Here is a 69,809-nt window from a genome sequence, read left to right as displayed (position 1 = left end):
AACTCCCTCTCTGTCTTCCTCTCCATCTTCCTTTTTCTTTTTCTTTTTTAAATTTTTTATTGATTTCAAAGAGGAAGGGAGAGGGAGACACAGAAACATCAATGATAAGAGAGACTCATTGATCGGCTGCCTCCTGCACGCCCCCTCCTGGGGATTAAGCCGGCAACCCGGGCATGTGCCCCGACCGGGAATTGAGCTGTGACCTCCTGGTTCATAGGTCGACGCTCAACCACTGAGCCACACTGGCTGGGCTGCCCGGATCTTAAACTCCCAGAAGGGAAACGGAAGCACAGCTCCAGCACACAGACCCTGCCGGGCCCCCTGGCTTGTGCGGCCTGTGTCGGCGGCCCGTTATCCCCAGAGAGCTGGCCGGGTGCCTGCTTCCTGAGTGCTCGTGGGAGGTCCGTCTCTTCACACCGTGGCCCCTGGGGAGGGTGAGACCCAATCCAGGATCCCGATACCGTCCCGGAGGCCGGAGGCCGAGGGAGGCGGCTCTGAAAGCCCTGCCAGTGCAGGGGAGACAGCTAATGGCAGACGCCACCTGAAGCCTGTACGTAAGGAAAGCTGCGGGCAGACCTGCTGAAGACACAGCGCCCGCGTCTGGGAACCCGCCCGCTCAGCCGTCCTGGATACCAGGCTTGTGACCTGTTTGCCGAAAGGAATAGCGTGGAACCTTCTGGATTCCCAGGCCTGGAGGCATGCTGTGCTGATAGACGGTTGGGGTGCGGTGTGTCCCTTTGGTCCCTGGAACTTCTGGCACAGAGGTTACTGTTACCGGGAAACCCCGGGTGGGCTCGGGCTGCCTGTCGCTGTGTCCGGTCACGAAGGCAGGGTTGAGTCATATGAGGCGTTTCTTGAGGCCAGCCCACCAAGAAGACAGGGTGCTCACAAGCATCAAGCCCCGCCTTCCAGCAGGTGCAGGGGCAGGACTATGAAGGGGAGGGGGCCAGGGTGAGGGGGGAACGGACGTCAGCTATTGTCCTTGTCGTCAGGCGATGAGATGATGTGGACGAGATGGTGTTTTGACTCCTGGTGGGTCGGCCTGACCATACTTATCGGTTCTACTTGCTGGATTCACAGCTGAGTCACCCCCTCAATCGCTTTGCACAGGCCTTGACAATGAAACTAAGAAAAATTAGTTCTCTATTCACATAGAAGAAACTTAATCCCCCATTCACATAAGTGTATGTGTTCTACGATTTAAAATAATATGGTTCCTTTCAGGTTAATTCAGGTGCTCTACCTATCAGGTTATAGGTCCCCCTGTCATCAGCCTTTTTCTCTGCAGAGGGACAGGTAGTATTTCTGGCTCGATGGGTGGTCCCGCCCGCGTGGCAGTAACTCAGTTCTCGCATCGTCCCTCGCGAGCAGCCGGGTGTGGCTGCGTCCAGTGAGCCTTTTCTGTGGACCCTGGAGTTCGAACTTCAGGCCATTTTCATCCCTGGCTGCGGCCCCTGTTCTAGAAGCCCTCTCTGTGGGGGAGGGCGGGCCTTGCAGATTTGAGCAAGTCACTGCAACAGGTCTGGTCTGTCTGCTGGTTGCGTTCGAACCCAGTGTTCGTTGGTTCATTCATTCAGCAAGTGGTCACCGTCTGTGGGCAGAGGGGGGCGGAACCGGCAGGAAGGAAACGCGCCGTGCGGGCTGGGGAGCGTGGCAGGGGCGGAGCCTCTCTGAGCCTCAGTTCCTGTGGTACCTACCTACCCTCTCAGGGGAGCCACCGGTGGGGACGCGGCCCATGCCTGGCGCATGGCACGCGCTCCGTGGTTGGCTGTTTCCTCTCCCCTTGCGACGTGGAGAGCTGGAGAGTGAGGCTGCATCCTTCATCCAGGGCCGCACCGATCTTATCTGGCACTTGCTTCAAGGAGGCCAAGAAGTTAGGGAGCTTGTCCAAGGCCACAGGTCACGATAGATGGCAGAGCTGGAGCCCGTGCGGCTCCAAAGACCTCTTTCCGGGTGAGGCCCTTGTGGGGGACCCGCGGGCGATGGCGCCTCTGTCACCTCGGTGCTTCCGGGCGGGGGCGGGGGCGGGGGCGGGGGCGGGGGCGGGGGCGGGGGCAGGGGTGGGTGTTAATTAATCGCTGGCATCCTTCCCATTGGAGCCGGGCTCTTGTAACTCCCCATGCTTGCTTCACAGTCTTGGGGAGACCAGCATCATTGGGGGACCGCACAGACCCCAGGTGCGTGGGGAGGCTCTGGGCTGAGGGTTTTCGGTGAAGAGCTGAGTGGGAGCTTCGTTGCTCCGCGTGGGGCTCTGGTTAGAAGCCCCGGCCCCGGGAGGAGTTTTCCAGAGTCCCCTCGGGAGAGAACGTCTGAGGAGTCGGTCTCCGCAGGGCCACTGCGGAAGGCTCTAGAAGGTTCTAGAAAACAGGATTCAGGGTGCTGCTTTTGAAAAAAATGGGATCATCAGGGTCTTGGGAAACAATTACCGGAGGTGAGTTCCTGACCAGTTTTATGCCTTGGTCTTCCCTTCTGTGAAATGGGCTGAAATGTCATAATTCGTTGCCTGTTGCTTGGGCTCAGCCCTGTTGGTTTGGTGCCTGTGATGGGCCTCCCTTTGGATGCCCATGGCGAGGCTGGGAGGAAGCCTGACCTTGGGCCGCGGAGGGAGGCCCGGGAGAGACGCTCAGACGAGGGACTCAGTGGAGGGATCAGCGCTGCAGCGGCTGCGATTGGGCGGCGACAGGGGAGGGGGCCCAGCCAGTGCCCTCTGCACCCTCGCACTCCTGGGGAGACTCAGCCAGCGCACGGAATACATGCTGGCATCGGACTCACCGGTCTGCCACCCCTCTGCCCCTGGAGCGCCTCCCTCTCCGTCCCCTGAGGAAATGCTGGACACCCAGCCCCGCCTGTGAGTGCGAGAGGGTGGCGTTGGGGGGGACTGGGGAGAGGACGTGCAGGTGCAAGTGGGTGTGACTGACTGTCCCCCGTGGGCCCTAGACTGAGGGGTTCTTGAAGGAATGAATGACTGAGCACATACAGCGGAGATTCACTCATTCATTCACTGACCAACTCCTTGCCGAGGCCCTACTGTGCGCCAGGCCGTGGGATGGGCAGTGACCGTGACTGGCGGCCGCCCTGCGGGAGGGTGGTCAGCGGGGCGGGCCTTCGCCGTCCATGCCCAGCATGTGAGCCCGCGGTCCCTTCAGGGAAACCCATCAAAGCCCGCATTGTGTGCGAGGAGGAGAAAACAGTTGGAAAGTCCAGTGTGTTCTGTGCCTGTCGTGGGAAGCCCCGTGTGTCTGCCGCCCACAGCCCGCTGGCTGGGGTACAAAGGACAGGCTCACATGTGACTGCCCCTCCCCCGCAGGGTGGGTGACCTCAGGGCGGGCTCTCCTGGGGACTGTTGGGGAGGCCCGGGAACCTCAGGGGGAAGGGATTAGCTCCCTGATGGCCCAGCAAGGGGGGCTGTCAGGGAGGGGGTCCAGGGAGATAATGGGGTGACAAGGCTTGGTCAGCTTCCAAGCGCCGCACACAGTGGAGTACTGTCCACGGGACTGACGGGGGCTCAGCCCAGCACAGGCCCCCGCAGGAGGGGACGCGGCCTTGGGTTTGGGAAACACGGCCCTCCCAGAGCCCCAGGGGCGCTCCTCCCTGCTGCCCGGTGCCCACTGCGCTGGTGCTGAGGCTGGGAGTGAGGGCGGCACCCCTGAGTCCACAGAGCCATCCCTCACCTGTGCTGGCAACACCTTCGCGGTCCCACCCCAGAGACCACAGGACACAAGTCCGGCCAGGCCGGGTGCCTTCATGCTCACAGTCACCTCGTAAAGCTGGCGTCTCCAAGCCCAGGCAGGACCGGGCATGTGCCGACTGCAGTCTGCGCAGCCCGTGAGCCAGCGACCTTGGACTCCAGGGAGGGCCGGTTCCTGGAGGCAAGGTCCCCGGGCTGCCGCAAGGCTTCCGGATACGTGATGGCAAGCAGGGGCTGGTGGTACAGGGACAGACTTTCCAGACAGCTCAGGGACAGCACCTCGCCCTCCAGCACCTGGGGATGATTTTAACCCTCTGGGCCCCGCTGCGGGGCTGTTGGGGAGAACGAGCAGGATCACCCGCAGTGTGACCTTGGGCAGTTTACTTAGCCAGCTCTGGACCTGGATTCCTTTATCTATAAAAAGAAGACAAACATTCCTACTGAACAGTGGCTGCAGGCCTCCATTAGCTGGTGTGTGTAAACACCTAACACAATGCCTGACACCCGTGCGCACTTAGCAATATTAGTTCCCAGGGCTGGCTACCCCCTGAAAAATCCTGAAGGGCTTCCTGGAGGTGGTGATGCCAGAGCTGATGGTGAGTGTAGCCAGGCAAAGAGGAGCATGGAGGGGGAGCTCCTGCTGCAGGCGAGGCGGTGGGAATGGTGGGACGTGGAGCTGAGAGATGGATGAGGAAGGACTTCAGTGGTCCCACTAAGCACTGTGGACTTTCTTGGGTGGGGGCTGGGGAACACTGGAGGGTTTAAGTCAGAAAGGCCTTTGACCCTGACCCCTTAAATACCCCTTTCTGCCAAAAAAGAAGATTCGGGTCGCTCTGCCTCCTGCAAGACTGGCCGATGTCCTGGGGGAGGAGTCCATGAACCCTGGTGCCTGGGCTTCCGGGGCCGGGTGTGGATTGGCCCTGCTGGGCTGGGGGGGTCTGTCTCCCCAGTGAGTCCAGCCACAGGCACCCCTCCCTCCGAGAACTTCTGTGTGGAATGAACCCGGTCTTCCTTGGCTGTGGTGCCTTTTACTAACTGAAAAGCGAGGCTCAAATTGTTCTGTCATTTTATAAACCAAACTGAGAACCACGCGCGCAGAGTGGAGGGCCGGCACTTTTCTCAGCCGGAAGGTAAAGCGGGCTGGGTCGCTAGTCTGTCCGGTTCCTGGTGATGACGTCTGGGGAGGACGTGGCCGGGTGTCAGCAGGATCTGGCCCAGGTGGGTCCCTGTGGGTCTTTGCATTCAGGGCCCACTGTGCCCAGGCTCAGTGCCAGGACTGTGCCTGCTTGTTGGTGCCATTGCTAGCCTCACTTTGCCAACAAGGAACAGAGAGGGTAATGAACTTTCGCAAAGCTGCACAGCCAGTAGATGGAGAAGCCAGGTTCTTTCCCTACTGGCCATACTTCAAAGTCTCTACTTTTTCTGTACAAAATGAACACCGGGGCTTATTAATACTAATTATACTCATTTTAACTTAGTTTGAAAGTCTAATAGGACTGTGAAATCTCTTAATTTATTAGAATGTATATAATGTTCAAGTCCTTTAATTTTTAAAAAAACATCCTGCACCTTAAGGAAATTGAAATGTTAAAAACATACCCATGGTTCCACTGCTCGAGGAGAACTCTTCCAGATTCTTCGATCTCCATCTTCTTGACAGTTTCTGTATAATTTTCACAGCAGGGACTGGCAAGCTAGAGCCCGCTGGCCACACGCTGCATGTTTTGGTAAATGGAGTGTTTGGCTCATAGCCATGCCGATCCTGTCCACGTGGTCCCTGCTCTCGCACCACAGCTGCAGGTGGGAGTGGTGGGGACGAGCCCATGCAGCTTCTCAGCCTAAAATCCTCAACCTCCCATCCTTCCCGGGAAAGGTCCCGGCCCCAGCCCAGCCCCGTGTGCACGGACTTTTGCCACACACTGTAAAAACATGTTTTTGTCAGCCACAGCATTAGTCCACGGTGTGAATACCATACTTCTCATTGTCAACGGCCCAGAATGTTCCATGGAATGGATATCAGCAGCTCTTCCTCACCGTTTCCTTTCCCCTGGCTGTCCCATCACATCTTTGTTTTCCTCTCAGAAGGGTCACGTTTGCACTTTATTTGTTTTAAACACTTCAATGATGCCTACTTTACTAAGCGATTACCGACAGCACTCGCTGAATGCTCAGACCGGGGTGAGGTCATGTTATTGTGGCCCCATTTTGCAGGTGGGAGAGTGAAGTCCGGGAGCCATATCTGCTTGGCTACAGCCGCCTAGATGTTCAGCAGCTGACCAAGCTCTGAACCTGCTCAGCGGGCTGCTCCGGAGCCCCAGCAGCTCGTAGGAAGGGTCCCCGAAAAGGCAGGCCTCTGCACCTGTGGGTGAGGGTGGGGGTCCAGGCAGTGACGCCCCAGGAGGGAGCCCTGCCCTGCTGGGCCCAGCCCGGAGGTCTGGTTGATTCCCTGGTCTTCCTCGGTACAGCAGGCAGCTGGGGCTTTGTGGAGAAGGGCCCGGGAAGAAGGCTGCTGCGGATACGGAAGGAACACGTAGGGCCAAGGAAAATGGCATCTCCGGGTCAGAAATACCGTTGGGCATCATAGCAAGAGCGGGCCAGGCCGGAGGGGCCCAGGGCTTGCTCGCTGTTGTAAAGAAGTGACCCATTCGCCCGTGTTCTAGGGCTGAGAGAGCAGCAGCAGCAGCAGCAGCAGGACAAATGCCACATAACTGTCTGGCCAATGGGAACGGCGGAGGACAGCTGGTGACATCCTCTCTGTGGAGTGTTCTGGGTCATTCACCAGGAAAAATAAATGTTAGTGACTCACACCACAGTCGCCCGTGGGAAGCTGAGGAGGCCCGCAGGCCTGCCCAGGGGCCGGGGCCCACACGTGGTTTCCGGGGCTCGTGGGGCCCTCGTGCCGGTCTGGCCACGCACACACGTGGTCAGAGGGGCAGTGAAAGCCCTGGGCCCCGGAGACGGTTCAAGGTGCATTTCGGGGGTGCTGCCGTGGGACACTGTGGGCCGGTGGGTTCTGGGCCATGGCAGGGTGAGCAGTGCCATGATGTGGAGCCCGGGGTGGCGGGGAGACCAGCTTGCTGAGCGGGCCCCTAGCGCTGGGCCCACCCCCTGCAGGGGACGGGAGATGGAGGCGCCGAGTCCCCGGGAGCGCGGGACCTGGCCGTGTCATTCATCGCCCTGCTCTCCAGCTCCGGCCGAGCGCCTGGTGCGGAGAAGGTGTTGGAACAGGATCTGTCATAAAGGACGCGAGCGTCTCCCAGGCTCCGGAAGGGCAGGGATTGCCTGGTGTGGTTCCCGGGGGGAGGGGAGCCCCGCCCGGCTCTACCTGTGCACTGGCTTTGGAGGCCACCCCCTTCCTCTGGTGGAATGAGGGCATGAGGGGGAGAAGGCCAGGGAGCTGGGGTTTCTCAGCCTCAGTTCCCGGAACCCCAGGCCCAGGGCCCCTGCAGCTGGGATGGGTGTCCCTGTCCGTCCTGACTCCCTCTGAGCCACGCACCCAAGAGACCTCCTGGGGAGGCGCCGCCAGGCCCACCTGCAGTCGCCCCAGGCCGTGCATGCCCCGTGGTCTCGTCACCCTGTCAGACACCCTGTGGGGGGCTGCCTGGCCCGGCTCCTTGTCAGTCTGAGCCACTGGGGTTCACCCCCACCCCCTGCCCCTGCAGCCAGTCGGGTGTGTGATGGGAAATCCTGTTCTGACTCAGAAAGGAACCCCTTCTTTTGCCTTCCTGACCGGCTTCCTCATTTCACTGGCCGTTTGGCAGCATGGCACAGGGCTGGGCCACACAGGCCGGCTTGGTCCCGAGGCCGGGCAGCAGAGTGGACCCCTCTGAGCCTCGGTTTCCCCGCCTGCAAGGTGGCGCCGTCACCTCTGCCTTGGTGGGTGGTAGGGCACTTTCCCTTTTGCTCATCCCCGTCGGTCCACTTGTCATGCTCTTTCCCTCTTCTCCTCTTAGCCAGACCCGGCTCATCCTTCGCCTCTCAGCCGGGGTGTCCCCTCTTCTTCTGCGAACCCCTCCCTGGGCCCCCTGATCAGCATCACTGCTCCGTTCTCTGGGCTCCCAGAGCCTGGGGCGTGTCTCTCCATTGCACACCATAGCGACCTCATTTAGGGTCACGCAGACCATGAGCGTGGTCACCGCAGCCCCGCGCCTGGCTCAGCCCCGGGCACATCTGTGTTGAAGTCACACGGTCTGAGATTTGGCTTCTTGTCGCCCCACCACGAGCTCTGGGGCCCTGGGCAGGCCGTGACACTTCTCTAGCCTCAGCGTCCCCCTCTGTAAAGTGGACGTGAGTGGTAATGCCTGTCTGCCGAGTATGAAAGGTGTTTGTATTATTAACTCGGCAAAGGCAGCTGCGTGGAACTGAGTAGCATCTCACAAGGATTCCAGACACCAAGCGCAGCCAGCCTCCTGGGCCGGGACCTGGGCCGAGACTGTGTGGCTGCTTCCGGGGGCCTCGCTCAGCTCAGCTTCCTCCAAGGCTGCCCAGAGGCAATGGGCCTCCCGTGGTCAATGCCGTGGCCAATGCCGTGGCCAATGCCGTGGCCAATGCCGTCTTTGGAGGCCGCTCCCTCCACCCCCACACCAGCGTTTGGTCCATCCTGTCAGACCACGCTCTGCTCTCTTTTTGTCTCTGTTCCATCGCTTGATGGGAAACTTTCTTGCCCGGCATGTGGTGCCTGTAAGACCAGTTGGACCTGGGATGGTGTCGGGTTCTCTAGCATCTGGCTAGAAGCAACCGGGTCGTCTGCGGCTCTGGGTCCAGTCGTCCCGAGTTCAGTCCCCTCTCGGCAGTAACAGGGACCAGCCCTGAAATTTTAAAGTCAAGTTATTTCACCTCTCGATGGCGACAGTGACGCCAACCTTCAAAGTGGCCTTCCGGGTCAGGTGGGGTAATGGGTGCCTGCAGAGGGAGGGGTATACTGACTGGCCCCTCACACATGCTCGGTGACTGGGAGGGCTGGCCTTGGTTTTGCATATGGATGTCCGGTTGTCCCAGCACCATTGGTTGAAAAGACTGCTTCTCCCCATTCAGTTGTCTCGGCGCCCTTGCTGAAAATGAGTTGTTCGTAAATATGTGTCTGGCTATCTGTGGGTCGCTTTGCAGAAGTATATTCCTCCCCATCCGAGGCACAGGATGTCCTTATGCCAAAGGCATCCTGGCCACATGCTTGCCACTGAGCCGCTACAAGGGGTTGGGTGGGTCTCTTTCCTTCTCTAAGCCTCAGTCTCCACATCTGTAAAATGGCACAGCTAGATGGAAGGATTCCTAAGCAGTGGTCCAACTGTGACACGCTGAGACTCCCCTCAGGGCGTAGAACCTTCATTGCTCCTTGGGGTGTCCCCTCATCCCGTGAGGCCCAGCCCGGCGGCCTGAGATCGGAGCCAGTCTCACAGCTGGGCAGTTCCAGCCACTCCCCACTGGCCCGGCCCGGCCCGGTGAGAGCCAGCCCAGCCTCTCCAAGAACGTTGATGTTGTGCTCAGTTAGTGAGCAGCACCGTCCTCCTCCACACCTGCTGTGCTCCAGGCCGGCAGATGAGACACGGCCTCCGCCCCGGGGCGCCAGCCTAATGGGAAGACAAACATCCACAATAGTCACAGGACTGCAGGTGCAAGTGGGCGGATGGCAAAACACAGCTGTGCGGGCCGGGCCACGTGTGAACACTGGCCCGAATGTCAGCATGTGCCCTGGGCAGCATCGAAGACTGTCAGGCTGAGCTGTGGGGCAGCCACTGTCGTTGCCTTCCGGGTCAGGCGAGGTAACGGCCTCCGCCATCCAGCAGGGCAATGACCTTACTGCTCCTTTAGCTCCTCAGCCAGCCCTACCCCGTGGACCACGGGTGCTGACACCTGTGTCCAGGCACAGGCTGCCCGAGTTTCAATCCCAGCTCTGCATGCTTTGGAAAGTTATTTCACATCGCTGAGCTTCAGTGGGACCTCCCTGTGGGACATTTGCTCCAGAGGTCTGTAAGTTGGAAGGGTGTAGCCTTTACTCCAGGGGCTGTGGCCCCGTGTTGCTTATTATAGCCCAGGGCTCTGGCATGTGGGAACATGGTGACACGGTGCCGTTGCTTTAAGTTGCCAGAACGGAAGGTGATCGCTGCAGTCCTGCGCATTGATAGAGCAGGGTTCCTTGGCAGTGTGCATGCCCCTTGCCAACAACGAGCGCTCTTTGGGAGCTCAGAGAGACCCCCCCCCCCCTGCCACACACACCACATGCACACACACACACTCACACGGGACTCCATTCATTTATCTGTTCTTACAGGCTCTTGGCTGTTGGCTCAGGGTGCCTGGTTTGTCCTCAGAGAACCCTCCGCCTGTTCAAGGAGTCCTCTGGCAGCCCTTGGAATTAGAGCAGGCTCCTGCCGCTTGCACGTGCCCCTGTCACTCAGCCCCTCACTCCTTTAGCCTCCAGCCAGTGGGCTTGACTTGAGCCCACCAAGTAGGCGGAGCCTGGGGTGGCTGGAGCTGAGCCCACCAATAGCCTTTGAGTAGGCGGAGCCTGGAATGAGCTGGAGCTGAGCCCACCAATAGCCTTCGAGTAGGAGGAGCCTGGGGTGGCTGGAGCTGAGCCCACCAATAGCCTTCAAGTAGGCAGGGCCTGGGCGTGCTTGGCACAGAGCCTGGAGCCCAGTCAGGTGCCCTGAAGTTTCACCCGCAAAAGTCAATGGGGCTCTGCCCCACCTGGGACCGCCAGCTGAACCCACAGTGAGCTATGGCCGCCCAGATGCGACGGGCTAGGATTAAACACTGGCCGCAGGGGCATGTGTGGAACGGAGCTCCCACGCGCTGGTGGCCACGTAAAGAGGTGTGGCGGCTTTGTGGCAGTTTCTTAAAAATGTAAACACGCCTCCGGATGATCCTGCCGCTCCGCTCCCAGGTGCTTCTGCAGGAGAAGTGAAAGCTTAGGTCCGCACACAGCGGTCAGAGCAGCTTTGTTTGCAGTAGCCGCACACTTCCACCAGTGGGTAGTGAAGAAACACGTGGTTTCCTACGCTGTGGAGTGTTTCTCAGCAACGGAAAGGAAGGACCCACTGACACAGGCAGCAGCGTGGCTGAGTCTCAGAGCGGTCGTGCTGAGCGGAAGAAGCCGGGCCAGGAAAGGGTCCATACTGTGCCTCCCATTTGTGTAAACCCCCCCCCCCCCCACTCCCGAAAGTGCAGACTCGCCTCTAGGGACAGTGAGCACCCCCGCAGGTGCTGGGACGGGGTGTGGGCAGGCGGAGGGATTAGAATGGGGTCGGGAAATTTTGGGGTGATGTATGTGTTCTCTATATTGATCGGGGTGAGGCTTTTAGGGGCGTATAGATGTCAAACTTGTCAGTTTGTACAATTTGAGTGCACTTACTGTTTTTCAATGATGCCCCCATAATGCTGTTAAAAGTGAAGGCCACCCCCCTGCAGCCCACCAGTCACTGAGAGGAACCTGGCTGGCCTCCTTCAGAGAACGCACTGGTTTGTGCCAGCAAATCGGAAGAGTGACGTCCAGACAGGGCGGTCGAGGAGCTGGGCCCGCCTGCCTGTGCTTGCTGACCTCACCGTGCCCCCCTGAGCCCCCCGTGTTCTCCCTGTGAGAGGGGACCGATGCTTGTACCTACCTCCTATGGTTGTTGTGGGGAGAATGCGGGGAAATCCATGTAACGCACTTAGTAAACATGCTACACGGGGCCCCAGGGGACCCAAGGAAGGGAGGAGCTGTTTCTGTTGGTGGCTGGAGCTGGGAAGTCCCCCTTGAGTGGCTGTAACTGGATCTTGAAAGGGGACAGGGCGGTGTCTTCTGGAAGGAGGTGAGGAGGGTGGGGTTTGGGAGGACTTAACAGGCAGAACTAGCTGGGGAGGCAACTCAGACCCTAAGCGTCTAGCCCTGTGGTCGGCAAACCACGGCTCACGAGCCACATGCGGCTCTTTGGCCCCTTGAGTGTGGCTCTTCCACAAAATACCACGTGCGGGCGCGCACGTACAGTGCGATTGAAACTTCGTGGCCCATGCGCAGAAGTCGGTATTTTGTGGAAGAGCCACACTCAAGGGGCCAAAGAGCCTCACGTGGCTCGTGAGCCGCGGTTTGCCGAGCCGCCATTTGCTGACCACTGGTCTAGCCACATTGGGGCCCTGGGGAGTGTTGGCTTTGTCATCCAGCCACGGTTTCTCCAGGGCCTGAGGGATTTCTCTGGAGAACAGGAGTTCTGTGAGAAGTCTTGACTGTTTCCTCTAATGAAAGCCAACAGCACAGGAAAAGGCCCGTGCTTGGGGCAGTGCTCTGAGAGGAAAGACGGTTCATCGTTTCATCGTAGATGGCCCTCATCCTGAGGCCCTCCGTGAGGAGAGCGGATCCGAGGGTGGGCTCCTGTGCAGCCAGCATTTTCTCTGAAAGTCCTGCTCACATGGGATTTGCATGCAGGGGACACAGGAGGAGTGTGGTGAGGTGTGTGGTCAAACCTGCTGCTTTGGGCTGCGGCCCAGACAGTGCAGGGAGGGGGCGCTGGCTCGGAGGGAGGCGTGGCCAGGCGGCCAGGCAGGTCTGGTGGGTTCGGTCTGACTGATGCCTGTGGGGATGATTCCTTCCGAGAGAAGGCGGGAGGCACCTGTGATCCCCAGGGCCGGTGAGGCTCTGCCATGCCGTGGGGACACTGCTGTGGTCACCTGGGCAGGAAGGCGAGGGCAGGCGTGGGAAGGCTGCTGACATCCCGGAGGCTCAGCCACATCGGGCCAGATGGTCTCAGGGAGGGGCCTTGTCACGGGCCACATGGGGCAGCAGTGCAGGAACCTGGGGTGCAGGGGCTGCTGTGGCTGCTGAGCGTGGGGCTGGGGCGTGACCCGCAGTGCGAGACCCCAGCACCGACGCGACGCTCGCTGTTCTGAAGAAGCTGAGGCCGGCGGGTGCCTGCTCGGCCTGCCCAGCCTCTCGCCTGTGGTCCGAGGTGATCAGTGTCTCGAGGCCCAGACCCATTCCTCAGTGTCCTGTCCAGGGCCCTCTGACCTGCAACCAATGGCCAGACCCTGCCCCCCAGACTATAGGACCCTCCTCCCCTGGCAGCCATGCTGCCAGCGGCCGGCTCTGACCCTGTGGCCAGGCCCCCTCAGAACCACGGCCGGGAGCCCTGGAGCCAAGCACCCGCCTTTGATCGCCTCTCCTCTCTGGGCAGTCTAGTCTCTGCTCCCCTCCCCTTCCACCCCCCCCCCCACCCCCTCTCTCTTAGTTGTCCTGTGCCTTCTCTCCCTCCCAGAGGTATATTTATTTGGTGATGCAGTGCTCAGGACAGCATTTACAGAGCGGAAATCTTGTCTTCCAGACTCGGCCTTTTGATGGAGAGCTTGGGTTTAGCGGATTTGAGAGCGATGGCAATGCCATTTTATAGCCAAGGCATACGGGGGAGTCTCTAGGCCACACCCCATTTATCAGTGAAGGAGAGCTTGGATGGGGATGTCAGAGCAATGGGAAATGCTGCTTTATAGCCAAGGTATACAGGGGAGTCGCTGGGCCAGAGAGCAGCTGGTTTTCACGGCCAAACCCCACTTCTCGGTGATGGAGAGCTGATGGCAAGCCGCCCTCAGCACGTGTCAGGAAAGCAGCTGCCGGCCCATCGCCTCTGTGGCTGGATGGTGGGGGCCCTCCTAGCCCCGTGCAGGGCTCCTGCGTATCCAGTATCCATTCACAGCCAGTGGCAGAGGGTGGGGCAGCCGCCCTGCTGTTGGGGGGCTGTGGCGCAGCCTGGGGTTACCTCTCAGGCGGGGGAGCCCCGCATTGTCCCCCCTGGGCTCAGCTCCCCTGGAGGCTGTGACATAGAATAAGGTGTTAGGACGCCGCAGAGACCCCTCCGTCCCTCTGCGCTCTCTGCTCTCAGAACCGCTGCAAACGCCCCGACAGAGAGCTCCCGGGCCCCTCCTGCGGCCTGAGCGGTGCTCCGAGCGGCGCTTCTCCAGAACCTTGTCCGTGACAAGTAAACACACGCGGCCCCAGCAGCCACTGGGACGAGCGCTGGGTGCAAACCAGCCGCACGCAGTCCCTGACATTCCGTCTGTGCCCGGGGAGCAGTGGGAACGGGGCATGGAAACTGTGTGGCAGCGCAGGCGTGCGTCACGGGATGGGAGGACACCGGGCCTGGCCTCCGGCTCGGTCTGGGCGAGGGCCCCGGGCCAGGCTGGGGGAGCAGGCGCGCCAGGCGGTCGCTGCCTGCTGTGGGAGCGGGAGTTGACTCGGGTCTGACTCCGGAAGGCTTCTGGGTCCCAGGACCAAATGCCCGTGGGTAGCAGGGCTGGCACAGGGCCGAGTGGCCAGGCCCCGTGTGGGCAGCTGGGGCCTCCGTATTGTCTCCAATGCTAGATGCGTAAGCGGAGGCCCCATGCATGTCCAGGAGACGGCTGCTGGAACTAGAAGCACGGACGGAGGTGACTGGAGGGCTGGCTGCCCCAGGCTCCCGCACGCATGGGCAGCTCTCCGTGGGCTCTGGGGGGTACAGGCAGGGCGTGGAAGCCAGGTCGCACTATGGTATTGAAGAGCAAAGCCTCTGGACTCAGGCCACCCCGAGGTCAAGTCCCGGCCCCGCCCCTCACCATCCCTCTGTGGACACCTATCCCTGGTCCTCAGCGTTCTCAGCTCTAAAGGAGGGATGGGACTAAGCATCTCGCTGGGCCTCTGCAGGCGGCGGTAACCCTTATCACCGAGCCAGGCACACAGGCTGCCAGGGACACGCTGGCGGTTACGATTATTCCGGCGAGTCCTGGATCCACCACTTCGGGCAGGCTCGCGGCCATTTTTTAAAAAAATATATATTTTATTGATTTTTTACAGAGAGGAAGGGAGAGAGATAGAGAGTTAGACACATCCATAAGAGAAACATCGATCAGCTGCCTCCTGCACACTCCCCACTGAAGATGTGCCCGCAACCAAGGTGCATGCCCTTGACCGGAATCAAACCTGGGACCTTTTAGTCCACAGGCCGACGCTCCATCCACTGTGCCAAACCAGTCAGGGCCGCGGCCATTTTTATAACGTGATGATACTGGCCACATGGCAGCCACTCTGGGAACCTGACCCCCCCCCCATCTCTGCTTGGAAGGGTTTTGGGGTCATATTGTAGGGGTGTCCCTGCTGAGTGTGGTTAAGTCCGAGCAGGATTCTTGGGGGGCCGGGATCACCGGATGACAGTGGTGGTCTGGGGTCTGCACATTTCCCGGGAATGTGTCGGAGGGATCGAGGTGCGGGCTGCTCCATCCTGGCCCTTATGGGGTGTCTGCCCCTTCCTGGTGGCACTGCAGACCCGCTATGGACCTCCGCCTGCACCTCCTTCACAGGCCCAGGAAGGAGAAGGGGGGTTCATGCCAGCCCACCCCCAGGATACGGAGTTCTGAGCCCCAGTTGGCTGTCATGGCTGATCGGCTGGCGGGCAGTGCCAGGAGATTCCTGTCGGTGCCAGATCCTGTGGTTTTTCCTGCAAAGGCTGGTTCCCCGGAGACCAAGCTGCAGCTCAGCCGGCAGCTCAGGGGGCCCCAAATCAGGGCAAAAGGAGCTGCTTCCTTCGCAGTTTGCAGACGGACAGCCTGGGCCGGCCTGGCTGGGGCCTCACAGCCACTCCTCCTGCCCTGTGCTCTGCCCTGGGCACAGGAGGGGCAGCCCCTGGGCTCAGAGCCAGGCGCCCTGCTGGCCCAGGGGCTTCGACAGCCTGTCCTCCCTGCCTGAGGCTGCTCTCCTTTGGGGCCTGGGGCCTGCTGCTCCGCAGCCCCCAGCCCGGGGGGGTCTGGTAATGCCACCTCCTCCCGTCGTCCCTCCTCCCCCCAGCACCATCCCCCAGGACCTGGGTGGGGGAGGGGCCGATCCTGGTCCCCTTTCCTCCCCTGGCAGCTCCAGTGCCCCTGGCTCACAGCTGGACTCAGAGCGGGTTCCCTCAGGGGTGCGACCCTGGCCAGTCCTCCCAGGCCCGCTCAGAGCTCTGATGGGTGATGGAGTCGGACCTGCCTTTGGAGCCAGTGTGGTCAGCGAGACCACCTCAGGCGCTGGAATCCGACAGAGCCAGGTTCAAGCCTTAATGCTGCCACGGCTCTGCGTCCCTGGCCGGTCACTCGGTCTCGGCGTCCGTGCCTGCAATGGGGAAGGTGAGGGCAGCCCTGTCCTGAGCAGGTGCCCCGTGATGCCCGCAGCGTCCTGAGAGGAAGAGCAGGTGGGGTTCCCCACCGCTGACCCTGCTCAGCCTCCCTGCTCCCCCTGCTGCCTCCTGCGCGACCACGACCATGACCTGCCTCTCAGACGCCCAGGACTGAAGGGGCAATGCCAGGGCCGCCCCCCCCCTGGCTGGCTCTTTGGTTTACGTCCATGTCGCCTTCTCCAGCACCTTTCCGTCCACCACACGCTTTTAAAAAAATGACATTTCTACCACTTTATTCACCCTGAACCTTCCCTGTGACTCAGATTAAACGCTCCCGCCCACCCGGTGTGGCTCAGTGGTTGAGCGTTGGCCCATGAGCCAGGAGGTCACGGTTCCATTCCCGGTCAGGGCACAGGCCCAGGTTGCGGGCTCGGTCCCCAGTAGGGGGTGTGCAGGAGGCAGCCGATCAACGTTTCTCTCTCATCATTGATGTTTCTCTGTGTCTCTCCCTCTCCCTTCCTCTCTGAAATCAATTAAAAAAACATATTAAATAATGGAAAAGAATTAAACTCTCCCCCTGCTGAGCTGATGACTCAGATTCTGGAAGCTTCTCGGCCTCACAGTCCGTTCCTGGGGAAGCGTGTCCCAGCGGCGCCCCCGGGTGTCGCCCACCTTCTGTGGACCGGTCAGTCTCACAGGCCGATCAGTGGCTTTTTTAAAAATAAATCTTTATTGTTGAAAGTATTACAAAGGTCCTGTTTTTGACCAATGGCTTTGATCCAGGTTCAACCCGAGGATGTGCTTTGTCGTGACCGTGCCACCGCCTGCCCTGGCCCAACCTTGCATCCGGGAAAATAAAGTCCTTGCGCACCCGGCTGTCCTTCGCGATAACCACACCGATGCTGGGAACCAGGCTGTTTCCGTGCTAACTGCCTCCTCCCCAGGCCCACGCCAGCTGGCACCAGAAAGGGCTGTGGCCTCTGCCCAGCGGCACGCCCGCAGCCGCACCCAGAGCTGCTTCTGGGACCTGGAGATGGAAAGTTTGTGTTTTTTTAAATCCTGAAGCACATTTTTTTTTTTTTGCCAAAATGGTTGGGCCGGGGCTCCCAGGACCAATCCTAGGTCCTTCTGGCCTCGACACCTACCCTCCGCCAGCTACCCCTGCCGCCCGCTGGCCACGGTGGCTCCCGGCGGCCGCTGGCTGCAGCCTTGGACCACGAAAGCGAGGGTGGCAAGGGACAGCCACAGGCCCCATGGGCTGGCCATCTGTTTTACTACTAATACAGCCAGTGAGTGTGGAACGGGTCTTGCATTTTTAAAGCACAAATATGCTGTAAAATCAAACAATGTGCAACAGAGACTGCATGTGGCCTGCAAAGTCTAAAAATATGTATTGTCCGACGCTAAACAAAAACAGAGCAGCCTGGCTGATGTGAAGGTCCCTGGGCAGCGCCCGGAAGGCTCTGGGCCTGCCTTGGAGGGGCCGGTGCTGGTCCGCGCTGGCGGAGGAGGGGCGCCCTGGGGAGCGAGGGGCTGGCCAGATCAGGCTGACAGCTGAGGGCGGAGGCCACTCCCCGGCTCAGCTCAGAGCCAGGCGCAGCCTGGCTCACAGATCTCAAGCCACAGCCTCAGCGGTCCCTCCCTCAGATGCCCTGTGCCACACTCACAGGGGAAAGAGGGGAAACGGGGCCCAGAGAGGCCGCGGCGCCTGCTCCAAGGCCAGGGTCCTCTCCTCTCCTGTCTGATTTTAGGAGGCCCCTCCGCCCCCTCGGCCTCGTACTGCACAGCGTTTGCTTTGCTCGTTGGTTTCTGTAGTTGACATTCCCAAAGCGCCGGTCACTTCGCCCACTGGCACCGGGATGGCGAGGCTTTGGGGAGGGAGCGTGCTCTCAGCAGAGGGGACAGAGGTCGTGCCCGGTGCTGGCTGTGCGGACTGGTGAGGAGGCTGCCCGCTGAGAACGGCACGTCTGCCTGGGCCTGGTGGTGAGGGGCTGGAAACGGGTCACGCTGGGGTCCGGGGGCCAGTGGGTGGACCACGCTGCCACAGATCAGTGAAGTGGGCGAGTGGATGTGCGTTTAGAGAGAAAGCCTGTGGACCTGTGGACAGGTCTGGCGATGGAACGCGTTCATGAAGAAGTGTGTGGAGGGCCGCAGGAATTCCATTGGCGGTTGTGGTAACTGCTGTAGCATCGGCTTCCCCTGTAACCCTCCGCGTTTTATTCCCCGCCTCCCAAGCCTTTGTTCTGAGGAGCCCACAGGAAAGGTTAAGAGCCCAGCCCACTCCACTCACAGCCCCCACGGGCGTCTAGCTCACCCACCGCAGCCCCCACCCTGTTCCACGTGCACTTTCCCTCGGGGCATCTCCAGGCAGGGGCGCTGCCCGCATTTGCTGCCGTGGCCGTGGCCGTGGTGGAGGCCAGCTGGGAGCACCTGCCGCATCCTGAGTTTCGTTGAGTTGGAAGGGAGGGGTTTGTGGGAGCAGGACGCGAAGCCCGGCCTCTGAACTCTGCCGCCACCTCACCACACCCCAGGGGGTTAGGCCCGTCCGCGGGGCTGACCCGTGGGTCGGAGGCCCACCCAAGCCCCACCGCGCCCGCGGACCCTGTGCTCCGTTTGATGTACCTCGGGGTCCCCAAACCTCCAGGCCTCAGGGGCCCGGGCATCCCCCTGGGAGGGTCGTCAAACCCCCTGCCTTTTGGTAACTAGAGCTTCCCATCGCCTGGCTCCCCTCTCCTGGGTCTCGTTTTACACAAATGAAAGTGGAGCTTTTGGAAGCCGATCAAGTCACCCTCTAGACAGGAGATGAAAGCCTCAGGCACCATGTTAGACGGCTTTTCCCAGGAGCATTCACAGCCTGGGTGTGGCTGCGGGGAGCGAATTAAATTGTGAGAAGAAACCCAAGCCTCTGAAAGGAAGCCTGGTTGGGAGGCTGAGCCCTGAAGGGTGGGGGGTGGGTGGTGGGTGGTGGGTGGGCCCTCCCTGGGCACCCGCTCCCCCTCGAGGCAGGCACCCTTCCACACGGTTCGAGGGCAGAGCCCGCCCCGTGCAAGGCCCCAGGGAGGGTGCCCAGAGTCCAGTCCACGCCTGTTGCACAGCCCACTGGTGGCTGCGAAGAAAGGGCCGGCAAACAGCTCAGCCGACGTTAAGAGCGGTTTGTTTGTTAAGCAGTGGCTGCCCGTTCTGGAAGATTCACAGAGTGCCTAAGAGGAAAATAAGGAAACAGAACCTTCCAGCTGTGGCTCCATCCACCACAGACAACTGTCCTTCCCCAAGGGGCCTCCAGACACCGTGCCAGGGAGAGGCTGGGGGCACAGGGGCGGGGCCTCGCCCTCCTGCCCACGCCCCTCACGCAGGCCGGCCCATGAACACGCCAACGGCAAGGCCTCCCAACCTGTCTCTACCGTCTGTATGTGGTGGTGGTTCTCTTTTGCTTGTATTGGCTGTAGAGCTGTGACCACGACATGTGCTGTCTTGTCTCGGTTTGGTGCTGTCATTTGACGCTAAGGATTCTCCATCACAAATTCACCTGCAGCACATACTTCCGCTGGCTGCACAACGTTCCAAAGCCCACGGGTAGAGCGCTTCCCTGCTCACGCCACCCCTGGTATCGGGCGGCTGGATTGTTCTAGTTTTGCTTTGTCTTGTTTTGCCATTTTAACTAATGCTGTGGCCGGTTTCGGGTGCATGAAACTTTATACCAGTTCTGGGCTATTTCAGCGACATTCGCTGAAGGCTTACTCTGAAGGCAAGGCATTATGGGAGACTAGAGATTAAGCTAGACACATGCTTTACCTAAAATGCAGATTTAAAGAATTTTAATCCAAAGTAGCTTGGAGTTCCCATACACAGACAACAAGGACTGGCATTCAGGGGAGTTTTGCCAGCGCTTCTTGGAGGGGTTTAGAGAAAGACTTCACGCACAGCGGCGGGGAGGGTGAGGGAGGGCGGGCAGTGCAGAGAGGGCCTGGTTAGGCCGGACACCTACCAGCAGGCAGGCCTCCCAGGCAGCTGGTGTCAGCGGCGGCCAGGGCAGGTGGTGTGTGGCTCGGCGAGGCCCGGGGCTAACAGGCCATCCCGCCTGGCATGTTACTTTCAGGGGCGAGTGTCAGCGTGGCTGATGCCAAAAGTGGTTTCTGAAATTGAGGCTTTTGATTCATTCAGATCAAGATTCATTATCTGTTGCTGACACCTCAGGCCACTGTGTTTGAGGGTCAGAGGGCGGTCCCCTGTGTCCCCAGGTGGGTGAGCCCCGAGCAGGGAGGCTGAGAGGCCAGAGAGAGTCCCCGCCTCCCGGGCGCCCTGGGCCCGCTGTCGGGCTCCCCGACAGGAGAGCCAGGCCTGTGCGCCGTTCCTGCCTGTCTCCAGGCCTGGGCTCTTTGACAGACATAATCACCCGGACTGTGCCCCCCTGTCTGAGCACAGGGTGGGGTGGACCTGTCCGTAGGCACAGTCTCCCCCACCCTCTCGGCCACCATCCACCTGCCCTGGGCCCCTCATCTGCCTGTCCTGGGCCCCCTATCTGCCTGCCCTGGGCCCCCATCTGCCTGTCCTGGGCCCCCCATCTGCCTGCCCTGGGTCCCCCATCCGCCTGCTCTGGGCCCCCATCCGCCTGCCCTGGGTCCCCCATCCACCTGCCCTGGGCCCCCATCCACCTGCCCTGGGCCCCCATCCAACTGCCCTGGGCCCCCCCACCCACCTGCCCTGGGCCCCCTGTGTCCCACCCACCTGCCTGCCTTGCCCCCCACCCACCTGCCCTGGGCCCCCTGCGTCCCGCCCACCTGCCCCATCTCACCTGGTCCTGCCTCCAGCCCGCAGGTGCCATGACTCAGCAGCCCCAGGAGGGCTTCGAGGGCAGCGTGGAGGACGCCCGGGAGTGGATGAAGACGGTGCAGGAGCGGCTGCAGATCAATGACAACACCCAGGGGCCCCGGGCCGCCCTGGAGGCCCGGCTGCGGGAGACCGAGGTAGGCAGAGGCCTGGCCTCGCCCTGTGGCTGGGTTGGGATCCCTCCAGCTCAGCCCCAGGTTTACGGGGACTGTCACGGGATAGGGGGACTCGCCTGTGTTCCTCAGACTCCGGTGTTCAGTCTCCCGGGGACTGGGGTTTAAGTGCAGGCTCTGATCCCGGAGGGTGGAATTTCTGAGATGCACCAGGGGACCTACTGCTTCCGCTCCTTGGGCCACTTTCAGGATAAGGGTCCAGAGCCCCCCTCTGTCCCTCCTGGCCTGGCAGGGGCACGCACAGCCAGGTGGGTCCCCAGCCCAGCTGGCCCAGCCCTGGCTCCCCTCCTCCCTGTGGCCAGATCTGGGAGGGCCCAGGTTGGCCTTCGGGGCCTGGGGAGGGGCTGTGCCCCATGAGAGTGACTCCTTTGGCTTCTCCAGGGCCTGGTCCCCCTGCCCCCATGCACCAAGCAGGGCTCAGGGCGTATGGTGGTGCAGAGGGGGCGGGGTAAGAGGGTGGCAGCCTGGAATATCAGCCGAGGCCCTCGACCTTCTTCTGTAACAGGGGGGCAGTGGGTTGGAGGTTTGGAAGGTCGGGGACTGAGGGAGAGGAGTTGGCAGCCCAGAGCCCCTTCCCTCCTCAGACGGCAGGCTCCTCGTGATCGGACGATTATTCCCGGGCGCACTGGGAGCGGGGAGCTGAGGCTCATTCAACACCCACTGTGCTCACGGCTGCACTATCCGGGCTCCAGTTTCGTTTCACAAAAGCCCTGTGAGGGTGGTTTTATTGTCTGCACTTTTCAATAGTGAGATGCATTCCTAGACACAGTGACGGGCCCAAATCCGAGGCATTGATCTGGTTGAGGCTTGAATCCAGGGCTGAGTGCGGACACCTGGGCAGGGGAGGTGGGTGAGGCAGGCCCTGTGCTCAGGTTCACAGCGTAACAGGGCACAGGTGTGCACATGGTCCGGGTGGCCACACAAGCACGAATGAGGAACATCCATCCGTAGCAAGGATCTGGTGATGTTATTCTTCTCCTCTACAACCATCCGTGGCTCCCCATTGCCCACCGAAGAAATACCAACGTCACCTGGAAAAGTCACTCACTGTCTGCACAGCCCTATTCTCCAGCCTCACGCTCTGCCCCCACTCCCATCCCCCAAACCCCACCTTCCAAGCACTGCCTCCTCCTGTCGGCAGAGAACCTCCTAAACTGCCTATCACTACACCTTTGTCTGTGCTGCTGCCTCTACTTGGCACACCTTTGGTTTGGGTGCAGGTGTGGGTGTGAAGTGAAACACTCCCTGCCCGCATCTCTCCTGAGCCCCACTCTGCCCCCCGCCCCTGGGGTTCTGCCTGCAGACACCCCCGCCTGGCAGTGCACTCACTGTCTCAGCCTGGTCCCTTTGGAACCTGCACCCTTTGCAGCAGGTCATGACCTGTCTGGTGGTCTGGCCTCAGGGAAGCCAGGGTGGTTCTCAGGAAGAGCCATTGGCGAGGCCAGGGTGAGTGGCCCTGGAGGCCGAGGGAGCGCTTCCATTGGGGGGTGGGGGGGTCAGAACCTGACCTGGAGCCTGGGAGCGGGCCTCGTCCTGGGTGTGCCCAGGGGCTCTCCCCCCAGCTCTCCCACGTGCTCTCCCACGTGCTCTCCCACGGGCTCAGGGGCGCTGATCAGCTATGTGCTTTGACATTTCAAAGCCGACTTTGCAATAAAAAAAACACTCACTCCTGTGGTCTGGTGAAAGCCAGTGGCTGGTGCCTTCTTCGCCTCCGGCTCCAGGACCTCTCCCGGCGTCTAGCGTGTCCCTGGGGCCCTCCACCAGCTCGGTGGTGCCCAGCCCAGGGCCCGCCGGCTGGGTGGCCAGGAGGTGCGCGTCTATCCAGCTCTGAGGTGTGTGGCCGGGAGCGAGTCCCGTGCCCTCCCACGACCTGGTTCTCCATCAGTGAAATGAGAGAACCCCTCGGCCCTCGTGGGCTGAGTTTCCAGGACCCTCATGCAGGTGAGGCGTCTGGGTGGGAGCCCGAGAGGCTGTTGGTCCTGGAAGCAGGACACGGAGGCTGAGAGCCTGAGTCCGGGGCCCAGGCCTGGGTTTGAGTCCCGGCTATGGCGGTGGCACCCTGGGGAGTTTTCTGAGCTGCGGGCTTCGGCGTGCTCCCGGGAAGGGGCGAGATGCTGCCTTGCAGGAGGGGAGGGTCGAGGGGAAGGATGCCTGGCGTGCCTGGCTGGGCGCAGGGCCCGCGGCAGAGTCGCCCACCGAGGCGTTGTTTCTATGGCCCTGGTGCAGGGTGCAGGCACGCGGACCGTCCTGCCACCCGGGACCTCGGGAGCAGCTCCTAGGTCCCCAGCTCATCTCTCCGTCTGCTCCCAGCCTCCTCGCCTGCCCTTGGGCCTGCGCAGCCAGGTGCCTCCCAGCTGGCCCTGGGCCCTCTGGTCAGGGGGTGCCAGCATTTCCTGGGGCCTGGCTTCCCAAAGCCGGACGCTCTGTCCCTAAATGCTCTGTGCGTGCCCTGCTGGCTTCACCTTTGTTCAAGCCCCATCTCAACCGTCTGCCCATCACGGAGGCACCGTGCCAGTGCCACCTGCTCAGGAAGCCCTCTTGGATCCTCTCCCCACTGTGGAGCTCCAACAATACATGGTGTCTCCTGGCCCTTCCACAGCCTCTGTGCTCCTGTCTGCAGACCCCCCAGCCTGCAGGCACCGCCATGTTTGTTCCTCCTGGACTCCAGTGCCCACAGCTGTACCCAGAGCAGTGCCCACAGCTGTACACAGCACAGACCCCACAACTGTACCCAGAGCAGTGCTCACAGCTGTACCCAGAGCAGTGCCCACAGCTGTACACAGCACAGACCCCACAACTGTACCCAGTGCAGTGCCCAGCGCAGTGCCCAGAGCTGTGCCCAGTGCAGGCCCAGAGCTGTGCCCAGTGCAGTGCCCCAGTGAGGTAGACAAAGCAGGGATGGTTATCTCAGGGTGAGAAAGGGCGGCCCAGAGTGGTCGAGAGACCTGCCTGGGATCACACAGCTACCCGTGGGCCTCCTCTTCTACTGCACCCACAGGGAGAGTCAGAGACAGCCAGCCCCCGGGGACATCAGCCTGTGAACGTGACTGCCAGCCCCCTTCATGCACACCAGCTGGGGAGGGCGGGAGCTTTAGGTACATGCAGACTCGAAGGTAAGGAGACGATGATCTCAGTGAGCAGTCAGCCCTGGCGAGTGTGCTGTGAGCCAGGCCAGTGCTGACGCGCTCCCTGTGGCTGTGCTCCCTGGAGCCCTGGGGCAGAGCCGCTATCTCCCAGGTCAAGGCCTGGAGCGGGAGTACCAGGGAGTGGCCTTGGACTTGGACCAAGCTTTAGTTGCCAAAGAACTGGAATGATCACGGTTAATAGTGACAATAGCTAGCACGTTGTCTGTTAGACTTGGTCCTCCGAGTAGCCCAAGCCTGGGTGAGATTACCTGCAGGATGCTCTTGGGGCCGGAGCCCGAGAGGCTGGGAGGGAGGAGGCCCGTCCAATGCAGGTCCGGCCCGAGTCCAGGGGAGGGGGAGCGACTCAGACTGCCTTACCGTTCTGAGGGGGTTTGGCAAGGCCGTGGGTCATCCTGAACCAGACACCCCTCACTGGAGCCCGCTGTTCCCCAGGAACGGGCCTCCCTCAGCATTCCTGCCTGGTCCCTGGTGGGAGCAGCCGAGGGGCGAGGCCTCGGTGCAAATTCAGATGATTCTGGAGCCTTGGCGGGGGTCCTAGGTCAGCCCCGCTCCCCACATAGACCCGAGGAGCACAGTCTCACAGCTTCACACGGTGACACGTACTTTGTCATTTAATTCTGAAAAGAGAATTTGAGAGCTAAGTACTCTGGACGTCCCCATTTTACAGATGGTAACACCAAGTCCGGGGAGATCATGAAACTTGTCTGAGTTCACACAGCAAGGAACGGGCCATGCGAGGAAGGGAGGGAACTCAGGGCATCAGACAGTTTGTCCTTCAGTGCTCACCTGCGAGAGACACTCACCTGTCCAAATTCAAATAGTGGGCCCGGAGCCATGACATATGGCGAACACGAGACCTTTAATGCGGTCTTGCAAGAGCAGTGTCTGGTTGAGCAGGCGCACTCAGAGCCGCCATCACAGGCTGTTTATCTTTGCGGTGTGAGTCCCTCCCCGGTTCCTCATTGGCGGAGCACTGTGGGGTTAACAGTCCCCCCTCCCCCCATGTTGCCTCGGTCTTATTGTCCCTATTGGGTTATTTAAAAATACGAGCTGAGGCCTTTTTTTTTTTTTTTTTTAGTTGTCTCCACCTCCCTCTGTCTAGTCATGGCGGGCAGATCTTCCTGGAAAATGTGCTGCTGGTCATGTACAGAGTTCTTCATTCTTATACCCACTCCCCTCCTCCCGCTGGTCTGTTTGCCCTGGGAAATTCAGTAACCATTTCCGTTACAAGCTGACCGCTTCCTACATAACCCTCGCTCCTGCGCCCACCCTCAGAGCCGCCGCAGGCTGCCCCGGGCCCCGGAGAAGGTGCGGGGGCCACTGTTCGAACCCCAGCACCTCCGGGCTCAGAGTCCAGGCTCCTCCATCACACGCCGGCTGTGGCTCTGCCCGCTCGCACTCTGTCTAACCCCTGGAAACTGGCTTTTGTGCCCACGACAGAAAATATGCCAGCTGGAGCCGGAGGGGCGCGTGAAGGTGGACCTGGTGCTGCAGGCGGCCGAGGCGCTCCTGGCCTGCTGCCCCGAGGACCAGAAGCCCGCGGTCCTGGCGCGGCTAAGGGACATCAAGGCCCAGTGGGAGGAGACGGTTACCTACATGATTCACTGTCACAGGTAGGGCCGCCGGGGACCTGGCCGGGCTTTGTCTGCCGTTGCCCCTGACCCTGCTTGCCCACTGCCACCCTGGCCTGGCGCCCCCGCCCACGGGACATTCCTTCAGTGCCGGGCTCGCTGGGAACGGGGCGTTCTCTTGGGATGTTAGCCAGCCCTGCCTGCCTCGTTCTAATTATATTCAAGCTTAACGATGAGAATAGACAGTGGGAGCCCAGCTTGTTTTGCCAACAATTAATTCTGGTTTGACTTGTCATGTGCCCATCGCCAGCAGAAGGGAATGGCCCCGAATGGGAGAATGGCCCCGGAGGAGGGAGGGAGGCTGTCTCCTGCTAGCCTTTTAGCCCAGCTTCTCGGCCTGTGGGGAGCCAGGCCGGGCGGATGGGGGTTGGACAGAGGGGGGCCTCCCACTCTGGCGGCTACTTGCTGTATGGCCTTGGGAAAGTTACTTGACTTCTCTGAGCCTCAGGCTTCTCATCTAGACAATGGGTATAATCAGATGTTCCTTGAAGGCTGTCAGGAGGATGGAAGGGGGAGGTAGCAAAGCACACAGTAGGCCCTCAGCGAACGGGTGCTCCATCATTTTCGTTTAATATATTTTTTATTGATTTCAGAGAGGAAGGGAGAGGGACAGAGAGAGAGATGAGAGAGAATCATTGATCAGCTGCCTCCTGCAGGCCTCACACTGGGGATCGAGCCCACAACCCGGGCATGTGCCCTGACTGGGAATGAACTGTGACCTCCTGGTTCACAGGTCGACGCTCAGCCCCTGAGCCACGCCGGCCGGGCACCATCTTAAAACCAGGATGCTGAGTGAGCTGGGGGACCTTTCACTTTTGTTTTTCAACCCTTGTCACTTGGAATTCCCAAGTGGCTTGATATGACCGCACAGACAGGGCCACATCCATGTTACAGGTGGGGAAACTGAGGCGAGTGAGGGTGCAGGGTTGTGCAGCAAGTTTATGGCGTCCCTGGAACCCACACGCAGGCCCTCAACTTCTGTCCCCACTGTGGGGTGACAAGCCCATAGATACTGCTGCACCCTGCAAATTATCAGACACACTCCCGGCGGCATTTTGGTGTCCGTTAGTGGGGTTTAGGGCTGGAATTTGGGGTGCTGGTAGCTAAGGCTCCATAAGCCGCATTAGCAAGGCTGCGGGTCTCAGAGCAGATCTGGGACTGAGCCCCCCTGCCCCTTAGCCCCTGGGAGCTTACTCCGCAGACACAGGGTCCGGTCCGGCAGGACTGAACAGAGACCCAGAATCCGAGTGTCCGAGTGTGAGCTGCCCAGGTGGCGCCGAGGCCCCGAGAGGGCGTCCTCCTGTCCCCTCCCACAGCCCCCCGTCCCCGGAGCCAGCTGAGCGGCTGGTCACGGCCCATGTCTCTGCGCCCACAGCCGCATCGAGTGGGTGTGGCTGCACTGGAGCGAGTACCTCCTGGCCCGCGACGAGTTCTACCGCTGGTTCCAGAGGATGACGGTGGCGCTGGCGCCGCCCGTGGAGCTGCAGCTGGGCCTCAAGGAGAAGCAGTGGCAGCTGGGCCAGGCCCAGGTGCTGCTGCACGACGTGGGCCACCAGGCCGTGCTCCTGGACCGGCTGCTGGAGGAGGCGGCCTCCCTGTTCCACAGGATCGGGGACCCCAGCGTGGACGAGGACGCCCAGAAGAGGATGAAGGCCGAGTACGAGGCCGTGAAGGCCAGAGCCCAGGTGGGGGAGCAGTGGGCTGTCTACCCTCCCGCCATTTTCCCATCTCATCTACCCCACCATTTGCTAAGTAACCATCCAGCCACCCATCAACTCCCCACCCACCAGCACCCACCCACCAGCACCCACCCACCAGCATTCATCCATCTCTCCACCTCCCTGTCCGCTCGCCCACTTATGTCCCCACTGCACTGCCAAATCTCCCTTTCACTGTCCCCCCATTCACCACCTCACTCCTCCACGTACCTGCCCAGCCATCTATGCAAGTACCCACCCTCCCATACATCTCTTTTCTCACTGCTCACCACCAACCTAACTAATCTCCTATTCGTCTTGACAACCTCTTACTCCCCCTCCCAGCCAGCTACCTACTCATCAACCTGCCCACCTCTTCACCCACCCGCTCACCCATCCATCTCTCCACTATGACTGCCCACCACTCTTGACCCCTTCACCCAACTACCTACTCAATCACTACCTGTCACCCATCTGCTTATCTACCCACTCACTACCTAACTACCCACCTGCCAATCTTCTGTCTACCCATCCAACTATCCCTCCACCACCCACCCACCCATGGACCCGTTATCTCCCATCCGTACACCCAGTGTCACTCCGTGCTGCATACACAGGTGGTGCTTAATGTGTGTGGTTGACCTACTGACTGATGGTTCATAGACTGACGCTCAACCACTGAGCCACACTGGCTGGGCTGGAGGGAGATTCTTGATGAGGACGCCTGGTCACGGGGTGTGGGGGTGAGCAGGAGCACTGCCCTCAGCGAGGAGAGAGCAGGCTGGTAGCCAGTGGGGTCTTGCGTGTTTATTTCGCTGAGGGGTTTTAGTCGGGCGGCTCCATTTCCTGAAGGGCCAGGGCCATGGCGGCGTCCTCTTCCCCTGCTTCCTGCCTCATAGGGGCGTTCATCCGGCATCTGGGTAGGAATCACATCGTCCGCGCAGCCCGTGCCCAGCTGCGTCCGCGCCGCCCTGGTTGGCTGGTTGGGTTTTGACACCCTGACAACTCTGCCGGCCGCAGGTGGCTTCGCTGTTTGGTCTAACGAGCGAAGGCTGCGCACTCTCCCATCTGTCACCCTGTCATCCTCTCCCCGTGGGGCCCGGCGGCGGCTGGACCATGCTCTCTGCTCGCTCCGCCTGGCACGGAGCTCGCCTGGATGGCTGCCCTGCTTGGCCGCGGTCCTGTCCGGGGCCTCTCCCCGAGGCTTTATTTACTCTGTCCCAGGTGCCAGCACCTCATCACACACACACACACACACACACACACACACACACACTCACACACTCGCACGCATGCACGCACGCCAGCCAGCCGCACGCTCATTGGAGAAGTTGCCTCATTACAGCATCCGTAACCGTCAGAGCCGACCCGCACTGACCCCTGCGCATTCTTCCCGAGCCGCTTTGTCTCATAAACGAGCCTTTCCCGCGGGAGGAGGAAGCCTGGACGGAGGCAGATGGCCCGTGAAGGGGCAGCCGCAGGGCAGCGCGAAGGACGGCTGTCGCTAGTCCCCTTTGGGGTTTGAGCAGCGTGTTCCCGTCTGCGCGTGAGCTTCCGTTAGAGGGGTCTCAGCTCTCCGCTGAAGGCGTGGCCCTGTGCCTCGGTTTCCCTGTCTCTAAAATGGGGGCATTTTCTCCTCGCAGTGGTGGTAGCGAAGGTGTGAAGGAATTGATCGGTGTTTCTGCATTTACAAGCAGCCTCTCAAGCCGTATGCAACAGCAGGAAAGCGTTTGAGTCTGTCTGTCCACACTTCCCAGCTGAGAACGTCTGACTTTGATCCGTACCTGCTGCTGGGCACGGCTGGCCCCCTGGCCAAGAGCTCAGCTTGGCAAACCCCGGCCCTCGGGCCGGTTCCAGCCCACCTCTTGATTTTGCCTGGCCTGTAAGCGAAAAGTGGTTTTTACATTTTTTAAAATATATTTTATTGATTTTTTACAGAGAGGAAGGGAGAGGGATAGAGTTAGAAACATCGATGAGAGAGAAACATCGATCAGCTGCCTCCTGCACACCCCCTACTGGGGATGTGCCCACAACCCAGGTACATGCCCTTGACCGGAATCGAACCTGGGACCTTTCATGGGACCTTTCAGTCCGCAGGCCGACACTCTATCCACTGAGCCAAACTGGTTAGGGCAGTTTTTACATTTTTGAATGATTGCAGGGAAAATAAAAACCAGAATATTCCATGACATGTATAAATATGAAGTAAACATTTTGGTTTTACCAGAAGACACCCCACCTTGGTGTGGTGCCTGGGGCTGCTCTGAGCTGCTAGGGCAGGAGCAGCGCCTGGGAGGTGGAGTAGCTGCAACAGAAACCACGGGGTGGTGAAGCAAACCGTCTGCCGTTGGCCAACCCCTGGTCTAGAGCTGTGACGGGGAGCCCGACACGGGCCCTGTGAGTCCTGGCTCCAAGGCCCTGCGGGAGCCGGGTGGCCTCGCAGCTGGACATTGGCGTGACGGCGGGTTTGGTGGTTGTGGTGAAGCTTATGCTTGCCCAGGCCGGTCGGCGCTCAGGTGCTTTTACCTGCTTATGAAATGGAAACCCCCTCGCTCCCCCGTGGAAAACCCCGCTGCAGGCACGCCCCCTGCACTCTTCCTGCCGCTCGGGAAGCATTCATATGGCTGCCCTGAGCTGCCCCGGGGCTAACCCACGAGGGCCGCCTGTCTGTGGGGGCCTCGGTCCCCCAGCAGGAGCCACAGCAGGGAAGGCTGTTCACTGAGCCTGGGCAGTGGGCGATTCTTCAGAGAAGGGGGGCTGCAGGGTAGCCCCGCAGAGCAGGCCAGCAGTGCTCTGTCATTTCACGCTCGCGGCTGCCGGTGCTGCTCGCGGGAGCTGCGGCTCTGACGTTCAGTCCATGGCACCCAGTGAGGCAGGTACTGTTAACACACCACACCGATGGGGAGGCCCGAGGCGGGCCAGGGTTCCAGTTGCAGGCAGTGGGCTCTCCAGCCCAGGGTGGGGACCGCGTCGGCCCTTGACCTCCAGGCTGTGGCACTTGGACCTGAGCCTGGGGGCAGGAGGGAGCCAGGAAGGGGTTTAAAGAGATGGTGCCGTGATCAGGGGTGTGTTTTGGAAAAACCGAGTCCCTAGGCGCACAGTAGGTCTTCTGTCAGGAACACGGTTATTTTCCCGAAGGTCAGTCCCCCTCAGACGACCGTCTTGTCCCCCGTGTGGGCTGAACGTCAGTGGGACTATCAGAAGGTAGAGCTGCCCTCCCCGCCCTCGGGAGGAAACGGGGCACACGCCATCGTCACGGCCGGAAACCCCAGGACCAGCCTTACCGCCTGGGCTTGCCCCTCGGTGCTTCCCGGCAGGCGATGACCTGGGACAGCCTTTCACCTCTCTGGGCCTCCGTTCCCTGTCGGTCGGACTGGGTTAGCAGTACTGCTGGGATGGGTGGCTGGGAGGGTTCGGGGAGCTGATACTGTCCGTGCTGTTCCTGGAGCAGCTCTGGCGCCGCGGGGACGCTCGGGTGAGTGTCTGGGGCAGCAGTTGCTGTTACCAGGCCCCCGACTGACTGCTGTTCCCGGGACAGGCCCAGCCCCGAATGCTTGGGTCTAAGAAGATGAGAAAAAGAGCCTGGCCGGTGTGGCTCAGTGGTTGAGTGTTGACCTATGAACCAGGAGGTCACGGTTAGATCCCCAGTCAGGGCACATGTCCGGGTTGTGAGCTCGATCCCCAGTGGGGGGTGTGCAGAAGGGAGCCGATCAATGATACTCTCTCATCATTTATGTTTCTCTCTCTCTCTCCCTCTCCCTTCCTCTCTGAGATCAATAAAAATATATTTTAAAAAAGATAGAGAAGGGTGTCTGGGACTTCTTTATTTCCAGCAAAAGGGCTGACATATCCCAGAATCCCAGACCCTCTACATGCACGCGCACACACACGCACGCACACGCACATGCACACACACGCAGGCCCAAGGCCAGGCGGCCAGGCTTCCCTCATGGCGGTCCTCTCCCCTCCCCAGGACCGAGTGGACCTGCTGGAGCAGGTGACCCAGGAGCACAAGCGCTTCCAGGCGGACATGGACGAGCTGCAGCTGTGGCTGCAGGCGGTGGTGGCGAAGGTGAACGGCTGCGTGGGGCGGAGCTGCTCGCTGCCCGCCGGCCGCCGGCTCTCGGCGCTGCAGGTAACCGGGCTGTGTCCACCGAGGGCTGCTGGGGAGCCCACACAGGTTCGCGTTTATGTCACAGGGAGCCGGGGCCAAGGGGGGTGCAGACCTCCACGCCCACAGGTCCCATGCGAGGAGAAGCGTGGAATCTGGTGGCGGATGTTTGGGGCCTCGGCCGCCTCATGGAAACTCCTGAGCGAGCAGAGCATTTGGAAGCCCAGGGCCACGGCAGCATGATCTAGACCAGGGGTCTCGCACGGGGCCTGTCAGGGTAGCCCAGAAGGACACAACTCAGATCCGTGTCAGTAGGGCATTGAATAAATGTAATATCATATATATATACTAGAGGCCCAGCGCACAAAATTCATGTGTGGGTATGGTCCTAGGCCTGGCCTGTGATCAGGGCCATCTTCCCCGGCAGCTGGCCCCACCCCCCACCGCCTACTCTCCCCCCGCCCCCTGCCCCCAGTTCCCTGTTTGCCATTGGGCGATTGGAGCCTACTGGCCAGGGGAGGGACCAAGAGGTGGTCAGTGAGCCTCATAGTGACTGGTTGAGCAGTCGTTCTGGTTATCCTGTCAATTTGCATATTACTCTTTATATTTATATGGAGGAATATTACAATTAGAAGGCATGAAGTACTGAAATGCAGCATGGAAGAATCTGAAAAAGCATTATGCTGAGTGAAAGAAGCCAGTTCCAATAGATAACGTCTCCTATGATTTCAAATAAGTTCTAGAATCTCCCAGGATGTTGGAGATGCTGTATGTCTTGATAACAAGGTGGACTACATGAGCATGTATATTTCTCAAAACTCTGAACAGTGACACCTAAGGCCTGTAGACTTCATTTTAAAGGCAATTGCAAATAAGATAGATTTAAAGGTGTTTGTAGAACAAGTTTTTAAAAATTAAAAGCCAATGACCATTTATTTTAAAAAGAAACTTGATTGCAACCACATGGGGTCGTGGGGTTCTGCCTGGCCCCACGCGGCTGCGGCCAAAGGCTCTGCTGAACCGGCTCTGCCTGTTAGACAGCAGACTAGCCAATGTCCGGGGTGTTAAAGACGGGGCCCCCCGAGATGAAGTGCTCCTGGGCTTTGACGTGACTGGGAAGGAGGTGGGTGGGGAGTGGCAGCCTCACGGTGTGCGTCAGGGCCACTGAGGCCGACAGTCCCCCGTGGACCGGTGCCGCGGCTCTCACCGGGCTCTGGGCCTCAGTGGCTTTCTCTCCTCTCGCGCCCCCCGCCCCCCAGGACATCGCCAAGGACGTCCCCAGGGGCGAGGAGTCTCTGAGGCGGCTGGAGGCGCAGGCGGAGGGGGTCATCCGGAACACCTCTCCTCTGGGTGCCGAGAAGATCACCCGGGAACTGGAGGAGATGCGGAGAGTCCTGGAGAAGCTCCGCGGCCTCCATGAGGAGGAGGAGGGACGGCTGCACAGGCTGCTCGCGTCCACGGGCGCCTTTGAGCAGCAGAGGGAGGAGCTGGAGGCCGAGCTGGGAGAGTTCCGGAAGGGCCTGCGGCGGCTGGCGGAGGAGGGCCTGCAGCCCGCGGCGAAGGCGGGCACCGAGGACGAGCTGGTGGCCCGCTGGAGACTCTACTCGGTAAGCCACGGTCCAGGCGGCTTGGGTGTCGCCCCTTGGAGCTCACCCTCGCGGTGGGAGGATCACGGTGAGCCCTAAACACACTCCGCTTCTCCTGGATCTTGGGGTGTTACCCCACGTTGGGTGTTTGCACCCATTTGCCAGGAGAGTAGACTGAGGCCTGGAGGGATTTTTTTGTCCCCACCACCCTAGGGTCCCCTGATGAGTCCGCGGGTAACTGAGAGCAGAGGCGCATTGTCTCCGGCCCGCAGGCCCTGCCTGGAGGTGGATGTGGGTGGGCCTCCTGAGCGCGGAGCAGAGCGTTAGGTCGGAGAGAAAGCTCCGAGTTAGAGATGGTGACCAACCCACAGGGGGTCTGGGAGACCAGCAGACATGCCCACCCTGGGGAGGGTGGGCGTGGCTTCCAACTTAGACGTGATGTCCAATCAGAGCCCCCCCCCCCCACACCCCCATGCACAGGAGGCCTGACTTGTGGACAGAGAGATTTTTAAAATAAAGGTAAACACCTCCCCATTCCTGTCGTTAATATTGACTCAACGGGTTCGCTCAGCGTCAGTTCCGTTCGGGGAACTGTCTGAAAGCAGCCCGCCCGCTCAGGCCCCGCCCACTCCCCACTGTCCTGTGTTCTCTCCCCCTAATGCTCGCCCGTAGGCGGAACTCTGCTCCTGGGGGTAGGCACGAGGCACACGTCCTCCAGGGCCCACTCCGCCTCCTCTAAGCCCCGTGCCACTGCGATGGCCAACTGCGTGCACAGGGAGTTGTCTCCCGTTAGCGCTGGCCGCCTGGCCCCAGGTGGAGGGGTGGCCAGTGGTTAGGGGCGAGGGCCTTGGGATCACACTGCTGGGTTCAAGCCCTGGTTCCTCTCCTTGCCAATGAGATGCCCTCAGAAGAATGACTTTCATCTCAAAGGCGGAACTGGGGTGGTGGTAGCAGCCCTCCCCCACGGTTCCTTACGCACTCCAGAAAACAAGAAGTGCTTAGAGCCCTGGCCGGTGTGTCTCAGTGGATAGAGCACCAGCCTGGGGAATGAAGGGTCCCGGGTTCGATTCCGGTCAAGGGCACGTACCTCGGTTGCAGGCTCCTCCCTGGCCCGGGCCCTGGTCAGGGCTCATGCAGGAGGCAACCACTCAATGTGTTTCTCTCACATCGATGCTTCTCTCTGTCTTTCCCTCTCTCTTCCACTCTCCCTTAAAAAAAAATCAATGGAAAAATATCCTCGGGTGAGGATTAACAAAAAAATAAAACTCTTAGATGAGGTTCCTTGCATATAAAATGGAGACACGGAGACTTGCCCTCCAGAATCCGTGAGAGGCTCGAGTGAATGAGGCGCCCAGAGCACGCAGCACGGCGCCAGTGTTCCGAGGGATTGGCACCTGTGCCGTTAGGTGCTGGCGTTTGTGACAACGCTGGGGGCGGTGACATCATGAGAGACCAGCTTGGCGAGAGGCGCGGTGGGGAGGTGGGGGAGCAGTTTCCCCGGGGCCCACTCCCACCAGCCATGCTCACCTCCCTGAGCACACACCCTGTCCTGTCCTGGAACTCACCACCCCCTTGGGGGACGTTTGTGCCACAGGCGACACGGGCGGCGCTGGCCACAGAGGAGCCCCGGGTGGACCGGCTGCAGGCCCAGCTGAGGGAGCTCATCGCCTTCCCCCACGACCTGCAGCAGCTCCCCGACAGCGTCGTCGAGGCCATCCAGGAGTTCCAGAGGTGTGGGGGCTGTGGGGGCCGGGGGCGGGACTCGGGGCCCAGGGGCGGGACTCGGGGCCCTCTCTCCCCATCTGAGGCCGCCTCCAGGAGGCAGGCTGCTTTCTCTTGCAACTTGGTAACATGCGTATTTCCCGCACCTCTCAGCGCCGGGCCGTCCAGGGTGTAAGCCTGCTCTGTTTGGTCATGGTCCCTTTTTGTTAAATAAATATATTTTATTGATTTCAGAGAGGAAGGGAGAGGGAGAGAGAGAAACATCAATAATGACAGAGAATCATTGATCGGCTGCCTCCTGCACACCCCCTACTGGGGATGGAGCCCGCAACTCGGGCCTGTGCCCTGACCAGGAATCAAGGCGGGACCTCCCGGTTCATAGGTGGACACTCAACCACTGAGCCAGGCCGGTCACTATACTAAAATGTAGTATTTTACATTTCACTCCCAAAAAGAGGCCGGCGCTGGCTTCCTCCGTGCGAAGTGGCTCGTTCCCCGCTTCCATCCCGTCTCCCTGTGCAGTTACACTGGCGCTGGGGCCACCGGGCAGTGGCCGAGGGGAGGGCTGCAAGCCTGTGCCAGGGCTGCCTTGTTTCGAGGGCACTGTTATCCAGCGGGCGAGGCCTCTGCGGTGCAGACGCCCCAGCAGCCAGTGCCATAGGAGAGGGACCGCCCGGGAGCAGTCCGGGAGCAAAGCAGGCCGGGCTCCCTGGGGTCGGGGCAGAGCGCACTCCTGGACTGACCGTCTCTCTCCTGGCTTCTCCCCTCCTCGGCCCTCGCAGCATGAAAGGGCAGAGCGCCCGGCTGCGCAATGCCGCGGGCGTGGAGCTGTGGCGGCGTTTCCAGCGGCCTCTGCAGGATCTGCAGCTGTGGCGGGAGCTGGCCCAGCGGCTCCTGGACGTCACGGCCAGCCTGCCTGACCTGCCCTCCATCCACACCTTCCTGCCGCAGATCGAGGTAAGAGGAGGGCTGGCCATGAAGCCGGCGGCCACCAGCCAAGCGCGGCACCTGTCACCCTCGCAGGGCGGGCGTGTTCCCAGGCCCTCTGACATCTGGGTGGAGCTCACTGCCCTGGGTCTGGCACAGGAGTCCCGTGTGCCCAGGACATACCAACACGGGAGACAAAGGTCCTGTTCAGAGGCAGATCTGGTGCCTGGGTGACCCCCTTTACCCGCTACCTCCGCCCAGACCCCCCTCCCAGGAAGGCCACAGTCTGAGGTGGGGGAGGGTTGGACTTCTCCAAACCTTTGGGGGCGGACACAATTCAACCCAGGGCCGCCGGTTAAATGCTGCAGCTGAGAAGGGCTGACTTTCCTTGTGTGTCCGCAGTGGGTCCTGCACGCTAAGGGCTCCATAGGCATCGTCTCGTTTAGGCCTCATGACAACCCCACGAGCTGGGGTGTGAGCACCCCTACTTTACAGATGAGGAGACTGAGGCTCAGAACTGCCCAAGGCCTCCCAGCTAGGATATAGTCCAATTCATGGTCATAGCTCCCCAGCCTGCATGCTGAACCCTGTGCTGTTATGTCTGCGTTTGGTGAAAAGGGGGTGCAGGTAACCCCTACCTCCTGAGGCCTGACCTCTGGGTGGTCGATCACAAAGTGCATGCCCTCATCCGCAGGATATGCACGCGTGTTTATGCTGCTCTTCCTCCAGAGACTCCCGTGGCCCTTCCAGGGAGGTTATGAGTACTACCTCCTCTGAGGAGCCTTCCAGGATGTCCCTACCCAGGAAATCCACTTCTGCCCTGAACACCCACTCAGTTGAAACTTTAGGAAAACACTCACTGTCAGCCTGGCTTGCAATTACCTGCCTGGGTTGGGCTTTGTTCTCCCTGTCCCAGCCCTGTGCCTCGCTCAGTGTCTCAGTAACATCATCAGGTAAAAATGAAAGGACGCTGGCCTGCTGACAACAAGGCCCCTGGCCTCTAGGACTCTGGGCCTTACCCCAAACAACTGGCTAGTCAGCAGGAGCCTGAGGCTTGGCAAGGGCTTAGGGCAGGAAGAGTGAGTGTAGCTGGGAATGTGGTCAGGGCAGGCTTCCTGGAGGAGGCGCTCGGGCAGAGGTCAGGCTGTGTGGGAGCAGCTGCCCATTACAAGGAGGCCTCTGAGTCCCATTAGGTCCTCTCTGCCTGGTGAGTTCCTATGTATCAGGACTCCATTCAGGTGCCACCTCCTCTGGGGAGCCGTCCTGAATTCCCCCTGGTTGTGCTCCCATAGGCCCTTAGCCCCCTAAGAATGTCCTCCAGACCACCTGGGGGTGGCCCAGGTGTTGGTGAAGGAATCACTGGGTAGAGGATCAGACTGGTTTGTTTGGGTTTGGCTGCAGTGAGGACAGTGGCAGTGGGAATGGAGAGACAGATTTCCAAAACATGCAGGTCGGGTGACAGCTTACTCTATGTTACAAACTACAGGTCTTGTGCATGAAATTTGTGCACTGGGGGCGGGGTTCCCTCAGCCCAGCCTGTGCCCTCTCACAGTCCAGGAGCCCCGCGATGGATTGCCCTAAAGAGGTAGGCCCTGCCCACCTGGCTGGGGCTCTGTGCTGGGCCTCCCTCTTTGGGGCAATCATGGAGCCCCCCAATTGATCGATCGCCCTCCTGGCTGATGGCCTGGGCCTCCCTCTGCAGGGCAATCATAGGGTGATGGCCAGGCCCCCAACCAGTCGCATCGCACCTGCCTTGGCTGGCCTGGCGCCGGTGGGTGTCATAGTGAAGTCGTCCAGATGGACGTTCCACTGTTCGGCATTGGGTTGATCTGCTTATTACGCTTTTATTATTATAGATACTTGCTGAGCATCTGCTGATGAGGGTGCTCAGCTTTGATAAGATGGGTGTGTGGGGTGAGAGGAACCCAGTTGACCCTGAAATTCAGGCCTCCCTCGCGCATTCCTGCCGGCCTGTTTCTTCGGTTTGCTGCTGCCTCAGAGCCCGGGCGGTCGCAGCAAACAGGTGCGCTCCGGCGCGGGTGCCCGGCTCCGCTGCCCGTCCTGCCCGTGGCTGACACAGCCTGTCTCTGCAGGCGGCCCTGGCCGAGAGCTCCCGCCTGAAGCAGCAGCTGACCATGCTGCCGCTGAAGACAGACCTGCTGGGCAGCATCTTCGGCCAGGACAGAGCCACGGCCCTCCTGGAGCAGGTGACGAGCTCCGTGCGGGACAGGGACCTGCTCCACAACAGCCTCCTGCAGAGGAAAAGCAAGCTGCAGGTGAGCGCTGAGGACGGCCACCCTTCCCGGCAGGCAGCCGCATTCGGACCTGAGCCCAGCACGTGCACTGTGCGCCCCACGCACATCCCTTTGCCCCAACCTAGGGCTCCTCGTCTATCCACTGTGGGGGATGATTGTGTGGTTGTTCTGACTGGTCTCTGGCTGCCTCTCTGCCCCTGATCCTGCCCTCCGGTCCCCTCGCTGCACTGCAGTCACTGAGCTGCCTTCCGCAGGGACTGGGGTGTCCAATGAGAAAATGCAGGAAAAAATGTGAGCTTTTGACACCTGGTGAACTGGAAGCTGTTCTTATTAGGGACACGTTTCCAAATGACTGCACTGAATCACAGATGCAATGTGGCACGCTGCAGACAGGTTATTCTCTCTGCACATGTTTGCTGAGCCGATGATGGTGATGATGGTGATGATGGTGATGATGGTGATGGTGATGGTGATGGTGATGGTGATGATGGTGATGATGGTGATGATGGTGATGGTGATGATGGTGATGGTGGTGATGATGGTGATGATGGTGGTGGTGATGGTGGTGGTGATGGTGATGGTGATAGTGATGGTGATGATGGTGATGATGGTGGTGGTGATGGTGATGATGGTGATGATGGTGATGGTGATGATGATGGTGATGATGGTGATGGTGATGGTGATGATGGTGATGATGGTGATGGTGATGATGATGGTGATGATGGTGATGGTGATGATGGTGATGATGGTGATGGTGATGATGGGGATGATGGTGATGATGGTGGTGATGATGGTGGTGGTGGTGGTGATGGTGATGGTGATGGTGATGATGGTGATGGTGGTGATGATGGTGATGATGGTGGTGGTGATGGTGGTGGTGATGGTGATGGTGATGATAGTGATGGTGATGATGGTGGTGGTGATGGTGATGATGGTGATGATGGTGATGGTGATGATGGTGATGGTGATGATGGTGATGGTGATGATGGTGATGATGGTGATGGTGATGATGGTGATGATGGTGATGATGGTGATGGTGATGATGGTGATGATGGTGATGGTGATGATAGTGATGATGGTGATGATGGTGATGATGGTGATGATGGTGATGGTGATGATGGTGATGATGGTGATGGTGATGGTGATGATGGTGATGATGGTGATGATGGTGATGATGATGGTGATGATGGTGATGGTGATGATGGTGGTGGTGATGGTGGTGGTGATGGTGATGGTGATGATAGTGATGGTGATGATGGTGGTGGTGGTGGTGATGATGGTGATGATGGTGATGATGGTGATGGTGATGATGGTGATGATGGTGATGATGGTGGTGATGATGATGGTGGTGGTGGTGATGGTGATGATGGTGATGGTGGTGATGATGGTGATGATGGTGGTGGTGATGGTGGTGGTGATGGTGATGGTGATGATAGTGATGGTGGTGATGATGGTGATGGTGATGATGGTGATGGTGATGGTGGTGATGATGTTGGTGATAAAGGTGATAATGGTGGTAATGATGATGGTGATGATGGTGATGGTGAGATGGTGGTGATAACTGTGGTCTGTGAGGCACTGACAGGGCCGGGCACATGCTGAGAAGTGCACATCTGTGATCTCACTGACCCCAGTAACGAACATTCTAGGGTTTGCAAGGCAGACGCTCTCTGCTGCAGCTCTCAACTCTGCCACTGCGGCAAGAGAGCAGCTGCAAAGGAGTGGGCATGGCTGTGCCCCAATAAAACTTTATTAACAAGCAGACCTGTGGGGGGACTAGGGGTGTGGGTAGAGATGTAGTCTGCCGACCTCTGTGCAGTGGGCCGGAGCTGTATGTGAGGGCGCTATGGTGACCCTGGGGAGGGGCGCTCAGCCCCCTCAAGAGCTCTGGGAAGGCTTCCTGGAGGCGGCGCCGCCTGAGTGAGCGTGAGCGGCCCCGGAGAAAGCAGCTGGGCTGGGAGGAAAGTGCCTCACTTGTGTGCTGCCCGTTCTGTGTCCCCAGAGCCTGCTTGCTCAGCACAAAGACTTCGGGGCTGCCATCGAGCCCCTGCAGAGGACGCTCTCGGACCTCCAGACCAGGGCCCGAGCCGAGAATGGGTTTCAGCGGGACCTTCCTGGGAAACAGGCCCAGCTTTCAAGGCTGCAGGTGAGGGGTCTGCGGGGCTTGGGTCGCCTCTTCAGGTGCTCCGCGCACCAGGAGGCAGCCCCTCCTTAGAAACCGGCCAAGCAGCGCCGGCCCCAGCCGCACAGTAGACCCTCGCTGCGCCCTGACCTTTCACCTCGGCTGATTTCCTGGGGGTTCCTGGCCTCGCAGGGCCCTCAGCGCCTCCAGAATGCTGACTCTCCAGCTTCCAAGACGATAAGCTGCCTTTCTGCTTACTCCGCGGTTCCAGAGTCCCACACTGGCCGTGTTTTTAAAGTTGCTTTGCTGAGTGTTCCTGTGCGTGCGGAGGCCCCCAGTTAAATAGACCTACTGGCTCTGAGAAGGAACGTTCTGAACCACACGGGGACGTCCCTCGGCGCTGGTGACCACTGTCGCTGGGCGAGGAGCTGCTGGCTCCTAACGAGTACCTTTTAACCCAAGCACAGCTCATGTGCAAGTTGCGAGTGCTCTTGGGAAGGTGTTAGAAGTGGTGTGTGTGGGGCTTTCCAGCCAGAGCTGGGGTGGATTCTTCACAACGCAGGCTGGCCGCCAGGGAGAGTCCAGATGGGAGTTTGTATTCTCATGGTGCCTCAGAATATTTCCATCGCATTAAAACTCTCACCGGTCCTGAGAGTGGGTCATTAGATGGCCATGAGGTGCAGCCGCAGGAGTTGGGGAGCCCCACCCTCCGAGACCCTCCACCGCGTCCCACTCAGAGTCCCCCCCACCCTGATCAGCACCCCTGCGAGAGGCAGGAAGGTCAGCCCCCTCATTGCTTCCTGTGCTGCAGGGGCTGCAGGAAGAGGGGCTGGACCTGGGCGTGCAGGTGGAGGCCACCAGGCCTTTCATCCAGGGGAACCCCAACCACCAGCACAGAATGGACCAGCTTTCCGCCGACTGCCAGGCCCTGCAGCGGTCCCTGGAGGTAAGGGCCGTGCAGACACCGGCCGGGACCTGACCCTCCCGAGCCTCCCCTCTTCTTCCTCCCTCCTGCCAGCGCTTCTTTTCCTTTCTCTTGTCCTTCTTCCCTCCCTCACCTACTCATCAGACCATCATTGAGCGCCTCCTGTATGCCAGGCAGTGATCGGGGCCCTAGGCCAGGGCAGCTGAGCCAGCGGGCAAGGCCCCTGTCCTCCCAGGTGACGTTCCAGGGGGTAGATGGACAGAGTGGGCAGCCAACAAGTAAACGTACAATTCCTCCTGGGCTGGGGCCAAAGAGCAGGGCACCGTGCAGGTGCTCCCCGAAGCCCAGCGGGCAGTGGCCCACACGTTTGCTGCCTTAGGGTGAGGTTGAAAGGTGCACCTAGTGGCCTGGCACCGTGCCTGCAGTGCCCTCTAGTGGCCGCCTGGGTCATTCTGGTGCTACGGAGGGCTGACTCCCTTGTGAGCGGTGGGAGTGGGGATTGAGGTCCTTCAACATCCCCCTGAGGCAGTGGTTCTCAACCTTCCTAACGCCGCAACCCTTTAATACAGTTCCTCATGTTGTGGTGACCCCCAACCATGAAATTATTTTCGTGGCTACTTCATAACTGTAATTTTGCTACTGTTATAAATCGTAATGTAAATATCTAATATGCAAGATGTATTTTCATTGTTACAAAGTGAACATAATGAAAGCATAGTGATTAATCACAAAAACAATATGTAATTATATATGTGTTTTCCGATGGTCTTAGGCGACCCCTTTGAAAGGGTCGTTCGGCCCCCAAAGGGGTTGCAACCCACCAGTTGAGAACCGCTGCCCTGAGGGCAGGTTCAAATGCATGCGGGCTGCAGCCACCCCCTGACCCCGATGCCCATTTGTCACCTGGGCCCCAGGAGCGCACAGCCGGCCCTCAGGCTGCCTCACTCAGGAAAAGTCTGAGGGTTCCCCACCCTACGGCTGACATGTGCTCATTAATAACAAGTGTTCCTAACAGCCTCCTCACAGTCCTGAGACTCAGATAGTGTCAGCAGCCACACCACTTAACACTTTAACATAATGCCCTTTCTACAGTAGGAAATGTAAATAAAAGGAAAGTAATCATTAGAAAAAATAATGTCTTTCAAAATGTAAGTGGCCGCGGTGGCCACACCAAGGCGGGAGGAGGCGGGCGGTGCGCCCTCCCCAGGGGGCGGCCTCCGGTGCCTCCAGCCGCGAGGTTTTCTGGGAGGCGAACAACCCCGAGTGCGGTCCTCCGTCCACTTACGGAGCAGCCGCATTCCCGCGCAGCCCACGTGGTCGTTAAAGCTGCCAACGTCTCTTCGTGTTTGTGTGGTAACTGGAGGCAGATTCTAAGCTCAGGCCGCAATAAACGTGGGTGTGGGCAGGGCCTGAGAGGACCCCCCATGCCCCACACTCCCACTCTCTCTGCTGGCACCCACCCCGTCACCAGCAGGGCAACCCAAACCCCCCTGAGTTTCGGGAAATACAGCCCTACCCATCTAGGCCCCCGGTCTGCATGAGGGCTGAGGTCTAGATGGATTCATTTCACTCCGTTTACTAAGTCAGCAGCTACTGGTCCCCAGGTTGAGGCAGGGGGCGTAGGGAAATAAGAACCACTGACCCCACCCCTTTAGGGGCCACAGAGCCCATAGACGCAGCAAACTGCAGCTTTATAATGAAAAAAACACGTGTTTTTATTGATTTCAGCGAGAGGAAGGGAGAGGGAGGGAGGGAGAGAAACATCAATGATGAGCGAGAATCATCCATCCGCTGCCTCCTGCACGCCCCCTACTGGGGATCGAGCCCGCAACAGGGGTGTGTGTCCTGACAGGGAATCAAATCGTGACCGCCTGGTTCCTGGGTCGATGCTCAACCACGGAGCCATGCCGGCCGGGCAGCAAACTTCAGCTTTCATGCCCACAGCCAGTAATGGGCTCAGGCCTCGCCATCTTTTTATTCAGTTTGGGGTCCACCTATAGTCCTTAGGCAGGCAAGTTCCAGGACCAGGCAGACTATCTTATCAGAGAGGATTTACATGACTGTCTGGTGGGGGAGTTGCTTCAGCTACCATTGTCTCGACTAACCAGTGGGTGCATAGCCCTGACCTTTGCCAGGGCTCAAGGGTCACCAGCCTCCCAGCTCCTTGTTCACACCTCTCTGCCAGTGAAGGCAATGGGCGGCTTCCCACAATTCCTCTTGAAGAGTGTTCGCTCTGCTGGGTGTGCACCCAGCGGTGAAAGGGTCGTGTCCCAGGGCTGCCATGTTCTGGGTAGGAGCTGTGGACCCACCATTTTCACAAGTGGCTGTGCCGATGCACCCACACGAGGTGGACAGGAGATCCGGTTGCCCCAGACTCCGCGCGGGAAAGCGAGACAGGCTCGGAGCCCTTTTCGCCAGAAGCTGTCTTCCGGGCCCATGCCTTGCACCATGTAGAGGGAGGACCCGCGCCTTGGTCCCTGCTGGGTCGGGGGCCCTAAAGGGGAGCACACCCCGGGGCCCGGGCAGGCCCGGGGGCCCAGGTCCCGGCCTCAGCCAGCACTCAGGCGCCCTGGCCCCGGCTGTGCCGCAGGACCTGGTGGACGGCAGCCAGCGGAGCACGCGGGAGCACTGCGCCTTCAGCCACGAGCTCCTGCAGCTGCAGCAGTGGGTGGCCGTGGTCACGCAGAAGCTGGAGTCCTACCTGGGGGACACGGGCCCCTGGGATGCCCAGGCCCGCGAGGCCGAAGTCCAGGTGAGATGGCTTTCCCTGCGGAGATGGTGCACCCCCCAGGCAGGTCGGGAGGCCAAAGCACCCACACTGGGAGCGGAGACCGCCAGGACTCACTGTGTGTGTGTGTGTGTGTGTGCGTGTGTGTGTGTGTACAGGGGCTGCTGGCGGAATTCCCCGAGAAGGAGGCCCAGCTGCCCCTGGTCGAGGCGCACGGCCGGCTGGTGATGGAAAAGTCCTCCCCGGAAGGGGCTGCCGAGGTCCAGGAGGAGCTGGCGGAGCTGGCGGGGGCGTGGCGGGCCCTGAGGCTGCTGGAGCACAGCCTGCTGAGGTGAGGGGCCTCCTGGCCCTCGGCCTGGTCTGGGACAGCACCCCTCCCCACAGCGCGGAGCTCAGTGGTGCCGTGGGACAGGGGCCGGGGTTCTGCCTGTGGCAGGCGTGGCACCAGGGGCCGGGGCATCTCCCGGCTGGCCCAGCTGGCATTTTGGAGGTCCAGAGGAGCAGGGAGCTGCCCCGGCTGGGAGTGAGCCTCCAGCCCGCCCCCCCCCCCCCCCGGGCTCGGGCCGCACCCCCATCACCGGGCACCTGCACCCCACCCCGTCACCGTGAGGGGGTCTCAGCACCCCCATCACTGGGCACCTGCTCCCCCATCACCGTGAGGGGGTCTCAGCACCCCCATCACTGGGCACCTGCACCCCACCCCCACCACCGTGAGGGGGTCTCAGCGCCCCCATCACTGGGCACCTGCACCCCACCCCCATCACCGTGAAGGGGTCTCAGCACCCCCATCACTGGGCACCTGCACCCCACCCCCGTCACTGTGAGGGGGTCTCAGCACCCCCATCACTGGGCACCTGCACCCCACCCCCGTCACTGTGAGGGGGGTCTCAGCACCCCCATCACTGGGCACCTGCACCCCACCCCCGTCACTGTGAAGGGGTCTCAGCACCCCCATCACTGGGCACCTGCACCCCACCCCCGTCACTGTGAGGGGGTCTCAGCACCCCCATCACTGGGCACCTGCACCCCACCCCCGTCACTGTGAGGGGGTCTCAGCACCCCCATCACTGGGCACCTGCACCCCACCCCGTCACCGTGAGGGTTCTCAGTAGGCGAGTCCCCTCCCGGGTCCGGCGTTGACGGCCGGTTTGTTTCCTCAGCCTCATCAGAAACCGGCAGCTGCAGAGGCTGGACGTGGACTCCGGGAAGACCCCGATTTTCACCAACAACATCCCGAAGAGGGGCTTTGTCCTCACCCCCACGGGGCCCCTCTCCAGGCGGCACCGGCAGGTGAGTCTGGCGGGGCTTCCAGGAGGAGGGGCCAGATCCCAGGCCAGTGATGGGGGCGGGGGAGGATCTCCGGCAAAGCCCCTAACCGGGGCCACAGGCTCCGCTCGGAGTGGGCCCCGTCCCGTCTCGGTCAGCCGGCCCTGCGTGTCACAGGCGTCCCTCAGGCCCCTGGACAGACGGACTCAGAGACCTCAGACCCAGGCCCTGGGGAAGGCCCCGGGCTCCCCTGGACAGACACGCCCTCGCCCCTCAGAAACACCGCCCCCCGCAGGGAGGAGAGGCCAGGGGTCAGCGCTTCCCGCCGAGCCCAGGCTGCAGACTGCAGCCACAGAGGGTGGGCAGGTTTTGGTGCCGTGAGTTGTATTTTGTAGAAAGAATTAAGCTCCCTGCCCTGTACCAGCCGTCCTGTCCCCCAGATGCCTTCACAGAAGGCAGCGCATTGGCGAGAAGCTAGCGCAGGGAAGAGAAACTCACTCTTCAAAGCCAGCGTCACCCCATCCATCCTGCTCTCCGCCCGCGCGGCACTGATGGGGTGTTACCGCTCGGAGCTGTGCCGGGGCTGGGGCCCAGCTGGGAACCACCCAGAAACCCTTCCCCCCAGCAGAGCCCGGAGCCCAGCGCAGGGCCATGCCCGCTGTGCCTGCACCCGATCGCTGCTTAACATGCGGGCTCTGACTCAGGAGGTCTGGGGGCCCCGAGCCTGCTGTCTGCAAGCCCCTCGGAGCACCCCGTGAGAGATGAGGCAGTGGGAACCACAGGCCATGAAATCGGGGTTTCCAGAAAGCAGGGTGCAATGGCAGAGGGGCCATGGGCTGTGGGGCCTGCAGAGAGGCCGTGACCCGGGGCTGGGCCAGGGCAGCCCTCCCAGAGGGAAATGCGAGGGGACCATGGAGGCAGGGAGTGGGGGGAGGGGGGGCGGATGGGGGCGGGGTTGTTCCTTGCAGAGGAGGCATGTGTGCAAAACCCCAAGAAACTGCAGGGCCAGGTGCCAGGCGGGTTTGAGCGCTCGGGCTGGAGAACGGGCAGGTGGGATGAGCCGCAGACAGGCAGAGCCGCCCCGAGGCCTTGGGCCACATCGAGGCGTGTGAGAAGCCACCGGGTGCACAAGGGAGGGCTCAGCCGAGTGACTGCAGGAGAGAGCCCACTCCGGCCGCAGAGCCGCGGGGGCAAAGGGCCGGCGGGTAACCCAGCTTACCAGCATCCTGGTTGGGGGGTGGGGCTGCCACAGGGGGACCGGGGGCCGAGGAATGTCCCGGACCCTCCACACTGCGGCCACGCTGAGCAGACACTCCTTGCCCCCAGGCCTCTCGCATCCCTGTGGGCATCCTCGTGCCCGCCCTCCGCCCGGTGGGATCCCAGGACACGAGGCCGGAAGGCTGGGTTCCCCGCTGATGCTTTGGCCTCGCTGTCACTCCGGCAGGCAGACCCGCACCAGGAAGCAGGAGGCGGCCCCAAGGGCTTCCCCCAGCTCCTGGGCGACTTCGAGCGGTGGCTGCAGGTGGAGAACGCCAAGCTGGTGAGAGTCATCGCCATGAGAACCGCCACAGCCGAGGCCGCCAGGGCCAGAGAGACGAAGCTGCAGGTGCGTGCCAGGAAAGGCCCCTTTCCGAGGGGCGGCACCATGGATGGTTTAAAAAAAAATTCCCATTGATTCCAGAGGGAGGGAGAGAGAAACATCAGTGATGAGAGAGAACCATCGATCGACTGCCTCGTGCACGCCCCCTACCGGGTATGGAGCCGAGACCTGGACACGTGCCCTGACCAGGAATCAAACCGTGATTTCCTGGTTCACAGGTTGAGGCTCCCCCTCGGAGCCGCGCCAGCCGGGCCGGCAGTGTTTGCCACGACGGAGCCCTTCCTTTTTTCCCGCTGAGATTACTTACTTATTTATTTTTGTGAAGCCTCCCCCCAGGGCATTTTTCTACTGACTTTTCGAGAAAGAGGTAAGGAGAGGGAGAGACGGAGAGACACTGATGTGAGAGAGACACGTCGATTGGTGGCCTCCACATGCGCTCTCCGACCAGGGCCAGGGATCAAGCCTGCAACCAAGGTATATGCCCTCGACTGGAATCAAACCCAGGACCCTTCCGTCCACAGGCGATCGGCTCTCCCCTGAGCCAAACCAGCCAGGGCCCTAGGGAGCTCTTCAAAACAAGGAGCACGTGCCTCTTCGTGAGCTGTCCTTGCCTCTGCGTGCGTAATGGTCATTGAGCTTGTCTGGCTGAAGCATTTTAGGAGAAGCATTCATCCTCTGTTCAGCCTGCCCCATCCTGCCCGGCTGGGGAAACGCCCCAGTCGCCGCTGCGGGGTCTCCGAGCCCTGGCTACACACAGAGCCTCCCGCAGTCGGGGGCTCCACGCAGCAGCTCCGTTTCGCTCCTGGCTCTGAGGGCCGGCGGTTCGGGCGGGCTCGGCTGGCAGTCTCCCACCACAAATCTTTCTCTTTCGCTCCCGCGTGGAGTTAGCCGCCACGCCTTCCTTGGTTCCTGGGGATTTTTTGCTTCTGTCCCTCTCAAGCCCCCTGTCTAATCTGGGCACATACCTTCTGGACCTGAATTACGGGCCTCGGGCGTCCCCGCGGAAGAGGGACTGGTCGCGGGGCCTCCACCGCCGCAGGGCCCCGACTCTGACCTTTCCCTCCACGGCCCCGAGGGGCTGCCCGCAGCCTGCGCTTTCACCGCGGTCCCTCCAGCCTGGCCAGCGGCCTGTTGGCAAAGCAGCCTGCACGCTGGGCCGCCTTCCCTGGTTTTTCCTTGGCCTGGTTGTAGCCCCATGTGCTCCTTGCTGACTCTTTAGTGCCTTTATTTTAATTTTTGTCATCAAACCTCCCATTTCTGTCATGTTTTCCCGGCACCGTCCTGCACCTGTAATGCCTTTCAGATGTTTTGGCTATGCGGCCCTCTTTCCTAGTTGTGAGAGGTTTGGTCCAATGGCCTGGTTGACCATGGCAGGCAGTCCTTCCTGCCCGCCCCTTCCTCCTGCTCGGCCACTCCTCTCTCTTCCTGCTGCCCCCCCCCCCCCCCCAGTTCCATCCAGATCAGAGATGGCCTGGGGTTCCCCCGGTTGACCCTCCTGTCTGTGGAGAGCTCACATCCCCGGGGCTCTGAGGAGATAGGCAGATGCGGACTCCAGCTCCTGGATTCCAGCCCGGAGCCCCACATTCACACCGCTTCCCAGGGATCCCGCGGACCGAAGGGGCCCCCCTGCAGGACACAGCGGTAGATTTGGGAGGAAAATCCCTGTTTGGACATCACTCTGCCAGGCCTAGGCTGAAGGAAGGGGGTCCGCAGTGGCAGCTTTGATGGCAGTGACGCGAATGTGAGGGCGGGAGGTGACCAGACGGCCAGCAGTGCAGACCCTGTCCTGCAGGAGCCCGTTCTGCTACGCGCAGACAGCAGTGGCAAAGTCTGGCTGAAGCATTTTAGGAGAAGCCCGCTTTCCCCAATAGGATTCTCATTCAATGGCTCTGTCAGCTCAAGTGGAATGCGATTGGCTGCTCCTTGCCGGCCAGGTGAGTGTCTGGGCCATTGGAAGGTGCCCTTGACGTGGTCCTTTCCCCGCAGGAGCTGGAGGCTCGGGTCCCCGAAGGCCAGCATCTCTTCGAGGACCTCCTCCGTCTGGGGCCGGCGAGGGGCGCCTCGGAGGAGCTGGAGGACCTGCGCTACCGCTGGATGCTGTACAAGTCCAAGCTCAAGGACTCCGGGCAGCTGCTGGTGGGTGCAGGCGGGCAGGTCCCAGCCTGGGGGTGGGACTGCGGCCGAGCCACGCTCACCGGGGAAACCTGGGCCACATCCACCCGCCCTGTGCCTCCAGGGACCAGACTGAGGGGACCGCGCGGTGGGAGGGAGGGAGGAGACTCCCAGGTCCCGGGCGCTGGATGGCAAGATGCCATTCATTCACCCTGTGAGGCCACCCTGTGAGGCCGGCTCCAGTAACAGCAGCCGTGACCGTGACCTCACAGTTAAGGTCTGAGCAGCGCTGTGCTGCCTCGTGAGCTGCAACCTTTACGCCAGCGGTTCTCAGCCTGGGCTGCACATTAGAATCCCCTGGGAATCTTTTTAAAATCCTGATTTCTGGGCCTCACCCTCCGGAAATTCTGTTTCTTTGTTACTAATGTTGTGGCCCCACCCCATCACAAAGAAACAGAATTTCCGGAGGAGGAGGCCCAGAAATCAGGATTTTTAAAAGATGCCCAGGGGATTCTAATGTGCAGCCCAGGTTGAGAACCACTGCTTTACGCCATCATCCTGTCAGTCCTCCCAGCAGCCTCTGCCCAGGGAATTGTGTCTCCAGTCCCCCGAGGGGCACTGACACCCTGAGAATTCACACTCGCCTGCAGTCCCCGGGCTTGTGAGCGCAGAGCTGCACTAGCACACACCAGCGGGGGAGGCCTGGGCCTGGAGGCGCCTGCACCACCCGCCCTGGGACTCCCAGCGAGCGAGCATCTTCCCGATGCAGCCCTGAGACGTGCGATGGCTCGCAGCAGCCCTGTGGGGAGGACCGCTAGGATCCCCTGAGCATCAGCGGTGAGGAGACAGGCTTGGAGCTGAGCTGAGCTGAGCAGGGGGCGGCTGAGATGTTTCTGAGGGTCCTGGCTGCCCTCAGACCCCGGACCCCACGTCTGACGCGCCCCCTTTGCTGGCCCCACAGTGGCTGAGTCGGCCACTAGGTGTCAGCCCAGCCCCAGCCGGTGGCCCTGCCGCCAGCCTTGCCCAGGCGTCCCAGACAGTCCCACCTGGGCCCGGAGTGCGTTAAAAAGCTCATTAAATCGAATCACCTGCTGGCTCAGCCTGTCCAGATGACCAGGAGTTTTAAAGAAACGCTCCCCTGACAAAATGAATATTCCATTATGGGCTCTGCTGGGATTTAAGTTTCACTCACTTAACTTTTTTTCCCTTTTCCTCTCCTTCCCTAAAATAACAGACGCAGAGTTCTGCAGGGCAGCCCGCTGGATTCCAGAAGGTATGGCGCCCGCCATCTGCTCCCCACGCGGGAGGGTGGGTGGGCCGGGGGCTGGGCTGGGACTCCTGGGCTTCCTGGAAGGTTCCGTGAGGAGTGAACATTGATGCAGGACCAGCTCTGGGCTGCCCGTGCTGGGCCCCAGGCCCTCACTCTCAGAAGCCCTGGGGGAGCAGAGTGGCCTGAGCTGTGACAGGCACAGGGTGGCAGGGACCCTAGAGTCTCCCCCCCCCCCCAGGACAAGGTGACAAGGGAACAAGGATGCTCTTAATAATCCTGCTGGGACAGCAGGGGTCGGCCGGGGCCCTTCCGAACTGGGCCACGTGAAGGGTAGACAGGTTTTGGGGCTCAGTGGGGGACAGGAGAGGAAGGGGGTGCCTTTCATGTTGGGCCAGACAGGTGTTACCACTTAGGTCCCCCGAGGTGCGCTCAGGGACACTCCCGTGGGCGTACAGGTCAAAGCAATAACAATAACGGCGGAGATCATCATGATAACAAGTACTGTTACTCCAGATGCCACACCCTGGCAGCCACTGTCTGCGGGCAGTGTGATAACTGCTGGCCGGGTGTTTAGGGGACGTCCGGCCACCCCAGGGCACCCTCACCCCCACTCTCTGCAGGGAGGGGGCGGGGTTGGAGGTTGTTCAGGAGCCTCTGCCTCCAAAGCCATCTTCACCTCTCACATCCGCCAAGAAAGCGCCTGGGCCTGGTGGGCCCGCTTCTAGGAAGCCGGCTGTACCCCATGTCCCAGGCGCCTTTCCCAGGGGAGCAGGTGGGTTCCTGCCAAGCCAGGCCCAGGGGACGAGCCTCCGACCTGCTACTCCGAGAGCTCTGGGTCCTCGAGGCCGCATGTCACGGAGCCTGTGTCTGGATGCTTTGCACATGGGGCGTCTCCTCAGTCTCCCGAGGGTGCTCAGGTCTTCCTTCTTTGGAAGAGGGGGTGTCGCCCGGACTGGGGCCCCTGGGGCCGCGCTCCCGTAAGTGCTCGCTAAACATTTCCGAGGAGGGGCCTCTTGGCGGCCGACTCCAGCCCTCCAGCGCGGCTCGGGCGTCCTGCCACCTGTGGTCAGGATAGTGTGCAGTGTGCGCAGCCCTGTGTTTGTCTGCTCTCTCCTCCTTCGTTCACTTATTCGTGTCACACGCATTTGCTGAGCGCTGACTTTGTCCCGAGCACTGCTGAAGGCACTTGAGACCCAGTGAGGGCGGGACAAAGCCCTGCGCTGCCCGGCTGTGCGTGCTGGCCGGGCGGGGAGGGCGCGGGGAGGGGGTGCACGTGTCCAGCTGGTCTGCTGAGCACAGCGGCCAGGCTCTGGGTCAGGCAGCTTCGAAAGGCAGCAATGGCTTGGGGTCTGGTTACAAATATATTTTTACTGATTTCAGAGAGGAAGGGAGAGGGAGAGAGAGATGGAAACATCAATGATGAGAAAGAATCATGGATCGGCTACCTCCTGCTCACCCCACACTGGGGATCGAGCCCACAACTCGGGCCTGTACCCTGCCTGGGAATCGAAACTGACCTCTGGGTTCATAGGTTGACACTTAACCACTGAGCCACGCCAGCCAGGCACGGCTTAGGGGTCTTTATAGCTGCAGGGTTGTTGTTTTTATCTATGACTGGCAGATGTGGGGCACAGTTTCATGGGATATGCAAAGCAGGCAGGCTCTAAATGGCCCCCAAAATCTGCTGCCCTGGGCGACATTAAAACAAGCGGCTGTGTGAATGTTTGAATCTGGCGCTGACTGGCCTTCTGGCCGACAGGTCTCAGCCCACTATGGAGCAGTGAGCACTGGGGGCCCATATGCCGGAGCCTTCGGGGCTCATTTCCATGGCAGCTTGTTTATGCAGCGTTTGGGTCCCTCCCCCAGAGCTTCGGGTTCAGGAGGTCTCGGGTAGCCTGGAGCCTGCACTTCCAGCAAGTTGCCAGGGGGAGCTCAAGCTGCTGCCTTCACAGCTGTGTTCTCCTTACTGGAGTCGGGTGTGTGATCCTTGGAGAGCACTTACCCCATTTTCCAGTGGAAAAAAAGGAGGATCCACTGAGCTCATGATGGGCAAATTTCTTGTAACCACCAGCACATAGTAGGTTCTTTTTTTTTTTAAAGATTTTATTGATTTCAGAGAGAGGAATGATTGAGAGAGAATCATTGATTGGCTGCCTCCCACACGCCCCCTACTGGGAATCGAGCCAGCAACCCCAGCATGTACCCTGACCGAGAATCGAACCTTGACCTCCTGGCTCATGGGTTGGTGCTTAACCACTGAGCAACACTAGCCGAACACATAGTAGGTTCTTAATTGCCATGTAAATGTGGGCCCAGGAGACTCCTGCAGACACCGCCCCTGCTTCACTGTCTGTGAACAAAGGGGTCAGTGACACTTCTGTCGGGGGGCCTTCCTGTGGTTTGGCTCTGGTGCTCCCGTTGCTGGCCGGCGTGTGCGCATGTGTGTGCGTAAGGGCGTGTGAGCACGTGCACACATGCACACGCAGCCTGGCAGGGAGGACCCGGCGCTGTCTTCAGAGGCTGTCACCTTGCCAACTTAGAAACGTTGCGCGTATTATTTGTATCCCAAAGGGAAGGGGAACCTGCCCCGAAGCGAATGATTTATGAGCAGTTGCTTTCGCACCTTTTTTCTCTCCGAGTGCCAGGCCATCGGAGGCCCCCGCTGTGTCCAGGGCTGCAGCCTGCTTGTTTGTATAAACAGAATAATTAAGATTTATTAAATTCACAGCTGCCCACACACTCGCCAGCTCAGCCACGAGAAGTTTGGCTGCAGCGTCCAGACACATGAAATGTAATTGCTTTTCAAGTTACAGCGGGGCCGTGAGTCAGCTGAGTTCTGCCCTGGCCCGGGGCGGGGGGGTGGTGGGGGGGCCGGGGGACCAGGGGCGGGGGGCGTCCTACCCCAGGCAAACCGTGAGCTGAGGGACCAGGTTCTTCAGTGCTTCGCTTGCCTGGGTGAACGGGTCGGCCTGTGCGCCAGCCTGCGGGCAGGGAGAGCGTTTGTGACCGTGGCTCTGGGATGTAGTCGGTTTGGCTCGGTGGGATGTAGATTCAGATGCGGAGGGCCCGAGGGTGGCTTATTTGACCACATTTTATAGTTTTAAGGCTCCTAATTTTTCGCATTCTCACATCTCCCAAATTGGGGTGTCTGATTTCAATCAAGTTCTTCCCGTGAGGATGTGAATTGGCTTCTCTCCACCCCAGGACACTGGCCACCGAGATTTCTTTACGTTAAAATCTCTGCTTGCGGCTTGTGTTTCGTTTTGTTTCTGTGTGGACCACGCTGAGTGTGTAAACGTAGACGGCCAACCTCTGGTAACTCCAGCCTGTGGTTCAAGTTCACAGGAAAGAGTTTTGTTTGCTGCCCGTTACCACAGCCCTCATCATCACCACCTCCATCATCATCATCCTCACCATTATCATCATTACCATCACTATCATCACCATTATCATCCTCATCATCCTCACCACTATCATCATCATCACCGCCATCATCATCATCCTCACCATTATCATCATTACCACCACCATCATCACCACCACCATCATCATCATCCTCACCACTATCATCATCCCCACCACCATCATCATCATCCTCACCACTATCATCATCCCCACCACCATCATCATCATCCTCACCACTATCATCATCCCCACCACCATCATCATCATCCTCACCACTATCATCATCACCACCACCATCACTACCATCCTCATCATACTTACCATCACCACCACCATCATCACCACCAGCACCACTATCATCACCATCATCATCCTCACCACTATCAGCATCACCATCACCATCATCATCACCATCATCGTCACTACCGTCCTCACCACCATCACCATCATCACCACCATCATCATCATCATTACTACCATCCTCATAATTCTCACCACCATCATCATCATCATCATCATCATCATCACTTGATTGTAGCTTCTGGTGTCCTGGAGAGCGAACTTTTGGTTCTACAAGGAGCCAACAGATATATTCTACAATAATAGTACTGCTACTAAGAGCTTATTTACCTTTTAATTGGTGTGCAAATATACGTTGAGTCCTCACCACAACCCGGCAAATGGGGGGCGGGCATCACTGTTTTATCCCAATTTTTCAGAGAGGGAAACAGATGCTCAGAGAAGTTGCTAACTCGCCGAGGGTCACCTCGCCAGGGTGTGACAGCCTCTGCCGCGGAACCTAGTCAGCCAGGTTTCCGCGAGCTGGGCCCGGCCCTGCACGTGCTGCCTCGTGACCGTGGGGCCTCCACTTCCCTGAGCGGCCAGCTCTTGGCCCTGCACTCCCGTGGAGGCACAACCGGCCAGGCCCTCTAGGAGTTGGGGTGTCCTTCTGTAGGATGGATGGCGTTGATGATGAAGACGGTGGTGAAGGGGAAGGATAAAGGGAAGGTGACACACATGATGATGAACATGGCGGTGGTGGTGATGATGATATGAAGCTAATGGTGATGGTGGCGGTGACTGGTGTAGATGATGACATTAGTGATGCATCATCATAATAATGACAGTGGTTTTAAGCGCCCGCTGTCTCACTTATTTCTCACGACAGCTCTGCTGGGCAGGCACCATCACCCCTTTTTGTAGTCGAGAGACTTGAAGTTTAGAGAAGCTGAGTGACCTTCTCGAGAGTCCGCCTAGGACTCACAGCCAGGCAGACTCGCATGGTAACTGGCAGAGTCCGTAACGCTATGTGCTTGTTCTTCCTCTCATGCCTCCAATGGTTTGAGAAAACGAGCGATCTTCGTTCCTGGCAGCACTGACACTGGGCCCACTTCACAGATGGGCAGACTGAGGCCGTGGGGTCAGAGAGGCGGCCCAGGCCCACTGCTCCCCCCGGCGTCCTCCCCGCCCACTCACTCCTGCTCTGTCCGCAGGCCCGGCCGCGGCGAGGACCCGGCGGCTTCCTCCGGAGGGTGTGCTGCGTGGCGCTGCCCCTGCAGCTGCTCCTGCTGCTGCTGCTGCTGCTGCTGCTGCTGCTCCCCGTGGGCGAGGAGGCCCGCAGCTGCACGCTGGCCAACAACTTCGCCCGCTCCTTCAGGCTCATGCTCCGCCACAGCGGCCCCCCGCCCACCTAGCCGCGGGGCACGCCGGTGACTTTCTCCTCCGGCCTCGGCAGCCCCGCTCCTCCTCCGGACACGGGGACACTGGACGTGGGCAGGTGGACGGCAGAGCTGCCGGGACAGACTGTGCGGATGCTCCCAGCACAGAACGACTTTTTCTACGGAGTTGTCTCGTCTATTTATACTGCACGTGTGCGGGCGGGACCAGGACCGACGTACGGGACTCTGTGCTCTGCATGTACAGGCTCGTGCGGACGGTTTCGGGGTGGATCTGTTCGGGGGTGGGGGAGGGGCGGCCCTGGACTGGGGGTCTGCCGTCAGCCCTGGAAATGCAGCATGTCACTCGGGGTGACCTCCTACCCAGAAGCCCACCCCCAGCCCAGGGCTACTGAGGCCTCTGCTTGGCGTTCGGACGGGGCCCGCTCAGGCCCGGTGGCTCCTGTGTTAGGCACCATGACGGAGGACATGCTTGTCTCATTTTAAACTGGACAGCGGGTTCGGATTAGAAGCAGAAATGGGGGCGCTCACTGGCAGGCCCAGCGAGGGCGGTGAAGAGTGACCTCCAGGGAGGGCGGGGCCCGGAAGAGCAGCCCGGGAAGGACCAAGGGGCAGGCCGCACCCCGATGGCACGGACCAGGGCGAGAGTCGCAGTTCGATGGTGCCTGCGTGTCCTGTTCAGGGAGAGAGACCTCAGGGCTAAGATCTCCATGGAGAGAGTGGTGCGCCCTGTGAGCAGCCGCCTACCATGAGGGAAGATGCCCCCCGCCCCCCGTCACTCTTGGGCTGAGCTGGTCCTGTCCCCCCTGGAGTGGAGGGGAGCCCGTCACACTAGGGAGTGAGGGCCCCAGACAGAGGTGAGGGGTCGGCCTTGCAGCTCAGCCGTGGGAAAGGCTCTCCCTCCTCCTCCCTGGAGGGGCTCTGGACAGAGGCAGATCCTCGGGACCAAGAGTGCCCCCCACGTGCCCCCGCAAGGGAGCCAGCTCCAGGCGCCACACCTGGCCCTCCGCCAGGCCTGGGCCACGGCCCCCCCCCACCATCTGGGAGGGCCCGCCGGCTCTCTGCTGGGCCTGAGGCCGGAAACAGGCCCCTTCCTCCCCGGGGACTCCGGGGGCGCCTGAGTGCATTATAACTGGATCGTGTTTTCCCTAAATCAACACGAAGCTTTCCTTTCTCAGAGATGCCCAGCGCCCGCGCTTTACCCATCGAGCCGGTCTGCTCAGTTACCAGCAGGCCCAGAGCGGCTCCTCGGGGCTGTGGAGCCAGAAGGCGTGACAGACCCTGGAAGCCCCGGAAGCCGAGGGAAACTGAGGCGCCAGAGCCCTGGCCCCGCGCCATGCCCCCCGCCTCCGCCCCCGGCACACCGGCCTCCCTTTCTCGCCAGGCCCGGCCTGGGCACAGCTCTCGCCGCTGGTCCTGGGCTCCCAGAACCAAAGGAACCGGACATTCGGGCGCGGGAAGGCGGTGCTGCCGGGAACCCAGCAGAAAGCCCGCTTCGCCGCAGGGAGAAGCCGCCCGCGGGCGACCCTCTGCTGGGTCAGGGCTGCGCCACCCAGACCTCAGTCCAGCAGCCACGCCGGGCGCAGGGGGCCCTGTGCGTCCATCCTAGACGGTCCGAGCTGGCAGGGCCTTCAGTGTCTCCACTGCCCCTGCCCCTTCACAGGGAGAAGGCTGAGGCCCAGAGAGGGGCAGTGACCTGCCTGTGGGCACACAGCAAGGGGGAAAGGTCACCCCGCCCCAGGGGGCACCCTGCCCAGGACGGCCCGGAGCAGGCCCCCCGCCCGCCTTGTCAGTAACTTCCAGAAGCAAGGGCTTTGAGCGGGAACGTGGTGCTTCCGTGTGGAGTGTGTGGGCTGGCGGGCGGGAGTGTCTGTATATTTTGTAAACTTTGATGATGATGCCTTAGTCTGCTTGTTTGCATAACTTTTTCTAAAAAAGAGACCTGATATTTTCATTACTTTATATAAATGCAGTTGAAATGTGATCGAACAGCCCACTTACTGGTGCTCCTACGTGTAATCTCTTCTGCGCAGAGTGCGCGAGGCAATCAGGGCGTTCATGACGTTCTGGCTTCCTGAACAAGCGCTGCAAAGGGCCTTAATGTGCCGAGTGGGTGGCGTGTTTGGGTTTCCTCTGTCCCAGAGTGCGGGGGGCGGGAAGAGGGGAGTGTCCCTGCTCAGCCCAGCTGGGGGGGGGGGGGCGGGGGAGAGGACGACAGAGAGAGAAGGAGAGAGAGAGGGAGAGGGAGAGAGAAGGAGAGAGAGGAGGAGGAAGAGGGGAGTGTCCCTGCTCAGCCCAGCTGTGTGTGTGTGTGAGGGGGCGTTGGGGGAAGGAGAGAGGACGACAGAGAGAGAAGGAGAGAGAGAGGGAGAGAAGAGGAGGAGAAAGAGGGGAGAGAAGGGGAGAGAAACACAGGTGAGCATGGTCCACGGTCCAGGCTGCTGGTCACCCGCTGAGCCGTCTCCGGCTCCCGCCCGGTTTGCTGGGCTCTGAGTGAGAAGGACCCGCGGGACCGGAGGGGTCTGTGAGGCGAGGGGAGGTGTGGACTCGGGCGCTCGGGCAGGGGCGGAGGGACAGCCTTCCGTGTGGTGCTGCGGCTCACGCGCCTCATTGGCCTCAATCCCCACAGGCTCGGGCGGGTGTTCCTTTCCTCCGTGTCTGAGATGAGGATGCTGGGGCTGAGGGCACAACACTGCTTGTCCCTGCAGAAGTGGGGTCTGACCCGGTCCGTCTGTCCTGATTGGCGGAGGGTGCTCCAGGCGCCGCCTCTGCAGCCCGGGCTGGGCCACAGCAGGCGTCTCCTCTGCTCGGTGGGTGGAGGCCGGTGCTTTCCTTCCCCTGGAGGCACAGGCCACCCTCGCAGGGCAGGGGGGGGGGCGGGGGGGGGGCAGAGTGGGCTGGGCGAGCACTGCTGGGGCAGCTCTGACTCCCTCCTCTCTCTCCAGAGGCCGTGGCTGTGCCTGTTTTAGAAGGTTCATTGGCAGAGAAGTGACAGAGGAAGGCGCTCGTGTCTGTGCGTGTGTGTGTGTGGGGGGGGACATGTGTGTGCGTGTGTGTGCACTGTGTACACGTGTGTGCATGCGTGCGTGTGCACTGTGTACACGTGTGTGCGCGTGTGCACTGTGTACGCATGTGCATGCGTGTGCACTGTGTACGCGTGTGCACTGTGTACATGTGCATGTGGGGGCATGTGTGCGTGTGTGTGCACTGTGTACACATGCGTGCGGGGGGCATGTGTGTGCGTGCGCGCACTGTGTACACGTGTGTGCATGTGTGTGCGCGCACTGTGTACACGTGTGTGCATGCGTGTGCGTGCACTGTGTACACGTGTGCGTGCGTGTGTACTGTGTACGCGTGTGCACTGTGTACACGTGCGTGTGTGTGTGTGTGTGTGGACACTAGGTAAGTGGGTTTTGACTTCAAAAGCAAATTAACTTCGTTGTCTGAAATGTTCTAATATGTAAGCAGCGCACACAGGGACCATACCCCCGCCGACTTGCTACTTGTGACTGTAAAACACGCATTTGCCATGCGTTCGGCTTCTGGGAAGGCACGCCGAGCCGCAGCCAGTGGCTGTCCTGGAACGCGTGTGTGTTATCTGGGTTCGCATCCCGTCCACAGCCCGCGGAGCCCTGCCTCCCCCGCTCGCGTGGGGGGTCGGGGACCCCGAGCTTCTTCCCAGCTGCGCCGTAAAGCCCCGGGGAAGTGCTCGCCCCGCCCCCCCTCGCCGCTTCCACGTCGGAAGTCGGTGCTCTCAAAGGCGGCTGGAGGTTTTCGTCGTTGCTTCATGTTTTTGAAAACATATCTGCTCTACGTTTGGAAATAAAAATCTCTATTTTGGTCTATGACATGTGTGGCTTGGAAATTTTTTTTCGGACGTAAGGGAAGGGGTTTGCCCGAGGAGGTGGGAGGAGAGCGAGGACGCGCGACTGGGCCGCTGGATGTTAGACGCTGGCCTCCTCCCGGGGCCCAACCAGTGCCCGGTCTGTGCAACGGCTGGACTCAGGGCCGCAGCCTCCGGGACCCCACGTGCCGTCAGCATCGCCTGGGGAGCATCTTCAACAGCCAGGCCAGCATCGCCCAGGCCTCCTGCGTCACAGTCTGGGGTGGGGGGTGGTGGCGGGGGGGTAAGGGGCAAGCCAAGCAGATTTTGAAAATTCCGGATGCGCTGAGTAGAGAGATGGCCCCAGACAGAGCCAGGGCGGGTAGCAGGAGGCCACAGGCCACTAAGACCCTTGGTTTCACTAAGGAGTCTGAGGGCTGGGATCCCGTGTCCCGCCCACAGCTTCCGGCCGCTGCAGGCCGAGGGGATGCGGTTAGAACCAGGGGACCCGGGACACCGTCCCCATGTGCGAGGAGAGGCCTGAGAGACGCGCCCAGGAACCAGTGCCCGCCCCTCGGGATCGCAGGCTCCTAGCAATGGCCTGGCTCGTCATGAAAAGGACAATTATGTCCAGAATCAGAGACGGAGGCCCGAGGGGTGCACTTCCGTTCAGACCCCTTTCTGTGAGGAGCGGGATTGGAAACAGAAAGGCTTGCCTATTGCATATTTATTCCCCTCAAACTGATAAAACCCGCCATCATTTTAACAATGCACACAATCCGGTTCCTAATCTGTCATTTGATTTCAAAGAGAGGAAGGGAGAGGGAGAGGGAGATAGACACATCAATGATGAGAATCATTGATCAGCTGCCTCCTGCATGCCCCACACTGGGGATCTAGCCTGCAACTTGGGCATGTGCCCTGACCAGGAATCAAACCGTGACCTCCTGGTTCATAGGTTGATGCTCAACCACTGAACCACACTGGCCGGGCCCGTTTAGCTGATTTTAAAAAACCTTCATCTGTGTAATGTGAAAGTGCATGTGCATCATCCTATCTAATAATAGACAAACATGGTAATTGACCGTACCTTCGCTATGCCTCCCATCAGCTAATCAGCATGATATGCAAATCAACCGCCAACAAAGATGGCAGCTAATTTGCATACTGCAGGCAGGGTGGGACAATGCAGTCACCAGCACGCGCCACCATCCCGGGCCACAGGCCGGCCCCAGAAGCCCCAGAAGCCACCTAGAAGCCGGTGGTTGGGGGGGAGATGAGGGTCCCTGCCCAGGCCTGAAGCCTGGGCCAGAGGCATCAGGCCTTGGCAAGTGGTGGAGCCGGCAATCGGAGGGATCTGGGGGTCCCCTGCCCAAGCCTAATGCCTTGGCGAGAGGCGTCAGGCCTGGGCGGGGGGCCGAGCCGGCGATCAGAGGGAGATGGGGGTCCCCTGCCCAGGCCTGACACCTCTGGCCAAGGCGTCAGGCATGGGTGAGGGTGGGGGAGGGGGGCAAGCCAGCGATTGGTGTGAACTACAGAGAAAACACCTTTTCTGACCGCTCATTGGTTAAGCTCCCTGTATGCCACTGGTAATATTCTTAGTAACTTGGGTAATAAGAATCCAAAAAGGTGATCTAGGGTTTTTCACCACATTCCTGGTGAAAAAAAACGAAGGTCTGCTGCTGGAGGGCTAAGAAATGTCATATCCTGCCCTAGCCAGTTTGGCTCAGTGGATAATGCCTTGGCCTGCCGATGGCAGGGTCTGAGTTCAATTCTGACCAAGGGCATGTACCTAGGTTGCAGGCTCCTCCCTAGCCGGGGCCCAGGTCAGGGCTCATGCAGGAGGCAACCAATCAAAGTGTTCCTCTCACTTTGATGTTTCTCTCTCTTTCCTTTTCTCTTCCACATTCTCTAAAAATCAATGGAAACATATCCTCAGGTGAGGATAAAAACAATAATAAAGAAATTATTATTATATGAAAGACACATCTTGAAAATGCCTAAAGAAAGTTGTCTTTTTTTCATGGTGAAGGGACTGGAGTCCGTGTTGATGAAAACACCTTGCTGGCTGCGGTGACTGGCAGTGGCTGCAGCAGCAGGGTGATGGGGCTGGTGCCTTCCCCTGATCAGCCCGGTCACCTCCCACAAAGGGAGGCCAGACTGCGGCTTAGGCCCTATCCCCAAGGGGAGCAGGGAGCGGGCCTAAGCCGTCACTAGGACATCCCCTGAGGGCTCCCAGTATGTGAGAGGGGGCAGGCTGGGCTGAGGGACCCCCCAACCCCCAGTGCACGGGCCCTTAGTGTATAATAACCAATCATGGTGTCCGTGTTACTTCCACAGCAGAGGCCTCAAATCTGGGGTCAGGACCTTTGGTGTTAAAACCTGGTCTCGGGGGAAACTAGACTCAGTCTCTCCCTTGTTTTAATGTCACACCTTTTTGGGAACCCAGCCCACTGTGACGTTACACACACACACACACACACACACACACACACACACACACACGGGCGCAGTTTGCACACCTTCATGGAGCCCTCCTGCCCACTCCTGTTTGGAGATTAACCCCCTTTTATGCGGATGTGGTTTTTCACAGCCAGGCGGGTTATGGAAGTAATTATCTTACCTTTGTTTTCATCTGCGGCCTCAAGCCCGGCCGTGACGTGCTTAATGGGAGAGATTCATCATTTCTCGCGGAAACCCCTTGGTGCGAGCCTGGTTCAGCTCCTTGGCCCTGCGGCCCCTCCTGTCACACCTGCCAGCCTGGCACCCACCGCCCTGTGTGACCCTTCTCCCCTGCTTTCCCCTCGGGCTCCTTTGCTGGGTCCCCCTGGCACCGCATGCTGCGTGCCCCCCAGACCTGCTCCCAGCACCCCAGGCCCTGCTCCCAGCACCCAGCCCTTTGCGTGGCCTTCAGCTGCCAGTCCCACCAGGAGGCCACCCCTCCCAATGGGCATCCAGGGAAATTGCTCCAAATTGCCCTCGCTCACGTGGCAGGCGCTTCCCGCCCTGGGCATGTGCGAATAATTGCGGTCCCTTTGGCCTTGGAAGGAGGTGATGGGATGACAGAAAGAAAAGTAAAATCTATATATAAAGAGCCAGGGGCCGTCTCATCTGAAACAACCGAATGGACGACTGAACAGGCTGAGTGGGGCCACAAGGCTGGCAGGGGGGTTAGTGAGGGACGATCAAATGACTGAGCAGCAGGCTGCATGGGGCGACCAGGCCGGTAGCGGGGAGCAGTTGGGAGTGACCAGGCTGGCAGGGGAGCCAGTTAGGGGCAATCAGGCAGGCAGGTGAGCAGTTAGGAGTTAGCAGTCCTGGATTGTGAGAGGGATCCCAGATTGGAGAGGGTACAGGCTTGGATGAAGGGACCCCCTTCCCCCATGCACGAATTTCGGGCACCGGGCCTCTAGTTATAAAATAAAATGAAAAGCTGGGCGCAGTGTGGTGCCCTGGTCACACCCTGGAACAGTAAGAGGAGGTTAACGGAAAACCCCATGAGAGGTAAACGGAGCCTGTGGTTTCCTTATCGTCCCCGTAGCACTTGGTGGTTTGGACAAGTGTCCAGTGGTCGTGTGATGTGAGCCCTGGAGGAGGCTGGGTTAAGGTCTATGGAAAGGCGGTGCTCTTTTTGCACTTTTCTAACATACTCCCAATAAAAATTTTATTTTTTAAATTGTTTTGTGGCCTTAGAAAAAATGTAAGGGTTCTCTTTGTCCTTAACTTGCTTCTTTAAAAGTGGGGAGGAGCCCTAACCGGTTTGGATCAGTGAATAGAGCATCGGCCTACGGACTGAAAGGTCCCAGGTTTGATTCCAGCCAAGGGCATGTACCTTGGTTGTGGGCACATCCCCAGTAGGAGATGTGCAGGAGGCAGCTGATCGATGTTTCTCTCTCGTCGATGTTTCTAACTCTCTATCCCTCTCCCTTCCTCTCTGTGAAAAAATCAATAAAATATATTTTTAAAAAATAAAATAAAAGTGGGGAGGAGTTTGCCCTAGAGTGTGGCTCTGTTGGTTGGAGTGTCGTCCTGGGCACCAAGAGGCTGCGGGTTTGATTCCTGGTCAGGGCACATACCTGGGTGCGGTTCAGTCCCCGGTCTGGGCACGATGTTGCTCTCTCTCTGTCTCTCACTCTTGCTCCCGCTCGGCCCCTTCCTCTCTCTCTAGAATCAATAAACATGTTCTTGGGTGAGGATTTCTGTAAAACTGGGACGAACCTGTTCTTGGAGCAGGTGTGGGGTCAGCCTGCTCTGTGTTTGCTCCCAGCCACCCTGCATCTCCGAGGTACTTGACCTTGGGAAGGTCTCCAATCCTGAACGATGCTTCCCTTGGAGGGCTGTGGTGGTGAGGACGGATGAACAGCATGCGCACGGGGTGGGCACAGGACTTGGCACACAGTAAATGCCCAATTATTGGGAGCTCCCGTGCCAGGTCCCCGATCCCAGCAGGTCCCTGATCCCAGCAGATCCCCGATCCCAGCCTGGTCCCGGATCCCAGCAGGTGCCTGATCCCAGCCAGGTCCCCGAACCCAGCAGCTCCCCAATCCCAGCAGCTTCCCAATCCCGGCAGGTCCCCGATCCCAGCAGGTCCCTGATCCCACCAGGTCCCCAACCCCACCAGGTCCCCAACCCCAGCCAGGATCCCAGCAGATCCCCGATCCCACCAGGTCCCCAACCCCAGCCAGGATCCCAGCAGGTCCCCGATCCCAGCAGGCATCTTCTAAGACCAGCTCCCTGGCAGGCTGGCCCTGACCGCCCTGAAGGGGACCAGGGAGAAAGCACGATGGGCCGGCATCGGAGGAATTGGTGGGGCCCCAGGGATGCCACCCACTAGCTTTGGGGTAACTCGAGCCCCTCTCTGACCTCCCATCCCCTCTCTGTCAGGTGGGAGCTGGGATGGGAGTCACTTTGGAGATCTCCACCAGCGGCGCCCCTCCTCGTCAGCCATCGTCCCCACAAGCAGAGGAACCCGTGGAGAGAGCGGCGCAGTGGGCAGCGCCCAGGGACCTCAGGACCCAGCCCGTGTTTAACCCTTCACGCCGGGCCACGGGTGAGGCGCGCATGCACAGACACACGCTACACACCACAGACACATGCACATGCTTGCACATATACACCACACCTACTCACCACACACCCCGCACAGACACACATCACAGACACATGCACACTCTCACACATGTACCCTGTATGCTTCTGAATGCATGCATGCATGCACATAGCATACACACAGCAAACACACACATAGATGCACACATACAGACACACACCACACAGAGACACCAGTGATACATACAGCTACAGACACACACCACACACAATTGCCACACATGCAAACCACACACAGACGCACAGACCCACATGGGCACACGCGTGTGGCTCTCTGGCCAGCCTTTGCGACTGAACTACAGGGGTCATTAGACTGGAACCCCTCAGAGTAGTGGGGCACATCCCTGGGGAGCCCTCTGCGACTCTCAGACTGAGAGTCAGCTCTTCAGAAACCAGAACATTCCATTTGAGGCCCTTTCTCTGTCCCGGATATTGTGCGTAATTTGAGGATTACTCTGGGCAAGGAAGGGAGAGTGGACTGTGGTCTCCTTTTCAAAGCTGGGCACAAAAAGAACAACACTGCCGGGTGGGATAACATGCGTTCGGTGGGCCCTTCGGGGCGGGGGTGGAGCGGTCAGAGTCAGCATCTGAGGACGCATAAGCCTAGCCTTTGGGGTCAGGGAGGGGTCAGTGTGCAGGGGCTATGAAGAGAGAGATTGCATTTAATTAAAGACACATCTTACAATCACGTTGTTGCTGACAGGCATGTCCGTCCCTGACCAGACGCCCAGGCCCAATCACGGAATGCGCCGTCAAGGTTGCCAGAACACCGCCCACAAGCTACGCGGAGCATCCAACCGCACGGATGCAGGAAGGGGAAGGCGGGGAGGGAGCCCCGTGTCTGGTGGGCAGTGGTCCCAGGCTTCATAATGCAGCAGCCACAGTTTGCTGGGCTCGCCCACCTGCTCTTCCATTTGGTTCTTACAATAGACATTAAAGGTGTTATTGCGCCTGATTCCCGAGACTGTTAGGTGAGAACAGGGTCTCGGGGTTAACAGGCTGAGTAAGGGGACCTTGAACAAAAGCCCAAGGACCCAGGAGGCTGCCTGAGGGGCTGCCCGAGGGGCTGCCTGAGCGCTGGGTTAAGAAGGACTCTGAGGCTGCAGCCGAGCTCCGAGCTCCGCGGTCCCTTGGTGATGCCTACCCGGTGGTGGGGGCAGGGTGCACTGGGAGTCCTTAGCTTTCGTTCCTTTATCAATAACAGTGATGGGATTGCTCTCCTGGTGGGCCCATAAGTCCACATGCGTCCAGAACCCAGACAGGAAACACACTGCTGTGGGGTCAGGTCCCCACTGAGAGGCCCCACCACAGAAGATACCGTGACGGAGGCTGCGGTCGCTGCCATGCTGGTGTGCGCCCATGGGTTCCTGAGTCTCATGGTTTTGAGATGGTGCAGGAGTTTGCATGTTAATGTCAAAGATTTTCTCCAATTGGCAACTACTTTGAATACTTAAGAAATACCCGTGTGAACCGTGTGTGTGTGTGTGTGTGTGAACTGTGAACCGTGTATGTGTGTGTGAACCGTGTGTGTGTGTGTGTGAACTGTGAACCGTGTATGTGTGTGTGAACCGTGTGTGTGTGAACTGTGAACCCTGTATGTGTGTGTGAACCGTGTGTGTGTATGTGAACCACGTGTGTGTGAACCGTGAACCGTGTATATGTGTGTGAACCGTGTGTGTGTGTGAACCATGTGTGTGTGAACCATGTGTGTGTGTGTGTGTGTGAACTGTGAACCGTGTATGTGTGTGTGAACCGTGTGTGTGTGTGTGTGAACCGTGTGTGTGTGTGTGTGTGTGTGTGTGTGTGCAGGCTGGATGTGGCCCACAGGCCCTCACTTTGCCCCCTTTGGTCGAAATCAGGGGTGGAGGGTGTCCCACCCATGGGCCATACAAGGCCCAACAAATCATTTGGTCTGGCCCTGCCAAGGCACTAAGAGTGAGTTCATTAAATGCTTGGCCAACATAGCAGGCTGGTTTTTAAGTTGATAGTTATGTATGGCCCGCAAATGACGTGATAATATCCAATGGCCCTGGGCAGAAAAAAGGTTCCCCACCCCTGGTCTAAAAAACCCCAGGATGCCTTTCAGTTCAAAGTGTCTAAAATTCCGCGGGGAGGCATGCCATCCCTTCTCAGTGGGCCTGTCATTCAACGCCTGGTCACCTACCCACTTGGTCTGAGATCAGTTTGAGCACCTGCTCTCAGGCCTGTCAGCCATGATCCCACTCAGGCTTCACAATGACTCTCCCAGCGCGCTCAGAGAGCTTGCAGACTTGCCCAAGGTTGCATAGCACAGAACCAAACCAAAATGTACTCCGTGCTGAATTTCCCAGCTTCTGGGCTTCGTAGGTGGGAATTCCATGACACGCTCAGCGCTCGTGGAAAAACACTCTCCAAACACAGGTGACTACGTAAAGCTGGCCAGGGCTTGAACCCACCCAGTGTCGCGTCTGGCTCCACGGTGGCCTGTCCAGTGTGCAGGCGGACTGTAACTTCCTCCTCTTCAATGAACAGCCCAGCAGGGTTCGCAGGGCTGGGCGGGGACCCGAGGCCTCTGGGCAAGCAGCTCTTGGCTGCCTTCCAGCCCGTAAATTGTCCTAAAGGGCCACCTGGTTCTGGCTGCCGGTGGAAGGTGGGAGAGAGGGACGGGCCCTGAACGGTGGTATCTTCCCCATCTGTTCCGCATTTCAGGGCTGCTAAATATTTCATGCTCTCCATTGCACCAACAAAGAAAAGCAGAGCTAACCTCTTTGTTACAGGTTAGTAACCGGCATCACTGGTGATTAAACAACACACTTTTCTCATAACTGGAGGAGGCTGTTTTTGCAGGAGGTTTGTAAAGAGAATAGGCTCTCGCCTGGCCAGTGTGGCTCAGTGGTGGAGCATCAACCTGTGGGCCAGGAGGGCAGGGTTCAATTCCCAGTCAGGGCACATGCCCGGGTTGTGGGCTCAATCCCCAGTAGGGGGCATGCAGGAGGCAGCTATCAATGATTCTCTCTCATCATTGATGTTTCTATCTCTCTTTACCTCTCCCTGCCTCACTGAAATCAATACAAATATCCTATCTAATAAAGAGGGAATATGCTAATTGACCCTCATGCCGTCGCAAAGATGGCAGCACCCACAGACACAAGATTGTGGCACCCAATCCCCTCAGCCCCACCAAGTGCCTGCCTCAGGAGTCTCCCAGTTCCCTCAGCCCCCCAACCACCCAGGGCTGCCCAAGGCTCAGGTAACCAGGGCCGGCCAAGGCTCAGGTAACTAGGGCCAGCCGAGGCTTTCGCTGCCGGCAGTGGCAGCAGCAGAGGTGTGATAGGGCATTGCCTTCCCCTGATCACCAGGTTGCCTCCCGCCCCTGAGGGCTCCCAGACTGTGAGAGGGGGCAGGCCAGGCTGAGGGACCCCCCTCCAGTGCATGAATTTTCATGCACCTGGCCTCTAGTCTACACTAATAAAAGAGAAACATGGTAATTGGCGTACGACCGCTACCCTTTTCATTGGCTAATCAGCAAGATATGCAAATTAACTGTCAGCCAAGATGGCAGCCAGCAGCCAGCCAGCTTGAAACTAACATGAGGCTTGGTTGCCTCAGTGACGGAGGATTGTTGGAGGAAACCAACGTTCCCCGCCTGCGGCTGCAGGCCTCTGAGCGGGCAGTTTAAGAAACATTGTAACAAATACCGCCGGACTTCAGCCAGTAGATTCACAACATTGTAAGCAAAGGCCAGAAACCTACTTTCAGCAGTGGAGGCCTAAGAGCTGGAGCCAAGCCTCAAGGTAAAGCTGGCGCAGAATAAAAAAAAAGAAAAGAAAAAAAGGAGCGGTTGGGAACTTCAGTCACTCCCAGCCTGAAAACAGCCCTCAGCCCCTCACCCAGGCTGGCCAGGCACCCCAGTGGGGACCCCCACCCTCATCCAGGACACCCTTCAGGGCAAACCAGCAGGCCCCAACCATGCACCAGGCCTCTACCCTATATAGTAAAAGGGTAATATGCCTCCTGGCACTGGGATCAGCGTGACAGGGTGCAGCGCCCAAACCCCCTGATTGCCCTGCGGCTCTGTGTGTGACAGGGGGCGGGGCCCCAACCCCCTGAGCAGCCCTGCTCTGTGCCTGATAGGGAGGAGCTCCCCAACCCGCCCCCCCCCCACACGGGCCCTGCTCTGTGTGTGATGGGATAGAGCCATAACCTCCCCATCAGCCCTGCCCTGAGTGTGACAGTGGCGGCGCCCCAACCCCCTGATCGGCCCTACTCTGTGGGTGATACAGGGAGGTGCCCCAACCCCCTGATGGGCCCTGCTCTGTGTGTGACGGGGGCAGCGCCCCAACCCCCTGATTGGCCCTGCTCTGTGCGTGACAGGGAGTGGCGCCGCAACCTCCCCATCGACCCTGCCTTGAGTGTGACAGGGGACGGTGCCCCAACCCCCCAATTGGCCCTACCCTGAGCGTGACTGAGGGTGGCATCACAACCTCCCAATCTGCCCTGCTCTGTGCATGATGGGGCAGCGCCCCAACTCCCCAATCGGCCCTGCTCTGAGCCCGACCAGGGGCTGCACCTAGGGATTGGGCCTGCCCTCTGCCACCCGGAAGCAGGCCTAAGCCAGCAGGTCGTTATCTCCCTAGGGGTCCCAGACTGTGAGAGGGCACAGGCTGGGCTGAGGGGCCCCCCCCCTCCCCCCCGAGTGCACAAATTTGTGTGCACCGGGCCTCTAGTGTATAATATAAAAAGCATAATATGCGAATAGACCAGTGGTTCTCAATCTTCCTAATGCTGCGACCCTTTAATACAGTTCCTCATGTTGTGGCAATTTCATTGTTCAAATTGAACATATTTAAAGCATAGTGATTAATCACAAAAACAATATGTAATTATATATGTTTTTTCCGATGATTTTAGCGACCCCCGTGAAAGGGTCGTTCGACTCCCAAAGGGGTCGCAACCCACAGGTTGACAACTGCTGAAATAGACCAAACAGCCAAACAGCGGAACAACCCTCTGGACGACCTTCTGGACAAAACCAGGGATGTGAGGGCATACTCTTGCACAAATTTCGTGCATTGGGCCTCTAGTATTTTTATAAAAAGAGAGAATAGGAAAAAACCAAGATGGCGGCGTAGGTAAACACTGGAAATTGCTGCCTCGCACAACCACTTCAAAAATACAACTAAAAGACAGAACAGACATCATCCAGAACCACAGGAAGGCTGGCTGAGTGGAAATTCTAGGAGGTGCAGAAGTAAAGTGCAGAGGTACGGAGGTGCATGTGGAAAGGGCTGGAAACTGAGGACAAGGTTGTTTTTTTCAATTGGGAGGGAGTCTCAAGCTCCCGACTTCTCTGAACTCCAGTTCCAGGTGAGTTTCTGGGGACCCAGACTCATACAGGGAGAAACTGGACTGTCTCGCAGTGGGCAGAACTCAAAGGCGGCTTTCTCTGGGTGGTGCTTGCGGAGATTACCAGGACGCTGAGACACGGGGCCTCTTAGGGTAGGACTGAGGAGCAGCCATAGTTGTTTGCTCCACCCTGTTGATTCCCCGAGACCTCATACCACCCAAGCTGTGCGCAGAGGCTTTTGCATATGAAAGGCCTGGTCCTTTGCAATCTGAAAATTACCTAACAAACTGCAGCTGGGTCAGAGAGACCCAGAACTTCCAAAAGAAGGCCCAAGGCCCCATAGCAGCTTGCATTGCTTCACAGCTGGGCCTCATCTAGGCACCTCCAAACCCCAAACAAAGAAGAGGAATCGGCAGATCTCTCCATAGCTCCTGCTGGGTAGCCTCAGGCAGAGGCTAAATTAGCACCTCCTTTAGAGATCCAAGATCCAGTGTACCCAGTGGTCAGAGTGTACCATCCAGATTACAACTCCTCAGATCCATAAGGGACACACTCAGGGGCAGACTCATTGAGCACCAAAGCCCCACTGAAGCAAGTCTTG

The 69,809-nt window shown here is 59.6% G+C and overlaps 1 protein-coding gene across 1 annotated transcript; it reads left to right on the top strand.

Moving 5' to 3' along the window:
• Positions 1–16,567: 16,567 nt before the first annotated feature.
• SYNE3 (spectrin repeat containing nuclear envelope family member 3) lies at positions 16,568–56,945 on the top strand (the record flags this gene model as incomplete). The annotated part of the gene is made up of 20 exons (XM_081110673.1): positions 16,568–16,811; positions 20,587–20,735; positions 23,392–23,649; positions 25,193–25,225; positions 25,358–25,530; positions 26,924–27,233; positions 31,219–31,380; positions 32,616–32,963; positions 34,537–34,673; positions 35,447–35,621; positions 37,685–37,867; positions 39,849–39,992; positions 40,780–40,914; positions 43,484–43,645; positions 43,780–43,952; positions 44,782–44,911; positions 46,332–46,493; positions 48,474–48,623; positions 49,834–49,872; positions 54,768–56,945. The coding sequence occupies 20 exons, from the start codon at positions 16,568–16,570 to the stop codon at positions 54,966–54,968; spliced, it is 3,468 nt and encodes a 1,155-aa protein (XP_080966799.1). The 3' UTR covers positions 54,969–56,945.
• Between the last annotated feature and the right edge of the window lie 12,864 nt (positions 56,946–69,809).

The sequence above is a fragment of the Myotis nattereri genome (genome assembly GCF_964212035.1).
Source record: "Myotis nattereri genome assembly, chromosome: 1".
Classification (NCBI taxonomy): Eukaryota; Metazoa; Chordata; class Mammalia; order Chiroptera; family Vespertilionidae; genus Myotis; species Myotis nattereri.
This window is presented reverse-complemented; position numbering and strand designations above follow the sequence as displayed.